The 72,089-nt window shown below is 36.5% G+C and overlaps 2 protein-coding genes across 2 annotated transcripts; both read right to left on the reverse strand.

Moving 5' to 3' along the window:
• Window positions 1–20,469: 20,469 nt before the first annotated feature.
• Window positions 20,470–42,032, reverse strand: LOC145638961 (QWRF motif-containing protein 2-like). The gene is made up of 6 exons (XM_081690039.1): window positions 39,920–42,032; window positions 35,071–35,190; window positions 34,128–34,244; window positions 33,957–34,046; window positions 22,392–22,499; window positions 20,470–21,609 (listed from the first exon to the last, which is right to left on the reverse strand). The coding sequence occupies exons 1-6, from the start codon at window positions 41,735–41,737 to the stop codon at window positions 21,535–21,537; spliced, it is 2,328 nt and encodes a 775-aa protein (XP_081546165.1). The 5' UTR covers window positions 41,738–42,032; the 3' UTR covers window positions 20,470–21,534.
• A 3,635-nt stretch (window positions 42,033–45,667) lies between these two features.
• On the reverse strand, window positions 45,668–58,377 carry LOC145640087 (metal transporter Nramp2-like). The gene is made up of 4 exons (XM_081691398.1): window positions 58,077–58,377; window positions 50,210–50,525; window positions 46,532–46,668; window positions 45,668–46,435 (listed from the first exon to the last, which is right to left on the reverse strand). The coding sequence occupies exons 1-4, from the start codon at window positions 58,375–58,377 to the stop codon at window positions 45,771–45,773; spliced, it is 1,419 nt and encodes a 472-aa protein (XP_081547524.1). The 3' UTR covers window positions 45,668–45,770.
• Window positions 58,378–72,089: the final 13,712 nt, after the last annotated feature.

Genomic DNA, 72,089 nt, shown 5'->3' on the forward strand with positions numbered 1-72,089 from the left:
ACACCACTTGAGAAGTTGTGCCTCGCCTTGGTGTGGGCCACAACCAAGTTAAGACATTACATGCTAGTGCGTACTGTCTTCGTAGTTGTAGGGAATAAATTTCAAGCGTTAAACCCCTAGCTCAAACCCCACTGTGATCATACATTAAAGTACGGTGGCGTCCAAAAGGGAAGAAGATAGAGCAAAAGAGTCACCAACAAGTTTTAGGAACTTGTAAACCGTTCACAGGGTGAAGGTTACACCCCTTAACGATCCAAGAGATCGCCAACTCCATAAGGTCTAGAACCAAATAAGGGTTCGGGGATGAAGGTACAAATCCAACCTAAAAGAGATTGAACCTGCCCTAATAATAGGCCTCTACTTTATTCTGATCGTATTCATGTGCGCTTCCTGACTAACAAGAAATCAATAGGATTAACCCTAAACCTGTTTATCTATGTTGGTTGAACATAATGCACAAATAAATATATTATTGGCGATCACTTGAAATTATAATCAAATTAACCCTAACAAGATTATTAATATCTTATTAAGCATGATTACAAGTACAAATTCCCTTTAAACATGCATAAAGGCGTGATCAAGAAATAACAATAAAAATCAAGCAACATAATAAATAATCATCATAATAATAATATTATAATAATAATCATGAATAATAATTATAATAACAATAATAGCAATAATAAAGTTATAATCATAATCAAAACAATCATAAATCATGCTAAAGCATAATAAATAGCAAGATCCTAGGCATGATACTAACAAGATTAATAACAAACCCTAGCATGTCACTAAGCAATAAAAATCAAATCTTTAACCCTAACATGATACTAATGATCATAAATATTAAAAAGAACATAGGAAGCATCACAGGAATCATAATAAGCATATTTGATATTAAATTTACCCTAGACATGATACTAGAAATATCATAATAACAATTTAAACATAATTTCTTCATCATAATATCAATAAAAACAATTAAAGCGCTTACTTTGATGCCTCGTACCTCTTTCTAATAACAAAATACACACGTTAGTAACTTCATGGAAAATAATAAAACAAACAATTAAATTAAATAATTGAAATAAAGATTTGGGACCAAACCCTCAGAAATTAAACCTTTCACGTCTAGGGCGAAGGCGACTTTGAATATGGCTAGGTGTTTCTAGATCTAATGAATGCGGAATTTTGTATGTAAAAGCAAGCTTAGAAAAGGAGAAAGAGAAAGAATTGATGAATGAGAAGAGAATGAGAGAATTAACGAATGATTAAGGAGAGTGAAAGAGAATTGAAAACTGATTGTAGCTGAATATTAATTAAAACTGATTGTTGATGAATGAAAACGGAGTTTTTACGACGTTATTTATAGAGAAAATCAGCCAAAAAGATAAAATTAACAAAACAGAGTATTGGCGCACGAAAAACAGAGTTGGCGTCAACCCTGGCTAACTGGCGCCAGGCACCAACACTAGCGTCAGGCGCCAATGGCTGGCGCCAGGTGCCAGGCCTAGCTCCAAGCGCCAATGGCTGGCGCCAGGTACCAAGCCTAGCTCCAAGCGCCAATGCCTGGAGTCGGGCGCCAGGCCTGTTTTTGATGCGCTTTCTCAAATCAGATAAGTCTTGCCGTATAGGAGGATAAGATCGTATATTTTCTTCAAAAATGCTATTTGATTTTAATTAAAACTCTGAAAAGTCAACAAAAGTCAATTTATCAATGCTAATTGAATTAGGAATGAAAAGAACATTCTAGAAGAATATAGAAGACTAAATCCATTCCTATTTGCATTAGGAATGATAAATCATATTAGGCCCTCCTCTAGATCATTGGGCCGCATATAAGGCTCAAACAGGACCCATTTTAGTAAATTGGCCATAACTTCCTCAATATTTATTGGAATTGGGTTTATAATATATCGTTGGAAAGCTCTTGTCAAGCCCCATCCAACTACACTACTATTGGACCCATAACATGGACCAACCAAACTGGATTGGCTGTTTTCTTAAAATAAGTTTTAAAAAAAACAGAAAGAAAAGAAAAGAAAAAAAATTAAAACTATCCGTAACACTAGACTTTCCACACTTTCACTGCATTCGATTATGATTCGACGTGAAAGGTACTCATCACTGAGTTTGGTTTTGGGGAGACACAAATGGGTGTCTACAGAAGCCCCCACCTTGACTGAGTTTGGAGAAACGCAAGTTTCGAAAACAAAAGTTAAAGTATCGATAGGGACGGAGAATGATTCAGAACGTTCTGCGATCCTAAATCATTCTTGTAACGCCAATACCTGCAAAACTAGCGCTAGTTAAAAAGATAAAAGAGTTAAGAAACGCGTATCTTGCACCGTCAAGCACACGTCTCTGAAAGTAACCGATTTGCTGCCGTATCCTTGTTGTGATGACTTCCTGCAAGCTAGAGAATGTCATCCCGCTTGAAAAGTGCTACGCCCGTAGCTGCTTCCAATATAGAAGATTGCTTTGCTTGAAACGATCCTCCTCCGCTTTGATAATATTCCACGTCCAAGGGAATACTATCGAAGATTATTTCTCTCGAAACAATCCTCATCCGCATTGATAATGTTCCACGTTCAAGGGAATACTATCAAAGATTATTTCTCTCGAAATTACCTTCAGTTTTTTGTGATAACTCTCCACAAGCTAGGGAATGTCGTCGAAGATATCCTCGCTTGAAGTCATCCTCATTTGATTCGATAATTTTCCAAAGGAAATTACCGAAGACCTCCATCTGTCGATCCTTAAAAGTTCGCTTGAACTTTGCTTCCGCTATGCCTGTACGTCGGCGCTTTTATTGCTTTGAACCTGTACGTCGGTGTCCTTTTGCGAATGAACCAGTATGTCGGTGTTTTTTTTGCTTTTGAACCTATATGTCGGTGCTTTTTTGTTAATGAGCCAATGCTTAGGCGCTTTAAGCTAAGTAAAACGATCTTTCATCAGGTCGATCACTTTATGTAATCAAGCCGATTACTAAAAATCATGTCAAATTTCTCATAGGGGCTAACTGGCGTACCAAGGAACCCAAAATATATTGCAAAAAGGTAGAACAACCTCACCGAGTGGCTGGGTGTTCTGGCGCCGCTAAAAAGCCATCAACGCCACACAATCAGCCTTAGCGCCAGGCGCTAGGATTGGCGCCAAGCGCCAAGCTTGATTTTTGACGCCAATGCCTAGGGCTTGGCGCCAGCACGGGGCTTTCCTTAAATACCCCTTTCCTCTTCATTTTGCTGTTTGATCGTCGCGTAAGTTGCTTGAAAAATGGCAGAACTTCAATTACTCGGTTCTTGCTCGTTTCTCAACCGAATTCACTCAAATTTGTTGCAAATCAAATCTCTTTTGATCTACTTTCCCGATCTATGTAAGTTTTCTTCAAACTCACATCAGTTTTTATGAATTTTTTACATGTTTACTCACGAATTTCATGTAAATTTGAAATTAAAAATGCTCAATTCACTTTGTTTATCAAGTTTTATGCCATGAAATGGCTTGATTATGTTTATATATTGCCTTGGGAGTAATTTGAGACTTGTTTGACTCAACTTGGTGAAGAAATGAGCAATTTGCCATTGTTGGACCTCCTAAGGTCGTGAAAAACAATGTGACTCGTTCTTGATGTTTTTGCTAGCAGTTCTTGTCCAATTTGTCACAATAATTACTATAGTATTGCAAAAAATTGTGTGATTGCTTGAAAAATGCCGTTATTCTCAATTTGAATTTGTGCTCTAATTTAGTACTATGTACTCTGTTTTTTTGCGAACATAGTATCATGCGGCTAGGCGAACCTTAGATACTACAGAACTTTAATTTATGGTAATTTTGCACAATGTAGTATGGCTAGACAGCGAGGTTCGGGTTCACGGTCCCGAAACACTCGACGGGAGCATGAGCCCGTAGAGGACGACGTTACACCATCTACTTCGCTTGGTCGACTCCCCGAGTGGGATGAGCGGACCCTGTTCTTTGCCCCCGTCCACCACATTTCTAAGAGGGTGAGTCGGGGCATCACGGTCGGGGAATTTCCTTTAACATCAATTTATATTACGTTAATTGGAATATTAATATTAATTATTTATAAGTAATTTGATTATGATTCACACAGGTGTTTTTGGGAAAATTTTCGACTTCCGTCCTCGAAGAATTTCTAGAAAATTAATATTTTTCGGCTTTCATTGCTTTAATAAATAAATTTAAAGTAAATAATTAATCAAAAGCTGAAATTTCATTAATAAAATAAAATTACATTATTGATGGAATTTTAATAAAGCTGAAATAAATTAACTTTAAATAAAAAAAATATAAACTAAGTCTAATAATTGGAAATTAAGCAATGCTCCTAATCTTCCTTTTCTTTCCTAGCCCTTTTCCAATTTTTGTCTGCTTCCTCCTCCTCATCCGTAACCTTAGCTAGTAGGCATCCTTTAGAGGACCTACATTCGATCTTAGAATAGATAGTTTCTCCTTCAGCTAGGACTCCATGCTTCTTTTCTACCCAAGCTTTTTTCTCTGTGGTGTCAGCTTTCCTTTTTCCCTTATCTCTTGTAGTACTTTTCTTCCTAGGCATTGCAGGTGTTTTGAATTCAATTCTTTTACCTAAGCGTTCCCTAACAGGAACCACCTTGTCACCTAGACGACTCTTCACATCAGTTTTACCCTGATTTTTCTTCAAGTCCTTTGAAGGTTTCTTCAGCTACCACTTCTTCACATCATTGGGCAAGGAAGGAGGAACCTTTTGGGTAATCACTTCCCATAGAGGTCTGGCACTCCAATAAGCATCAAATCTATCTACTTCCTGGGAGACAGGGAACTCGTAGGGAGGACGAAGATCTCCAGAAGGAATATACTAAAGTAAGCCGTATTGTCTTTTTACCCTGCAGGGATAGTAATAAGTCATACGGGACAAACTTGGAAGACGGCACAAAGGTTGCTTGTTGATACCAACCATCCTTTCTATTTTCCACCACGGGACGACCCACTTGATAGCAAAATTGCAAGATTCGAATACCCTTTTCCATTCATGGCGCCCCATTTTAGAGAAGCGTTTCTTCCTCCTCACAAAACAATTCGGAGTGTACTTCTCAATGTTGTCCGGAGGGCTAATTAATTATAGCATTTCCATTAGCCACATCTGTAAAAAAAAAATTGCAATGCAAATAAATTATTATTACAATACAAAAATATATTTTTTGATTTCCGTAATTAAAAATATTATTTTTCTACCTGTAATAAAGTTGGAGAACCTCGAAAAGGTGCTTTTGGGTTTCTTTTCAATTCATCAAGACTAATCATAGTCTCTCCAACTATCAATGGCATTGGATTTCTCCCTGATTCAATTTGTTCTAGTACGGTGGTTATAATTGATTGACCCTCATTATTTTTACCACTAGTAAGAAAAAATTGATTAAGCATACAAAATAAGAAAGCCCTTCTTCTATATATATGAAAAATTCGGAGTAAGGTTTATCAAAATAATGGCGAGCAAATTCTTTCAAATTAACTATGTTTCCATCTACTATTTTTGATAGATCCCTTTCTTTTAAATTGAAGAAGCGTTCAAAATCCTTGTAATAATATGCATCTATTCTAGGGATTACTATGAGGTCTATTGCAGGGAAACCTAAAATAACACCAAATTCTTCCGGCAAAGGGATAATTTCATCATACCCTATTCTAAAGCAATGAGTATCAACATCTTAATATTCTAGAGCGGTATGAATAAAATCTAAGTCAAGATCTACCCCTTTGATACCATAAATTCCCCCCAAGTGGAATACATCTAATTCTTTTCTTTCTTTGGCATTAAGAGACCAACACCATTCATGGGTGTATTGGGTAAAAGTTTTGGTGACTAGAGACATGATATTATCTTTCTAAAGCTAAGAATTATTTTATTTGCTGAAATTATGAAAAGAATCGGCTGGGCAGGGGGCTATTTATGCACGAAATCGGAGCAGTTTTAATCTGGGAAGGATACGGAGTCAGCGCTATTTGGCGCCATTCGCTGCTATTGGCGCCAGACGCCAAAGCTTGGCGACAACCGCTAAGTGTAGCGCCTGGCGCTACACCAATACGCGTGGCGCCAGCTGGCGCCAATTTTCCTCGTCGTACGCACTTTCTAAAACCGCGTTTTTACCTTAATTCGAGTCTACTAGTGACTTTACGGCTCCCTTATCTTTTTCTAAACATCTTTTTATTCTTTTTTAATTAATATAGTTATTATATTAATTATATTATTCTTTTTGGATTTTATTTAGGTTAATTTCCAAGTTTTTATAAACCCAAGTTTTTTATTTACCTTTTTCCTTTTTTGGGGAGAAAGTCGGATACCCTCCATCAATAATAAAAATTACGGAATTTTTGTGCAAAATTACTTGTCACACTTTTCTTGCACACACAAACATGCACATAAGAATTATAATAATAAAAATATACATACTATTATGAGTTTATTTTATTTATCATTTTTTTTCATTTTTTAATATGTCTAAAGCAAAATGATGAGTCTAACTAAAAGTCAAAGTTCTATACAAAGTCAAATAAATAATAAAAACCACAGGTACAAACTACGGCGCCGGGGGAGGTAAACCCATCATCGCATAAAACTCCGCCGTACGAGGAGTAACCTCTCCACGTAACCTCTCCACTTACTCCAGCTCCAGCTCCAGTATCAGCTCCAGTCTCCGCAGGAGGTGGAAAACTCAACGTGGGACCAGTCAACCCCAGATCAACCTGAGGCTGAGGCTGAGGCTGCGGAGGCTGCTGCGATGACGAGTCAATCTCGTACATTCCACCACCTCTAAGAGCCGAGGTAGCCTCTCCTTGGCCTACCGGCGCAGCATGAGCACCCTCAGAGGAGGAACCTGAGCCCTCTGCCACATCAGTACGAGCAGCCTTAGAGAGACCACCCCTACCTCTTGAAGTAGTGCGGCGACGTCTCGAGCTAGACCTCGCCGGATCCCTCCGCACCTAAGATCTCGTGCGGGTATGAGAAGGAACAGGCTGACCCTGCAAAAGGAATTAAAATCAGAAACAAAGCAAAATCAAAGCGGTAGTACAAAAACATATGAAAGAAATACTACCTCCTGAACAGCGTCGTCTCGACGGCAGGTAGCCACGTTCCTCATCCGGACAAGCTGGCTCCGAAAGTATCTATATAGCGTGCCATCGCGGAAACCACCTAGCGCGAGAACTGTCAAAGAAATAAGTCAGCAAACATGCATAATATATATGGACAAAAGTTGCAAATAAATAAGCTTACCCGAGTCTGGTGGCGAGGAATCGATCGCTCTATGAAGCGCTCGTCCTCAGGAGCCAAAGGAATCATCTCCTCAATCGGCCCGTATGTCCCCTGGTAATAGATAGACATACGGGGTGGCACGAACTCAGCAGCATCGTCCTGATAAAGCAAAACCAAGTCAGTAAAGCATTACTTGGGGGTTACTTAACGAAAGATAAAAGCTGAAAAGTCGTACCGCCACATCCTCAGCCGGTACAGGAATTGGAGCTAACAACGGCAGTAGCTCCTCTACATAGCATCGCCCAGGGATCGTGCAAGATCGCCAAGGGGTACCAGCTCCCTCTGACATGTTCAACAACCTCGCGGCGTTAAACATGTGACGTGGTGGAGGAGTAGGAACGACAAAGGTATCGGAGGAATGCTATCTAGCAACCCTCTCTCCAAGGTATGCGATCGCTCCATAAGTCCTCAGGAAATAGCGACGCTCAGTGGAATATTGCGTGGCTAACCCAGGGACTGCTAGGCCGACCCACGGCCGGTACAGCACCTCAAGCTCCTGCAAAGAGCGTCAATCAGGCGAGAATCTATCTAAAGCATCGCAAAATGGCAAATAAGAAAAGAATCATACCGCGATGATCTAGTCTCGGACATATGCAGTGGACATCCCCACACGGCGGCTGCCCCAAGAAGCACTGACTGGAAACCTGCGCGACGACGGTCTCGCCATTGCAGCAGAAGGGAAGTACTCGTAGAACTAGATCTACAAGGAGTTAAAATTATCATCAAGTGCTAGCTAAAATGTAGAGCTAAACTTTAATGTTTACCTCCACAACCCTCAAAAAGCTAGATAGAGCAACATTCGTCCCAAAAGACTGGTGTCGACATGAGTCCCTCAGCGCTCGAATGAAGTCAACATAGGCCAAGTTGGCCCAGTCGTAAGTCCCGATCCGATGTAGATCGCGGACGGCAGGAAGGTAGTAAAGCAGCGCCCTACTACCCTTGTCATGGGAGAACGTCCCTGACAACAAAATAAGGGTAAAGATGCGCACCCGCTGCTCTCGGGTGGTTGCACCATCGTCTAAAGCCGCTGCCAGAGTCAAATGGCGAATCCCCCTAGCGCTGAACTGAGACGACTCTACCTCAGCTCGAGTCCGAATGGTAATCGGCCCCAACAGCTCCTCGACCTCAGGGGAAAAGACGTCGATCCCGCTGTCAAACGGCAGTGGCACGGAACTAAACTCCAGTCCTGTGATGAGACTGAAGTCGGTAGGAGTGACCATCATCTCACCCCAAGGAAAGTGGAAAGTGGAAAGTGTTGGTGGTGTCCCAAAAGAACTCCACCAGAGCACGAACTACATGGTGACCCCCGCTGGAGGCAACCATTGCCTTGGAGGTCTCGTACAGCGCAGCAAGACCGCAGGACTCCCATAGGAGTCTCGTCTCAACATCTCTAGCGATGTACATCTTGTACAGATCGCCTAAACCGTCACAGCCGGAGCCATGACAGCGCGTCCTCCCAATGGTGATACCCCGTCTCACCCTCTCAGAAATGTGGTGGACGGAGGAAAAGAACAAGGTCCGCTCATCCCACTCAGGGAGTCGACCAAGCGAAGTGGGCGGCTCGGCATCGTCCTCCACGGGCTCGTTCTCCCGTCGAATGTCTCGGGACTGTGAACCGGAACCTCGCTGTCTAGCCATGCTACATTGTGCAGAATTATCATAAATTAAGGTTCTATAGTATCTAAGGTTCGCCTAGCTGCATGATACTATGTTCGCAAAAAAACAGAGTACGTAGTACTAAAACATAGCACAAATTCAAATTGAGCATAACGGCATTTTTAAAGCAATCAAACAATTTTTTGCAATACTATAGTAATTATTGTGACAAATTGAAGAATAGCTAGCAAAAACATCAAGAACGGGCCACATTGTATTCTCGACCTCAAGAGGTCCAACAATGGCAGTTCGTTCATTTCTTCACCAAATTGAGTCAAACAAGTCTCAAATTACTCCCAAGGAAATATATAAACAAAATAAATCAATTTCATGGAATAAAATTTGACAAACAAAGAGAATTAAGCATTCTAAGTTTCGAAATTTCATGAAATTCAAAAATAAACACATACAAAATTCATAAAAACCGGTGTGAGTTCGAAGAAAACTTACATAGATCGGGAAAATGGATGAAATAAGCTTTGATTTGCAACAAATTTGAGCAAATTTGGTTGAGAAACGAGCAAGAACGAAGCAAGTGAATTTCTGGAAATTATCGAGCAAAAACGTGACGAGCAGCAGCGAAAATGAAGAAAAAAGGGGTATTTAAGGAATACCCTATTCTGGCGCCAAGCGCTAGACTTTGGCGTCAACATATAGGCTTGGCAACTGGCGCCAATCCCAGCGTCTGGCGCTACAACCAGTTATGTGGCGCTGATTAGTTTTCAGCGGCGCCAGAATATTCAGCCACTCAGTGAGGTTGTTCTATTTTTTTGCAATATATTTTGGGTTCCTTGGTACGCTAGTTTGCCCCTCTAAGCAATTTGACACGATTTTTAGTAATCGGCTTGATTGCACAAAGTGACCGACCTGATGAAAGATCGTCTCACTTAGCTTAAAGCGCCTAAGCATTGGCTCATTCGCAAAAGGCACCGACATAGTGGTTCATTCGCAAAAGGCACCGACGTACAGGTTCAAGAGAAAAAAAAATGCCGACGTACAGGCATAGCGGAAGCAAAGTTCAAGTGAGCTTTTTAAAAATCGACAAGGAAAGATATTCGGTAATTTCCTTGGAAATTTATTGCAACAAATGAGGATAGCTTCAAGCGAGGATATCTTCGACCTCATTCCCTAGACTGTGGAGTGTTGTCACAAACAACTGAAGGTGATTTCAAGCGAAGTCGTCTTCGATAGTATTCCCTTGGACGTGGAATATTATCAAAGCAGAAGAGGATTGTTTCAAGCGAAGCAATCTTCGATAGTATTCCCATGGACGTGGAATATTATCAAAGCAGAAGAGGATTGTTGCAAGCGAAGCAATCTTCGATAGTATTCCCTTGGACGTGGAATATTATCAAAGCAGAAGAGGATTGTTTCAAGCGAAACAATTTTCGATAGTATTCCCTTGGACGTGGAATATTATCAGAGCGGGAGAGGATCGTTTCAAGCGAAGCAATTTTCTAAATTGGAAGCGGTTACAAGCGTAGCGGTTTTCAAGCGGGATGACATTCTCTTGGCAGGAGGTCGTCAAAACAACAGCAACGCGGCAGCAAATCGGTTACTTTTAGAGACGTGTGCTCAACGGTGCAAGATACGCATCTCTTAACTCTTTTATCTGTTTAACTAACGCTAGTTTGCAGGTATCGGCGTTACAAGAGTGATTTAGGATCGTAGAACGTTCTGAATCATTCTCCGTCCTTATCGATACTTTGACTTTTGTTTTCGAAACTTGCGTTTCTCCAAACTCAGTCAAAGTGGGGGCTTCTGTAGACACCCATTTGTGTCTCCCCAAAACCAAAGCCGGTGATGAGTACCTTCCACGTCGAATCATAATCGAATGAAGTGAAAGTGTGGAAAGTTTAGTATTGCGGATAGTTTTAATTTCTTTTCTCTTCTCTCTGTTTTTGAAAGCTTATTTTAATAAAACAGTCAATCCAGTTTGGTTGGTCCATGATATGGGTTCCAATAGTAGTGTAGTTGGATGGGGCTTGACAAGAGCTTTCCAACGATATATTATAAGCCCAATTCCGATTAATATTGAGGAAGTTATGGCCAATTTACTAAACTGGGCTCGTTTTGAGCCTTAAATGCGGCCCAATGATCTAGAGGAGGGTCTAATATAGATTTATCATTCCTAATGCAATTAGGAATGGTATTAGTCTTCTAGATTCTTCTAGAAGGTTCTTTTCATTCCTAATTCAATTAGCATTGATAAATTGACTTTTGTTGACTTTTCAGAGTTTTAATTAAAATCAAAGAACATTTTTTGAGGAAAGATACGATTTTATTCTCCTGTACGGCAACTTTTATCTGATTTAAGAAAACGCGTGAATTTCTGAATCAGCGTCAAACGCCAGCTGTAGCGCCTGGGGCTAGCATTGGCGCCTAGCGCTAATGTTGGTGTCTGGCGCCAATAGCCAGCGTTGGCGCTAATCAGATTTTATCTGCGCCATAATTCTGTTTTGATATTTTATCTTTTTGGCTGATTTTCTTTACAAATAACGTCGTAAAAACTCCGTTTTCATTCACCAACTATCATCAAGATTCTCTTGATTACTCTCTCTCTCTCTCTTTTCTAAACTAGCCTTTTACATTCAAAATTCCGCATTCATTAGATCTAGAAACACCTAGCCATATTCGAAGTTTCCTTCGCCCTAGGCGTGAAAGGTTTAATTTCTGAGGGTTTGGTCCCAAATCTCTAATTTCATTATTTAATTTAATTGTTTTGTTTATTATTTTCCTTGAAGTTACTAAAGTGTGTATTTTGTTATTAGAAAGAGGTATGAGGCATCAAAGTAAGTACTTTAATGGTTTTTATTGATGTTATGACATAGAAGTTATGCTTAGATTGTTATTTTGATTCCTAGTATCATGTTTAGGGTAAATTTAATATCAAGTATGATTGTTATGATGCCATCTATTTTCTTTCCTAATATTCATGTTAGTATCATGTTAGGGTTAAAGCTTTGATCTTTATTTCTTAGTGAAATGCTAGGGTTTGTTAATAATCTTGTTAGTATCATGCCTAGGATCTTGCTATTATTATTATGCTTTATTATTAACATTATTATTATTTTTATGATTATAATTATTGTTATTTTTATGATAATTATTATTATGTTGCTTGATTTTTATTTTTATTGCTTGATCACACCTTTTATACATGTTTAAAGGGAATCTATACTTGTAATCACGCTTAATAAGATATTTAATAATCTTGTTTAGGGTTAATTTGATTATAATTCAAGTGATCGCCAATAATAGATTTATTTGTGCATTAATAGTCAACCACATTGATAAACAGGTTTAGGGTAATCCTATTGATTGCATGTTAGTCAGAAAGCGCACATGAATACGATCTGAATAAAGTAGAGGCCTATTATTAGGGCAGGTTCAATCTCTTTTAGGTTGGATTTGTACCTTCATCCCCGAACCCTATTTGGTTCAAGACCTTATGGAGTTGACGATCTCTTGGATCGTTAAGGGGTGTAACCTTCACCTCGTGAACGGTTTACAAGTTCCTAAAAAACTTGTTGGCGACTCTTTTGCTCTATCTTCTTTCCCTTTGGATGCCACCGTACTTTAGTGTATGATCACAATGGGGTTCAAGCTAAGGGATTAACGCTTGAAATATTCCCTACACCACTAAACCAAACCACCGCTACTCCAAAACCCCCTTAAACTCAACTGCAACCTTCGTGGTGTTCGTGGAACCGGGAAATTGGATAAAAATGGGTTTTACAGTGCTGGGTTTTTGGCTCCATAAAATCACCCCAAAATTAAACTCTTGTGTGTATCTTCCTGGTTTTGTTGATTTTGATTAATTTAACGATTTTCCTAAGATTTTGCTTCGGATTCTGGGTTTGATCCATGTTCTTAAAATGAAAATTGGGTTAAAAATGACAAAACAAATTTCAGGTGGGGTTTAGAATCGCTAGAGGTTTGAGAATTTTGGGGAAGAAGGGTGGTAAGACTGTAAGAGGAAGAAAAGGCGAGTTGGCATGGGGGGTTACGGAGTGGCTGCTCCGGTTAGGGAAGGAGTAGGCATGGGGGTAGGGGGTTGTTTCAGGTGGGCGTTCGGAAAGGAGGACGGGGAATCGGGGAAGAAGGAGGCTTTTTTTATTATTAATTTTCTTTTATTTTAAAAATTATTTTAAAAAAAGTCAATTAGAAAGTGGCACGTGGCAAGCCACCTTTTAAAACCAGTTACCAATTTTACAAACCGGTCAAAGGACCGTTTTTGAGAAGATGGGGGTAAAAGGTGGGATTATTTCTAAAATACGCAAAGGTGGGATTGTTTTGAGTAGAAGTGGAAAAGGTGGAATTATTCGTTTCAATTTTTCCTATAATTTGTTTCATCTTTGGTATTGGTTGATTTATGTCAGACATAATAATATTTTACTCAAGAATAATAATATTTTAGTCAGGAATTAAAGAGTAACAGTCAGATATTATATAATTTACGTCAGTTATTAATCTATTTTTGTTGGGCATAATAATATATTAGTCAGCAATTAAAGTATTTTAGTCAGATAATAGATTAAAAATTTCATATAATAGGAATTAAGCTGATTTAAATTTTTTGTTGTAATCGAGGACGTCAGTTATTGAAATGACGTTTCTGCTTCTTTATTCCCTAGTTTCGCGCGCTCCCACCCTTTTCTTTTCTTGTTTACTATTAACTCCAGTGAAGACAAAAAAAAAGGATATTCTCCTCTAACTTTTCATCTTCTATTCTCTGTTTGAGTGAAGCCATTTCTAGAAAAACTTTGCGCGATCGGATCATAATTGCATTTTAAGGTAAAATTCTGATCATTTTATACTTTTTTTTCTATTGCTTTTAATTGTTGTGCTTTGGTGATGAATTGTTAATCGATTTAGGGTTTATTATGAAACGTTTTTTATTTTAAAAAAAATCCCCTTTCATCTGCTAATTATTGTCAGTGTTAGGTTTAATCATACAATTATTTTTATATTATGTCTATTTTGCGTTTTTTATTAGTATTTATCAATTTGTTGTTTGTTACTTAAGTAATTTAGTGCATGAATTATGAGTAACAGTTCTTGAAAAACAGAGTATTTGTTGCATGAATTATGTGTAATTGTTGTTGTGTTAACACAATAATTATTGTGTGTTTTGTTAGGTTATATGGATCCAGTAGATGACCCTCATCATATGGTGGCTCTAGAGGATGCCCCACATGCGTTATCAATTCCATTTTATGCATATACATTTTCCTTAAGTTGCCCCCTAAAGCCCAAGGCATGTGCAACTATGTGTGTAAGCACTGGAATGAACTATGGTTTTTTAAGGACTGGATCCCTCATCATGTTAGAGCCCAACATGAAAGTGAAAGGCAGTGGATGGGCCAAAGATATAATTAGGAATAATGGCTATGGCTTTCATAATGGGATGGTTCAAGATTGGGCTGAATTTTTGGATGGGTTGCGTTGGTTATTTAAGGATGAAGAAGCTATGTACAGCAAAAAAAAGGAAGAGGGAGGAAGAAACTCAACCAGTTATGCAGAAGAAGAGAATTAAGCTTGAATAGTCTTGTTGCTATTAGGTGAATTGCCCTGTATGTTCTTTTTTGGGTAACTAGAGGGCATTATTTTGGCTTTAAACTGACTATAAGTACTAGTTGTTGTTGTTAGCCTTTTAGAGGCAGTCAGTTAAAGTAAAACTTGATGACTTAGGTAGGAATTAATGTATAGAATCTAATATAGTTTCTTTTGCTCCCTTGTCATGGTTTAGTGGGACAGTGTACTTTTTGCAATTGTAAGGCAATGTCACAACTATGACAAAGATATGGATGTACTTATTTTATTAAAAAATGTAATGATGATTTTGAAGTACTAAGTTTATGCTTTTTGTGTTAATTTATATCCCTTGTTTTCATTGTAAAGATGATGAAGTTTTTTTTTATTTTGTTCTGTTTCTGTTATGGAGATGTAGGAAGAAGGCATTCACTTTGTATTAAAAATCAGGAATAATATTATTTCTTTCAGGATTATTATTATTTTTTTAGTCAAGTATTATATTATTTAGGGCAGGAAATAAATCATATTTCTCAGAAAATTATTTTTGTTGTATTTATCTAAGGAATTATAAAATTTAATTCAGCTATTCGTATATTATTGTCAGATATAAAATAATTCTAGTCAGATATTACTATATTTTAGTCAGGATTTAAATATTTTCAGAGTTTAATTAGTGTTTTGGAATTAATATTTTTAACTCAGAAATACATTTAACTTAGACAGGAATTAGATATTATTAGTCAGATATAATTTGTTTTATCTTAGGCATTGGTTGATTTAAGTCAGGCATAATATTTTTTTTAGGTAATACATTATGTAGGGCAGGAGTTAGTTTATAATTAGGAAAAATTGCTCCCATTAATCTGAACTTTGCCTCGTCCGCCGAAAATAATCCCAACTTTCGTTTATTATCTATTGCACCCAACTTTGGGGGGCATTAATTTTCGTTGCACCTAACAGGTTATCTAACCTGATGTAGCGGGTTACCTAGCCACGTGTCAGCGTATGATTGGCTTAAATTTTTTTTTAAAAAAAAAAAAAACAAAACAAAAAAAAATAATAAAAACCCCACAAACCACCCATACACAGCGGCTGCCACCACACCCCTACCCCCACCCCGCCGGGAAATCACCCCCACCCCCGAAAAACCCCTCCCCTGCTGCCGGAAATCATCGCCCAGCTTTCCCCCTCCCTCGAAACCCACCCCTTCCCTTCCCCCACCCACGAAATCCCCTCCCCCACCCACGAAAACCCCCTCCCCTGCTGCCGAAAACCACCGCCCAGCTTTCCCCCTCCCTCGAAACCCACCCCTTCCCTTCCCCCACCCCCGAAAACCCCTCCCCCTCCCCTGAAATCCCCTCCCCCACCCACGAAAACCCCTCCTCCACCCCTTCCCTTCCCCCACCATAGTTTCCCAAATCACAAGCAAGGAGGCCATGAAATTGGCCGAAAATGGCAGAAATTGGCCGGTTTAGGGCTAACTCCAAGCATTAAGCCCGAAATCGGCCAATTTTGGTCGTTTTCACCCATTTCTATGGCTGTTTTTACGGAGAAATGGGAGTTCGTTTCTAGTGGTTTTTGGGCGTTTCTGGGGGTGGTTCTGGCGTCGAGGTGGGCCAGGGGTTGTGACGCCGAGGTGGGCCAGGGATTCCGGCGTGGAGGTTGGGGCTGAGAGAAGCTAAGGGAGGTGGCAGTGGTGGACGGTGGCTGAGAGAAGCTAAGGGGAGGTGGCTGTTGGGGTTTTTTTTAATTATGTTATTGATCTTTTTTTTTTTCAACCAATTACATGTTGACACGTGTGCAAAAAAAAAAAAAGCAGAAATGTTTACCTGATTTACCGGTTGTAGGTCATTTGGGTGCAATAGAAATTAATACCCCCTAAAGTTGGGTGCAATAGATAATAAACGAAAGTTGGGATTATTTTCGGCGGACGAGGCAAAGTTCAGATTAATGGGAGAAATTTTTCCTTATAATTATCAGGAATTAAAAAATATTTTTCAGGATTATAATTATTTTTATAATTAAATAGTTTTTTCAATGAGAATAAGATAGTTTTATTCATGTATTATATTACTTTTGTCAGGAATTAAAACTTAAATATCATAATTAAGTTTTCTTACATCATGTTAAATAGTTTGAATTTAGTAATTAAAAAAATTTGAATCTGTTATTAATATTTAGTCAGTTATTGTATTATTTTTCAGAGGAATTATATTTTTTTGGTCAGAAATTAAGCTATATTAAACATTACTTAGATTGTGTTAAGTTATCAAATACAAAACATATCCCAGTATAAAATACAAATATTATGAAGCTAAAACTGCTTACCTCTGGTATGGCGTTGCTCATTGCAAGATCTTGATCAGTGAAGATTGATTTTGCTTCAATTCCACACATTGACTTTTTGAAGATTGAAAGCAGCCAAACAAATGTATCAGTCTTTTCATCAGTTATGAATGCACATCCAAACATTGTTGTTTTCCAGTGATTGTTTATACCAACAAATGGAGCACATATCAATCCATATTTGTTTGTTCTGTATGTTGTATCGAAGATTAAAACATCACCATAAGCTTTGAAATCTTCAAGCATTTGAGAGTCACGCCAAAAATAGCCCACAACATTATTTTCTTCTCCAAATTTCAATCTATAAAAGAATGAGGGATCTTGATCTGCTCTTTCTTGAAGGGTGTCTAATACATTTTGCATGTCTCCACCTTCAACCATACTCATTTTCACCCTTGATACATAATTAAGGTGATCTCTCTTAGTATGACCTACACATTCTTCTCCTCCAACTTCATTGCTTATATAATTATAAGCATCCATTGGTTTAATACCACTCTCAATCATGCTCTCAATTAGCTCACCCATTGGAGCTGATATTTGCCTTTCTGATCTTAGATGATGTCTTTGAACTGTTATTACCAGTTCATGATTATGTTCTAACTCATGTGTAAGAACAGCAAATCTACCTTCTGTATTTTTCTTAAAACGAATATGAGCTTTGTATCCAGTTCTTGTTTCATTTACCTCCCTTTCTTTTCTCTTTCTTTTATCAGTTTTACCCAATATGGGTATTTCTACTGAATGTTGTTCACCTGCTATCTTCATTTTACCCTTTGTATGTCCTTCTTTAGAGCATCTAAAATAAAACTTATATAGTTTATCATTGGTATCTCTTCTTTTTGTTGATTTTCTGACACTGAAACCAAATGATCTTGAATGAGCTTTGTATAAAAAAAAAAATAAATAAAAAAAATAAAAAAAATAAAAAAATCCATCATTGTAGTCCAACACAGTATAACCTTCTAAACATCTACTTATGTTTTCATCCTTGTCATATTTGTAATAATCTGCAACAAAAGTAAATATAAATCATATCATACTGTATTTTTGTCAGGAATTACAATATTATACACAGTAATTAAATATTTTTTAAAATTTATAATACTCAGGAATTAGCATTTCTTAGTCAGAAATTAGATTATTCGGATCTGGAGTTACAATATATTATTCAAGAAATAAATTATAACAGTTAAGTGTAATATTAGTCATGATAGTATTAGTCAGGAAAAAAAATAATAATAGTCAGGAATTATATAGGAAATGGAAAAAATATAGATAGTATTAGTCAAGAAATGGATAATAATAATCAGGTTTAATATAATAATAGTCAGTTGGATTTTTTAATTTAGTCGTAAGTACATTGAAATTGTCAGGAATTAGATAATAATAGTCAGGAAATAGATAATTATAAACAGGTTTAATAGATAATTATAAATAGGTTTAATTAGATTATAATAGTCAGGAATCAGATTATTTTCACAAATTACCAAATTAGTTAGGAAATAGGTTCTATTAGTCAGAAATTATATTGTTTTTGTCAGAATTTAAACTATATTAAATTAATTGTCTGCATTTACATCATTAAATTACATAGCAGTTAATTATCAGTATACCTATTATAGCAGCATCTTCATCTCTTTCTTCAGCATCTCTTTCTTCATTGATGTTGTCTTCTATAATTACATTATCTGCTGCATACATCATTAGTATTAGTATATTTGAATTTTACTTTAAAATTATCAGAAAAATAGATTCAAATTTAAATTAATTTTCTACGACATCTTATATATACAATTCGAATTAAAATAGCTTTGATTGCAAGTTATTAGCCGAACTTAAATGCGATCGGAATATAATTAGCATTGATTTTAAATTATAAGTTGAAATTAACTACGATTTGAAATTAAATCATTCAAAATTAATAACGATCTGTAATTTAATAAGCATTGATTGCATATTATAGATCTAAATTAACTCAAATTTACATACGATCTGATATTAAATCGAAATTTAATACGATCTGAAATTCAATTTGCCTTGCATGTAAATTATAAATCGAAATTCATAATACAAATTACTATTACATTTAACAAATATGATTTGAAATTAAAAACAATCTGAAATTATGAATTGTATTGTACCTTTTTCAGCAGTAATTGTGCTAGAAATTGATTCTATGGGTGAATCAGATTCTATTTCATTCATCATTATGTTGTTTGATTTCTCCATTTTTTTGATTTGAATTGTTTGAAATTTGAAGATTTGAATGCTCTGAAATTCGAGGAAATGAAGTCGTTGAAATTCGACGAAATGAAGGAGTTCGAAATTTTGAGTAAATGACGGCGCTCAAAATTTTAGGAAAATGATGAAAACGAAAAAATTCGACATTTTATTAAATGGCGTGCGGGGTTTGGTCGGGTTTATCAGGCCCGCGCCTTTTTCATTTACAGCCCGCTCTCACGTGAGTCCAGTCTCACACAAAACGCTTTGTTTATTGAAAAGTAATGAATGTGAGAGGAAAGATATAATAAAAAAAAAAGTAGTAGTGGGTTTGGATGGGGACCATGAGAGGAGAGAGATAGTTCTTCTGTTTCTTTTCAGTTGACATGTTTCTTTAGTCACGTTTGTCAATGCACTTATTCAATCATTAATATCTTTAATTATCGATAAGCAAAAATTATGAAAAGTTGATATTTTGAAATTATATAATGTGACGAATCTAACATGACTGTATTTTTCATTACGTATAAAGCACAAAATACGGTCAAAGGAAGGTAGATGAATAGTGTTATAGTCAGAACGTGTCAACTAAAATAAACGGATGTAGTATAATATTTTAATGTAACTTTTTGCCAAAAAAGAAAGTGTAACACTTAAAAAAAACACGGTCGGAAATAGGAAGTGTAACACTTAAAAAAAACACGGAGGGAGTAGTTTTTTATAAATCCATAATAATGTAAAAAAAAAATAGAAAATAACATAATATAATAATTGTCTTAGAAAAATATATATACTCCGAATATATAATTTAATAATTTAAGGCAAAATTTAAGAAGGTTTCAAAAAAATAAGTAAGAATAAAAATAAAAATATGATGTCAGTAATTGATTTACGAGAGAAATTTTTTTACCACAACTTGACATTTGTACAATTTAAATAGGGGATGATGTCAGCGGTTATTACTTTAGTTATATTTATAAATATAATTATTGATTGATTATTGATACCTGTGAAGCTGAAAGCATTGAGGTATTACAAGTTTACAACTACAGAATTGGAAAATCAAAGTAAAATCAACCTATTCAACAAGTTACTAGTTGTAGACAACCTAAATTTATCTCCCCAAAATAAAGTACGACGACGAAATAACATTCACCGCCTTATTTGGCCGGGTTCAAGTTTGGATTTGAAGATGACATCTAGATATTTTACAACGATTTAAAAATAAAAAAAAAATAATAAAATTAAAAAAAAAAAAACCCAATTTGCAGCGTCTATGCCGCTCCTAGGCATGCCATGATGCCCTTTTACGCCACGTTTTTCTATTTTATTTTTTCTTTTTTTCTTTTTTTTTTCCATGTTAATGCCGCTCCTAATTTTCTTTTTTTTTTTCTTTTTTTTTTACCACGCTTTTTTCTATCTATAAATACTGACCTACTTTATGAGTTCAAGGATAATTTTAGCAACCGGTATTTATTATGGAGATAACCCTAAGACCTCTAAGCCCCTATTCTCTCCCTCTTCAAGTAATCCGACGTTTTAAGCCAAGATTCGAAAATTCTACCTTTTGGTTAAAACGTGACAGTATAATTTTACTATATCAATTTTTCTAACTCGGGCCTTAATTTGTTTCTTATTAATTTAAATTACTACCTCCATTAACGGTTATTTGCAACTTTGAAATTTTTTATATCTCATAGTTGCAAATAACCATTAGCGAAGATAGTATATTAAAGTTTACTAATGATTTATTCATGATTTAACATTCAAAGTTGGATGTTCAAGTGAACAATTATTCACATTCACACGTGCTAAGGTAGGTTGACTCATAGGACGCCTACACCACTCATCTAAGATTACTGAGATTAACAATTATAAATCAGCCTTAAGCCCTTAACTTACTACAGAGAGTTTGAGAATTCAAATTAGAAATTCCTACATTGGGTTGGCCTATGTGAAATTCGGCTTAAATTTTAACTCCAAACCAACATCAAATTAAATTAGACTTGCCAAATTCAAAAGCTTTATATAACCATACCAAACTGCACCAGAACTTCCTTTATCAAAAAAAAAAAAAAAAAAAAAAAAATTAAAAAATTAAAAAAAAATAATAATAAAACTGCACCAGAACTTTTTATAATAGGCCAACAGCCACTCTTAACTGCACATATAACTATCATTACAATATGTACATTTTGCACATTTTCCTTCTAGTGTGAGACAAAACTTGTATAGATAAAGACATCCTAAGTTAAATTGCAACAGCACACTGGCATTCAAATTGCACAGCTGATATAGATGTCCTCAATATGATCAGAGAACTCTTGATAAACTTCCATCCGATCAAAAACTTGGGCACACCTTTCAACAGGCGGTTTGACGTAAGAATGAAGTGAATCAGGTAGGTAGTTAAAAGTGTTATGTTAGAATCAATAACTCGATATGACGTGCAACATTTACACTTCGATGGCCATGATAGATGGCGCACATTTCAGTTGCAACATGTGTGCTCTAAGGCTGCAATCTTTAACCTGTTTACCATCCAAACCAGCAGTCACAATATAATCATAATATATTTTAAACATAAGTTATCATTCAGTGAAGCCCCTACAATAAGCAAAAAAATGACTGACAAGGAAAATTGAAACGGAAAAAAGCTATTAATGCTACCTGTATAGAACAAAAAATACAGAATATTGTACCAGCATAGTTCATCACGTTAAGTATTCTCAGTAGAACATCAAGTGATATAAGACATAAGAATATATAAGAGCCAAGAATTCTCTATAGAGATCTTAATATATTCTTATGTCTTATATCACTTGGTGTTCTACTGAGAATACTAACACGATGAACTATGCTGGTATAACCCTGTGTCTAAAAATCAGCAGCTAAAGTCCACTTATCACCAAAGTTGCATAGCCCTACCCTAAAGGAGGCCGGCAAGATGAAAACGGCTGAGTAATCGAAGAATGTAGGTCAATTTCATAAACGAACTCTTCTTTGATTTGGTAGGGCCTCCCTCTAAGATAGCTATTTCACTGTTTGACTATTTATATACAACACAAAAACCTAGAAAGGTATCTTATTTTTAAGGTAACTCCGTCTATCATTGACAACCAAGTATATTGCTTTGATGAAAAGGGTTCTAGATCAGACATCTCCATATTAAATGATAGGGGTGCTTGATTAGAAAGCTTCAAATTCTACCACCCAAAAAGGGCAGTGACAAAACACTGGATAACAGGCAACAATTCACCATTTCTATTACAGCTTCTACAATAGATAGCAAGCGCTTGAACCTTATATTTACCTGCATGGCTGCCAACATTGATAATATGTCTTTGCACTCATTGAGGAAAGATTGTTCCTTTACAGTAATGCTGGCAACTTCTGCCACCAATAAATTTACATCCTCAACCTGTCAGTCACAACAATACAAGGTCAAAATGTTATCTTAGACAGGCAACAGAATTCCCTCAAGACTTTTTAGGAAACAAAATAATACCTAAACTGAAATATATTTATACAAGACACGACTACAAAAGCAATGGCATGAACAAAACAGAAAATTAGCATAGCACAACCCTGACACACTAAAGGGTTGTGCAATACTTTAACAACTAGTATTCAAAGAAACAGTGAGCAACAACAATGTTGAATGACTACTGTGCTTCTATGGTGTACATCATTTCAAATTGATTTTATCTCTGTACGCTCATACTAATATCCTTGAAATAATCGGTGAAATGGCAAGTGGTATCAGCTATATATGTTCAATATCTTTATATAAATTTCACAATATTTTATACTACCTCCATTACTTTTTATTTACAACAAACTGAACAAAGGAACTTTATATCTCACAAAAAAAAAAAAAAAAAAAAAAAAAAAAAAACTTTGTTGCAACAAAAAAGTAAAGGAGGTAGTAACATATATCATACAACCACAGTTGCAAATGGTTAAAATTGCACAAAAGAAAAAATTAAACATACCCAAAACCATACAAGCCACACACTGGACAACCATGGCAAACAATTAATAATGGGACAAGGGGAATTTAACAAAACCTAGACAAAATATATAGATGCCATGATTCTAAAGTAACAACACACGCCCAAGTCACAAAAAGTAAAAGGTCATATTAAGAACAGAATGCAAAAATAGAAGTAGGTTTAGTCAGGGGCTACTTTAACAAAATGCCAAAGACTTTAGGGGCTGCTGATTTCTGTACAAGCATTTTACTAGGTAAATAGGGAGTTCAAGATCAATTTGAACATGGAAGACAAGATTGACGAATGAAGGAGAGAAAGATGATACAAGAAGGAGAAGCAGCAGCAATTGGAAGCCGTAATTGGCAGAGTCCCAACTTAAGATTCATTGACCAACCATGACAAGTGGTAAATACCAAGAAGCAGGGATTGGGGGGGGGGGGGGGGGGGGGGGGGGGGGGGTGCAGCGAACTAGCGTGTACGAGATAAAGACAATAATAGACGAAGGTTTAAGTGTTTGATTGATAATTAAGCCCAAAGCTTGCGAATTGTTTCCATGGCTTTAGGCCATGACTCTCCAAGTTTCACTTACAAATTTTCTGGATATCTCCTCAATACTAGACCACTCTAACTTATACTACCAATACAAGTCTCAAATTGGCAAACAAGCCTTAATTACTACAACTTACTACTATTGGCATTTAACTACTTTAGTCCATTACAAACAAAAGGTTACTGCTTCCTGTCCCCTGCTGCTACCACGGTTCTCTGCTCTCCTTTTTCTTGGCTAAGTCCCATTGTTGTTGGTGGTAATTTGCTGCCCCTGTCTTTGTCTTCTGCTGTAAACAAGTGTCACGGGTGTTGGGAGAGAATGCATTGCAATACTCCCCCCCAAAAGAGCCACCTTGTCCTCAAGGTGAAACTCCGGAAATCTCTCCTTGATAGTTGCGGCATCCTCCCAAGTGGCCTCAAAGTCCGGTAGACCCTGCCATTTAATTAAGACCTCAGACCTCCCTTTGTGACCCGCTTTCGACCTTACCTCGAGTACACTCTCTGGCTCCACCACGAGCTCTAACTCCGGTGTGAGCTAAGCAGGGATGGTTGGTGAACTTGGTAATTCCCCAAGAGCTCTCTTGAGTTGTGACACGTGAAAGGTCGGATGAATACGGCAATCCTCGGCAGGGATAATTTATAGGCCACTTTCCCAATTCGCTGCAGCACCTCGAAAGGTCCATAAAACCTTGCTGCCAATTTCTCGAATGGCCTCTTGGCGAGTGATTTCTGCCTAAACGGTTGGAGTTTGAGAAAGACAAAATCCCCGACTTGGAACTCCACCTCCCTGCGCTTCCCATCAGCGTATTGCTTCATGATTTGTTGGGCTCGGGTTAAATTAAATTTCAGTTCATCTAACATCAAGTCTCGTGCCTTCAGCATTTCCTCCACGGTATCCACTGTGGTGTGACCCCCTCCTATCCTCACCAACTTAGGAGGATCCCGGCCATAAAGAGCCTTGAAAGGAGTTATCAGTGTAGACGAGTGTGAAGTGGTATTGTACGAGAATTCAGCCCATGGCAGCCACTTTGCCCAAGCCTTGGGTTGTTCCCCCGCAAAACATCGTAAATACGTCTCCAATCTCTTGTTCACCACCTCCGATTGCCCATCGGTTTGGGGGTGATACGACATACTCTTCTTTAACTCAGTCCTTTGCATTCGAAAGAGCTCCTTCCAAAAAGTACTAACAAATACACGATCTCGATCCGACACTATACTCCTTGGCATTCCGTGTAACCTTACAATCTCCTTGATGAAAATTTCAGCCACCGAGTAAGCGGTGAACGGATGCTTAAGGCCGAGGAAGTGCGCATATTTGGTTAACCGATCAACCACCACCAACACGGTATCAATCCCCTTTGATCGAGGCAACCCTTCGATGAAATCCATACTTATATCCTCCCACACTTGATCCGGAATTGGCAAAGGTTGCAACAAACCCACCGGAGACTGTTGTGAGTATTTGTTCCTCTAACAAACCAAACAATTGCGAACAAATTCTGCCACGTCTTTGCGCATTCCTCCCCAAAACCACTCACTCCCCAGCCTTAAATAGGTCTTTGTGTCACCCGTATGCCCACCCTCCGGGGTATCGTCAGCACAAGCTTGAATTTGGACTTCCTGGGGATGACTATCCTCCCTTTATACTTCCTGGGGAGGACCTTCTCCCTTGTCTACCTCTGCTCGGATTTTCTGAATTTCAGCGTCCTCCGCGATCTCACGGCTGAGACTTCCCCAATTAATTCCTTGATTGACATATAAAGCCCCAAAATTTGCCGCTATCTCACTCTCCCTCGCCTCAACAGGGCATCAGCCACTTTGTTCGAAATTCCCGGCTTATATTGTAATTCAAAATCAAAACCAATCAGCTTCCTCACCCATTTTTGATATTCGGCCCCAATTTCCCTTTGTTGGGTGATATACTTGAGGCTTTGTTGATCGCTTCTCACAATAAATCGCCGACCCAACAAATAATGTTTCCATTTTTGCACTGATAAACAAACGGCCATGAGCTCCTTTTCATGGATGGACTTGCCTCGACCTCCCGGACCTAGGATCTTACTGTAGAACGCAACCGGTCTCCCTTCCTGCAATAACACGGCCCCTAGACCAAACCCGAAGGCATCCGACTCAACAATGAAGATTTTCGAAAAATTAGGCATGATTAACACCGGTGCAATGCTCAGAACTTCTTTCAGCCGCCGGAACGCCACCTATGCCGCTTCAGACCACCCGAAATTGTCCTTCCTCAGTTGGTCAGTAAGAGGTTGGGCAATTTGAGCGTACTGCCTTATAAACTTTCACACTATAAATGTTTCGACATGTGTTTGACAAGTGTTTGACATGTTCTTCACGGTTCACACTATAAATGAGTATATCGTCAAAGAAAACAAGCACAAATTTGCGTAAAAAAGGACGAAATACCTCATTCATGAGCGATTGGAAGGTGGTCGGGGCGTTGGTCAATCCGAACGACATCACAAGAAATTCGTAGTGCCCTTCATGGGTTCGGAAAGCCGTTTTATGAGTGTCTTCCGGCCTCATAAGAACTTGATGGTATCCGGCCTTCAAGTCGAGCTTAGAGAAAACCCGCGCCCCATGCAATTCATCTAATAGCTCATCGATCACCGGGATCGGGTATTTATCGGGCACCGTCTCCTTGTTAAGGGCCCGGTAATCGACACAAAAGCGCCACGAACCGTCCTTCTTCTTCACCAATAGAACCGGGCTAGAGAAAGGGCTCGTGGAGGGCTTAATGATTCCGGCTTGCAACATTTCTCGGATGAGCTTCTCAATTTCATCCTTTTGAAATTGAGGGTATCGGTATGGTCGCACGCTAATCGGGTTACTCCCATCCTTGAGGACTATTGCATGTTCATGTCCCCTAGTAGGAGGAAGCCCATTGGGCTCAGCAAACACCCCTTCAAATTCATTTAGCACTCCTAAAAAAGTGGGTAACTCACTGTCCTCCCACTCCTTTCCCCCTTCTTCCATTCGATTTAATTCCATCAGCACTCCACCATTCTCTTTCCTCAAAGTCCTAATCATTGCCTTGAGAGTGATACCGGACTTCAATAGGCTCGGCTCCCCTTAATCGTGACAGGCTGCCCCTCCCACGTAAAGGACATCTCTTGAAGCTTCCAATTCGTCATCACCATTCCTAACTTTTCGAGCCGCTGCACTCCTAAGATTCGTCTGAGTTCCCAAGTTGAAGTGGTAGAAAATCCTCTTCAATCTCAATTGCATCCTCGAGCTTCAATTGTACGTTTTTGCATTGTCCTTGTCCTTTGATGGTCTCCCCATTACCGAGGGAAACTCCAAAAATGCCCCTTCCCACGACCGGTAAACTCAATTTCTCGATGACTTGCAATGAAACAAAATTATGTGTCGCTCTCGGGTCAATCATAATTACCACGGGCTGCCCGTTGATTGATCCCTTTAATTTCATAGTCTTGGGACTCGAGAGCCTCACGATGGAGTTCATAGAAACTGAGGTCGGAATCTCCGCCTCACCGTCCTCGGGTTCTTCAATTGCTGCAAATTCACCCTGCTCCTCCTCGTTTTCCTCCTCCACCATCAACACGTTCAACCCTTTGGCCGGACAAACGTGTGTGGGCCCCGTCCATCGGCCGTCGCACCTAAAGCACAGGCCACGCGCACTCTTGTCCTGTATTTCCCGGTCGGTTAGTCGTCGGACCTCTCCGCTGAAACGTGAAGTGCTTGACGATGCTCGGTTCTGGTAATTGTTGCTGGGTTGAGTAACTGAAACAACGGACCCTTGGCTAGAGTGTTGGGTTGGTAATTTGTTTTGGGTGGGTTAAAAGGAAGGTTGGATTTGGCTGGGGTGTAAGATGGGTTGTTGGTGTGTGAAGTCTGGCCGGCCCACCTCCAAATAAAGTTGTAGCTGGGCTTTTGTTGAAGTATGAATAAGGCCCGGGTTTGACAAAGGCTCCACCCGATTTTATTGGCCCGCTAACCCGATTTCTCTCCTCGACCCGGATTGCTAGATCCATCGCGTCTTCAAGAGTATGCGGACTCAACATTCGGATCTCCACCCTTATATCTTCCTTTAGACCATTAACGAATTGCCCCTTGAGGAGACTTTTTGGTATGTCTGTCAGTGGCGACGCTTTCTCAATAAAAGCGCGGCGATACTCGATCACCGTCGTGGTTTGCTCAACGGCAAGCCACTGCTCATGTAGTGTTCCGGCATTGACCGGTCGGAATTGAGTTAGAACTCTCTGTTTCATGTCTTCCCAACCAACTACAGGGAGGCGGCGATTTTCCCATTGGTACCACCGTAGAGCATCACCCTCTATAGCCACCACAGCCGCCTGAGTCTTCTCGACTTCCAACAACTTGTAAAACTGAAAATATTGCTCTCTTCGTAATATCCACCCCTCTGGGTCGGATCCATCAAACGTCGGTAGATCGAGTTTTCTGTATCTCCAAGACCCTCTACTGTCTTACTGGTCGCCGGAGTTGCGGTAGTCACCCCCACCTCCAGCCTCCCAATTCCCGAATCTTAGGCCATTAAACCCACCGAACTGTGGTTGCTCTACTTCCTCTGTCACCGGAATGTGTCGTGGAATTGGTGGCGTATTCATGGCTCTGAGGGTGTTCCGAATTTCATCCAAAACCTTGTCCTGCCTGCCCGTCGTCATGATAATTTGTTGGGTAATATCCTGCCGGAACCTATCCATCTTGCCGTCGTTCGTCTGTCTCATTCTGTCTATGGCCTCTTCTTGTTGCTTCAGCAACGTTTGCTGAAGGGAACTTTCTCCCTCTCCCAGCTTCTCCGGTATTTCTTCCACCCGTTCTTCAAGCGCCGCCACCCTCTCCGGCGTCACGGTCGGTGATGTAGGCGGCATGTCAGCTCTGATACCAACTACAGCGAACTAGCGTGTACGAGATAAAGACAATAATAGACGAAGGTTTAAGTGTTTGATTGATAATTAAGCCCAAAGCTTGCGAATTGTTTCCATGGCTTTAGGCCATGACTCTCCAAGTTTCACTTACAAATTTTTTGGATATCTCCTCAATACTAGACCACTCTAACTTATACTACCAATACAAGTCTCAAATTGGCAAACAAGCCTTAATTACTACAACTTACTACTATTGGCATTTAACTACTTTAGTCCATTACAAACAAAAGGTTACTGCTTCCTGTCCCCTTGCTGCTACCACGGTTCTCTGCTCTCCTTTTTCTTGGCTAAGTCCCATTGTTGTTGGTGGTAATTTGCTGCCCCTATCTTTGTCTTCTGCTGTAAACAAGTGTCACGGGTGTTGGGAGAGAATGCATTGCGGGGGGAGGGGGGGAGATGGAGCAGGAAGTCACCAAGTAACTGTAACTGTGCAACACACTTTTGTACACGTATTAAGAAAGAGGAGAGAGAAAATGAAAGGGCAACATCTAATCAATCTAAATCAAAAGGAACTACAACCCCTTATACAAAACCATACTGCCACCGCCGCCGAAATAAGACCTATTGTGAAAAGGCTGCCTAATATACTCAAAACATCATTGACAAACTAAATCAAAAGGAAATTATTACTTTAATTTTTCTTTTTTTTTCAGAACTTAATACTTATTTGAGTTATTTCAAATCATATCAGGAAAACAATAAAATAAAAAATACTACCTTCGTTTCTTAGTTTGATCAGCAAAATGCCTTGCACATTTTCCAAGACAACTTTTAAAGGATGTTAATTTAAGTAATAGACAGATAATTAAGAAAGCTAATTACAATCATCCCACCAAATACTAACATCAACAATCACCCTATCACCACCAACACCCAACCCCCCCCCCCCCCACACATCCACCCTAACCACCAGAAACCAACACACCACCCACCCACCCACCAGAAAATGACGAGACTCAAGACCCACCACCCAAAACCCCCAGAAACTAACGCAACCACCGGAAACTATCAAAACCACCCTCTAAAACTCAGAGGAAGGCAAGTAATTTGACAAGGAGGGGCGACAACGACTTTGATCTTGATTCTTGGCAATTAAGAGGGGTGGCAACTTTGATCCTGACAAGACGAGTGGTGGTGGTCATGGTGGTTGTTATGAGGATGGGGACAAAAAATAAGGTGGTGTGGTGGTTGTGAGAAGAGAGAGACAAGTGGTGGTGAGGGTGGCTTAGAGGAAGGAGAGAGAAAATGTGGTGGTGTGGGTGGTGGATGTGGTGTAAGGGAGGACAAAGATTATGGGTTAGGGTTTTATAGAGGGATGATTAAGTTAAATTTATTAAGTTAATAACATGAAGTTTGATGTGCTAATCGAAGTGAATTATGGGTCTGTTGGTACTTTTACTTTAAAATATTTACTATAAAAGGAAACTTTTTTTTGTTACACACAACTTGTAAGTTGTAATACTCCAAAATGGCAAATGTTGCACAAAATAAGAAACGGAGGTTGTATGTTCACATATTATAGGAAAAAAATAAAACTAAATTAAAAAAAATAAAAATACTTAAAGAATAATGTGCGACATTTTATCACAAAATGTCTCAAGGATTCAATTTTTGAAATATTCAGTGATGATGGAGGTGGTGAGGGCGGTGGTTTCGGTGAAAGTAGGGTAGGTGGGTGGTGTTTCAAGAGAAGGTGGTGAGGGTAGAAGGTAGTTTCGGGGAAGTGGTGAGGGTAGAAGGTAGTTTTGGGGAAGGTGGTGAGGGTAGAAGGTAGTTTCGGGGAAGGTGGTGAGCGTGGATGGTTCGAAGAAGGTGGTGAGAGTGGGGGCATGAATAGTGAGTGATGGTGGTGATGGTGGCGATTTAGGATATAGCAGTAATCTTGGTTGGTGGTGACTATGGTGGGCAAGGCGTATGGAGGGAGGGGGGAGTTAGAAGCAAAAGGAGAGTGTGGTCGAAGTTAATAGTTGGGGGCTGGGGTAATTAGTGGGGTATATTTCATATGTTAATTAATTAGGGATAGTATGGTAACCTTGTAAGAAAAAAAATTTCATTTTGAACTGTGTTGCAACTATTGTGACATTTCCTTTTAAGGAAAGTGTTGCACATTAAGAAAAAGTATAAAACAATTCTATCATGTGATATTGTGTTCATCATATTAAGACATTAGTATGGGGCTAACAAGCAAAGAACCATCCAAACTAGAATTTTTAATTTGATTATCTACAACAGGAAGTATAGTTGGGTATTCCGTATTCAATAGTTCAGATTATTTAGATTTAGTTTAATACTCTTAAATCTATTCTTCGAATATAACAATGTGAGGGAATTTATAAGTATTGAATTCAAACATATGCTATTCTAGATAGAACTCTAAATTTTACATTCAAGTCTAAGGGTAATATACTTCCTATTAGAGTTCACACATAATTAAATGAACATTGGATTCAATCCAAAATTAAATCAACAAATCAAAACTGCAGAACAAGCAACATGAGAGGAAGGGATTATGCTTTTACTAAAGTAGAACAAAAATGTAGAGTTGAAGAACCAACCAAAAAAAAAAAAAAAAAGTAAAATAAAAAATTGCTTACCAAAAAAACAAGGATGGGTGATGACAATGCTAATACATAATTGACTAATGGTGACGAATGGAATAGTGAAGATAAAAGGTCTATATCATGGGTCTTAGTTTTAAAAAGCACACCTTACAGCCAATTCAGGCACAAGCACCTACAAAAACACGTGCCTTGGTGTGCCTCAAGACATCTTCTAAGGCACAAGACGTTGCATCTTTGTCGCTTTATGGTTTAAGGCTCTAGTTGCTGCTCACTTTTCATGTATATATATATATATATATATATATATATATATATATATATATATATATATATATATATATATATATATATATATATATATTTTAAAAAATAAGTGTATTTAAAACCCCTAACAATCATATAATTAGACAAGAGGAGGGTGAAAAACCCTAATCCCCAACTCAATTGTATATTGATAACCCTAGTTCGAAGAAGAGTGAGAACTACCAGTTGTCTACCCACAACCAACGGTTGCTAGTCAACGTTCACCACCATGAAACTGCTGGTCTTCTATCTTTTCTTTTTTCCTTTTTTCGTCTATTCTTCTTCTTCTATGCGATTCTTTTACCTTTTCTTTTCCTTATTTTTCTTTTCTTTTTGCTTCATTTTTTTTCTTCTCTGTTTAACCTCTTCTTTCTGTCTTTTTTTATTTTATTTTTTATAAAAAAGGACAACTATTATGCAGTTTAAAGTACAAATTTTGTTCTTTAAATGATTTTAAGATTTTAGGCAATTTAAGTACGCCTCGACTACAAAAGACGTGGGGCTGCGCCTTGCGCCTCACTCCTGTTAATACTAAGCTAAGGTAGATCATCAATAGGATTATGAGTTGTGCTTGAGCAACCATGCAGCAACCTCACTCAGAATGACACAAACCACAATCCAGTACAATGACCAAATGCAGATTGATTGGTGCCAACTTGTTCCCTTTCCATTTCTACATAAAGTTTATCCCCCCCCCCCCCCCCCCTCCCCCATTTACACAGCAAAAAGAATGCCCCAATGGCCCAAACACAGATTGTTAAATTCGGAAAACAAGTCTAAATTTGTAACCCATATGCCCATGGGTAATGGCTTTTTCTCCCAGTAAAACATTGGTCATAATGGTATTAAATCTTAGCCACACTCTAATGGGATGTTTGGTTCAATACAAGACATGGGTTTGGTATAGGTTTAGAATCACTCAAACCCAAACCAGGTTCACATTTTTTGCAATTTTCATGACTGGGGGAGCCCCACTCTCTAAACCTCCAACGAGAGGGGGAGGTGGGTTTGGAAGAAACCCCCAAGTTAGGAATCATCAACCTAAAATGTAAAAAATAAATAATAAATGGAACATTGTATTTGTAATTTCGTAGGCTATCAATCGTACTCCACCATTGCCTTAATCTACAACCTAAATTACCTAACTCACTTCATGAAAATTAGCAACCTTCAAGTAAACCCATAGTCAACCACTACTACAGACTAACAATTGTCGTAGCAAGAAAGATTTTATCTTTGGACTTTGTAAGAAAAAAAAGAATTCTTCTTTCCAATGCTTTTGATGATGAGTATTACAGAGTATGATTTGGAGCAATTTTGTTGACTTAAGATATGAGCAGCAAATTTTTTAAATTTGTTTTTGAAACAATGTGTGCAACAATATACTTCCTCCATTTCTTTTTAGTTGACACGTTTCTTTAGTACGTTTGCAAATGCACAAATTAAATCATTTATATCTTTAATTAGCAATGCAAAAATTATAAAAAGTTAATATTTGGAAAAATATACATTATGACGAATCTAACAAGATCTCGTTTGACTATATTTTTCTTCACATATAAATCACAAAATATAGTCAAAGAGAGGTGTGTGAATAGTGCTTAAGTCAAAACGTGTCCAACTAATAAAAAAACGGAGGTAGTAGTGTGCAATTTTGAATTTGTTAAGGAAAAAGGAGAGAAAAAACATTTTTTATATACATAATTTTGCCACTCAAACTAATGAAATTAACTTTTAAGTTTTATGCAGCCAAACACATGAATAAAGATATGGGTTTCTAGGTATGACTCAATCCAAACCCATGGGTTTGATACCTAACCCTGTACCTAATACCTACGGATGAACCAAACGCCCTATAAAGGGTTTTTGGCTTACCATGACAGATATTAGGCCACATTGCCCATGGAAATGAATTTGAACTGTTACTTATCGCAAACACATCCAAATATAAACTTTGGAGATCACCACTCACCATTTAGTCATAACTGCCTCTTCCACTCCTTCAATCAACTTTTTCCCCTTTTGGCTTTGGGGTAGTTGGTGTCACATTTGAGTTAGATCCTATTTTGTTATTTTCAATCGATTAGTATTTTAAAATTTAAGGATTGGATCAAATGTGGTCACATAATTTTAGGTTTGGATCAGGTGATAAGTTACATATTGCCTAATTCTAGATCTAGATACTTCCTTCACTGCTCACCAAGATTTTTTACTCCATAAAGTGCATGTGCTCTTAGTCTGTATTTAATTTGGGTAATTTTTCCGATATATTTAATCCTTTAAGTTCTCTTCCACTCTCATTACTTTCCCTTTTTCATCCATAATTGCTTTACAGCTATAAATTATCAAATTGTTTCCAGTTGCAACTAAAAACTATTCCACAAGCTGTTTGCCTGATATTAATTTTTACACCTCGACATACCCGATGCATTTAATATATACGAAGTAGGCCCCATACTGATGTAATCTAATATGCAGTGATGCCTCATACGATAATTTATGTACAGTAGAACATAGCATGGAAAGGTAGCTTTGACGTTACCTTCTCCAACAGCGAACATATTGAAGAAGCCATAGCATGCATCACATCTGCAGCGGAGCATATAGCGTCCTTCAAATCTTGAATATCACCCTGAATAAACAATGCCAAGAGTTGCAGTCACACTGGACTCTAAAGATTTTAATCACTCAATTAAAAAACCAAGTCACTTACCTTAGCTCCACCAACAAGTGGAAGGCGAACTGTGCTAGCCTCTAATGACTCGATGGCTCCAGACAATGAACTACAATGATCCTTGACCATAAGAGCCCAATCTTCCAAGTATAACATCTGCACTCATTTTAGGAGCACATAATAAGGATAAATACAATCATTAAATGCCAGGAGCCCTGTCCCCCTGTAAGACAGACAGTTCCTTGAATGACCAAGCTAAAACAAATAGTGTTAACAATTCTAGCTTCTAGAGATTCAAGGCTTCCCAGATGCACAACAATAGAAGAGACAATTACAAACAGGTCCAACTAATACAATAATTTTTTTACAAAAAAAGGTTACGTACGTAGCATTTAGAAAACTTCATATCAAATGTAGTAACCTAATGCCTTTCTATCTTATTATTAAATTTTTATGATCAGCGAAATAACTAATTAGCTTCAGTCTTCAGAAAAAAAATACAAATCATAAGCCTTACACATTTTAAAAATTGCAGAACTTGAAATATTTATAAAAATATATATATATATATATATATATATATATATATATATATATATATATATATATATATAATTAAAAAAAAATAACCTACAAATAATCAAAACTATGTTTTACTGTATCATTAACAATAACAATAATTTAATAATATATAACACAACCGACTTTCTTTTGTTTTAATTGCAACGTTGGAGAAGGCATGCTTGTCAATGCACATTTTATATTTAAATATCTAAAGTTGTATTTTAGTAAAATTATAAAAAATAGATTTTATGAAAGTATATTTCAAAACAAATCTAACAAGATCCCACATGCTATAGTTTTTCCAACCTTGAAATTCAAAGGACAATTGAAGGAGTGTGTGTTTATAGTGCAAAATTCCAAACGTTGCAATACAAAAAAACAAAAAAAAAAAAAAACATGATGGAGGCTGTAGTCTTACTTGCCCCTTCAAAATAGACACAAGCTTCAAATTCTGCTTGAGCCATTGTAACTCTTTCCTTTTACAAGAGACTGCTTCGAGCAATTCAGAGGTTGTTTTCCATGCATTGAAAAGACTCCTCTGGTGCATATGTGAAGAAGTTAGAAAGTAGAACCACATAATAACATTTAAATAAATAAGGGCTTCTTATACCCAACCATTCATGACCAAGAAGGGGGTATTCACAGCATAGGTCTCAATTACAATGTAAAAGGCGCTAGTTGCTGGGACCAAAAGTCTATAAGTATGAATGAGAAATTGAAAGTTGCTGCTGTCTAGGACCCGTACATCTCCTGTCAAAAGCCAATAATATTGACAGGAATCACAGGAACAAGGTATGTTGTAGAACTATAAGAATGGTCACTGGCAGCATGCACCACTTACTAGCTGTGTTACCCTGACACTCCCCTCAACCCAGAGTATCACGTGTGACGAGCGACACGCCTGGGTTGAGGCGTTGACACGCATACCGGAGAAGTGTCCCGGAGCGAGTGTCGGGATCCATTGATTTTGAGTGTCGTGAGTTGTGGAAGCCTTTAATGCATAAGAAAGTTAAGGGAGGAGATGAATAAAAAGTAAATGGAGGACAGCTATTTGACTCTGAATATTTTTTTTTTTAATTCTTTTGACATGACTAAAAAGTAAAAAGTCTAAAATACTATTAAACTTTTTACGGTTTACTTAGTTTACTTTTTCATGACTTGGGTGAGAGTAATGACAGCTGTTTTCTATTTATTTTTTGTGTACTTAAGGAAAAAAATATATTATACTACATATTTGTTAACTACTACTTGCTCTCTTACTATTTACCCTGTTTTATTTGGGTACAAATGATATTATCCTAATTTTTTTTACTCCTCCGTAACGAGTTACTCGCAACAATTACTAAAAATGGCCGTAACATATTACTTGCAACAAACTTATTTCTTTCCTTTTATGGTAAGTTTTTTTATGTGATATTACAACATTACCCTTACATTTTTTTTCTAAACACCCTAATTAAACTACTAATCTTATTAACTTAAACCCTAACATTGATTTAATCACCTCCCATCTAAATTCATCATCACCTTCATTGACAACCACCACCATCACCTTCATTTGCAAAAACCACCACCACCACCGATCGCTACTATCGTCGGAAATCACCGTCGTTTTCTTCTTCCTTGTCGAGGCCTTCGTTTTCTCTATCTTCTTTTTCTAGATCTGACTTTTTCTGGGTTCGTTGTGTGTTTGGTGGCTCGATTGTGGTGCTTGGTGGGTTGAATTTCTGGGTTCGAATTTCAGGATGTGGTGGTGCTGGGTTTGAGTTTTGTGGATTCGAATTCTGTGTTCGGAGGATTATGGGTTGTGGGTTTTGGGGTGGGTGGTGGTAGGTTGTAGTGGGTTTGAATTTCTAGGATTGTGGTTGTGGGTTTCGGGGTGGGTGGTGGTGGGTTGTAGTGGGTTCGATGGTTGTGGGTTTGGCTTCGTGGGTAATGGGTTTCAGGTGGGTGGTGGTGGGTTGTAGTGGGTTCGGTGGCTGTGGGTCTGGGTTCGTGGTGGTGGGTTTCGGTGTTATGGGTCTGGGTTCGTGGGATTTGGGTTTCGGGGTGGGTGGTGCTGGGTTGTAGTGGGTTCGGCGGCTTCGCGAAGGGTTCTGGGATCGTTGGTGGTGGTGGTGGTGGTGCTGGGGTCGTTGGTGGTGCGCTGGGTGTGGTGGTGTTTTCGTGGTTGTGGTTTTGCTAGGTGGTGGTGTTGCTAAGTGGTGGTGATTTCGTGGTTGTGGTGCTTGGTGTTTAGTTTTTGTTTTTGTTTCATTGATTGGATTAATACTAAGCAGATCCCTTATATTCCAATAATTACACTTAAGAAATTTTGCCTAGGAGTCCGCAAACTCCCTATTTGTTGCGAGTAAAAAGTTACGGAGGGAGTACTTTTTTTACCAAGTATCGGAAAAATATCCCGACATTCAAAAAATAGCCGATACGGGGATACGGTCAAAAGAGTGTCTTCACTATGTTTTTTAGACACTTTACATTAAAGTGTCTAAAGAGCATAGTGAAGACACTCTTTCGACCGTATCCCTGTATTATAAAGTGTCTAAAAAACATAGTGAAGATACTCTTTTGACCGTATCCCTGTATTATAAAGTGTCTAAAAAACATAGTGAAGACACTCTTTTGACCGTATCCCTGTATCGGCTATTTTTGATCGGAGGATCGGATACCTACTTGGATACGACACTCAAACTCGAGCCTGTGCAACACTAGGGATCATGCTGCTGTCTATTTCTTATATTGCAATACTGGAGCATTATTTCCATTATCCCATCTTAGATATTTATATGCCGCAGATCCAGAGCATGGGCATCACCTAGATCCCAGGAGCAATTCACGTATGTGATTACTGGTGATAACAATGTTGATACCTGCACACCTCAGAGCAGCAGGCAAAAATCCCTTTCCTTACGTCACAAATAAGCTATGTTACTCGGACTCTTTGTTTTACCTCAAGTACCCGAGTCGGACCCTCGACACTCGGACATGGGTATGACACTCGGACACTTCATTTTAGTTCAAAATCATAGAATTTTTTCACAAAATAGCCGAGTCGGACACTTGGACACATACCCGTGTCAAACATGGGTACCCGAGTCCGAGTAACATAGCAAATAAGTGCTGCACCAGTAAATAAATTAAAACAAGGATCTGAGCATAACCTAAAAGCCTCGACGCAGTTCCACGCATATTTGGGGTCCAACTTGTTTGCATCTGAGCAAGAATTCCTCACTTGTGTCACTTGGCTGGCTGAATAGCTTAGTAAAAAGCCAATGGTTTTACCATTACCATCTAAGTATGGATTTTACATGGTGCTACTTGAACCTAGTTCTTTAGCTTAGCCCAATTCCGGCACATTAGCTAAATGGGAAAATTAACTTCCTTAATTCTGGTTCCTGGTTGTGAGATTTCATTCATTAGTTTCCGTTAGTTTTTCGGAAGTATTCATTAGCTTTTCATAGTTAAGTAGGAACTCATTTCCTTTTCATTCTGAAAGTGGCACGAGATTTCCTTGGAGATCCAAGGAAGCCTGTTTCCTCAATCTTGTATGAGATTATTTCTGGCAGTATAATACTAATCCCACTCTAACCTGGATTAGTTCATAAACCTATAGCCTTATAAATACACCCACCTAGTAAGCGAATTAGCTAGAGTTTCACAGAATTTTGATGCTCATAAGTACCTAACAGCACATTAACTAATAAATCACAAATCATTAAAGTCATAATCACGCAAAAAGGAAGCTTGGGACTTTGAATTGTCCCATGCATACAAGCAAATACATAATTAAGCAACAAGTAACTTTGTATGTATATAGCAGCTATGTTCGGTCAGCTAAAAGAGTAGATTAAAATTATTCAACATGTGAAAGTGTTTACATGTTGCATTTATCCATATCAGTAAAAGTGCAGCATGTTATTGACTTAATATTGTAAAACATTTATATGATCAAATGTCATGTATTCAGCAAAAGTAGTAGAGATAAAGAGTCAATGAATGACTTAGTTCCCTTTGTTGTAGCAAAAGTACCATACACGTCATCCAATCTATCAAGTGGGGCACACAAACAAAATTGTTTGACAGAAATCTTAAGTGAATAGTGCTACCTAACCTTTTTTGGTTTTCAAGTGTAGTATTGGTTATTTAGGTAGCTTTTCTTTTAAATAATTAAAATTAGGTGCAGTTATTTCCAAAAGTGGTATTTTAATTCCCAACAAGTTTCTCAGCTTTATAAATCCATTGGGACTTTGCATTACAACCATAATCCAACCCAAAAAAAATCAAATTACTACATTTGACTGTCTAAGAAAACATATGTTTTTCAAACTTAAAGCATCCTACGAGTGGAAATTTTCTTGTTTGAGTAAGGAATGCCACATTTCCCACTCCTTTTACCTTTCTCCTTCTCTCCTCTCCAATATATCATCCCCTCCATCTCCCTACTTTCCCCCTTCTTCTCTCACATTCTCTAACCGGTAACCAAACAAGGGAAAGTTAAGTTCAAAAGTGGATTTGAATTAAATTTTATAACTATTTTGAAATTATAACCCAACCCAATGTAAGTCCATCTCTGTCAAACACGAACTTAATATCTCACCTAACAAGTCCAACAAAACCATTTGTTTGTCCTAAAAGCCCATCGCCAACCCACCACTCTTTCCCTCATATATAAAGACATTCTTGACATTGATTAGATATGATTGGACGAGCTAATCAAACCTAAAACAAGTCCCACTCCTTGTATCATACTTCCTCGTTTTCCTTAAAATTGTAATCCTTCTATAATTTACAAGTTTTAATAACTAAAATACCAAAAATGCCCTTATTTTATTCCATGGATAAGGTAGGGTAGGTATGGATCTATACTCTTTGCTTGAAAAAAGAACATTGTCAAGTGTTTTAGGAAAAGGGAATTATAACACAGTTTTTTAACTTAGTTCAGCCAGGTAATATGGGTGCACACTTGATTTTCTACATTACAGCTTCATTAAACTTAGTTCAGCCAGGTAGCATATATAAATTTTGAAGCACTCCAATGTACCATCATGACACCATATTCTGCCTTGAACTCGTAGGGAGCAAAGAACAAAGATATTGTCTCAAACTATGGCTGGCCCCTTATGAGGATTGCAGATGACATACTGGGTGGATTTACCATAATCAACACTGTTTGCATAAATATAAAAAACAAGCCACAACAACTACAATTGAAACATTGAAGGTAAAATCATGCGAGTAAATAACAAACAATTGCAACCTCAATAGCATACCTCTGCGTTGAACTTTTGAAAAGACAAGGAAGCCTCCGTTCTTGCATTGACAAACCGCCACTGCAAGTGCCTATTATGCAAGATACGAAGCAAATGTGCATCACCAAGACGGCTATCGCTCACCCTCACCCTCCTAACATCAGCCCCAAAGCAAAGAACTGATGGCATGCTGGTCACATTACTGGCCTCGGCATTTCGTACCCTAGATGGACTAGCCATTCGACCCATCCCTACTGAGGGGGAAGCCTTCTCAAATGCCAAGGATATTCCCAGTTTATTTGGTGATGCAGGTCTCATAGACATTCCTGATTTACTTGGTGATGCAGGCCTCAAAGATGTCCTTGGCTTACTTGGTGATGCAGGCCTCAAAGCTGTTGCTGGTCTACTTGGTGATGCAGGTCTCAAAGAAGTCCCTGATTTACTTGGTGTTTCAGGTCTGAAAGATTTCCCCGACATCCTTGGAGATGCAGGTCTCGATGATGTTCCAGGTTTACTTGGGGATGCAGGCCTCAAAGATGCCCCAGGTTTACTTGGCGATGCAGGCCTCAATGATGCCCCCTGTTTACTCGGAGATGCAGACCTCAAAGATGTCCCCAGCATACTCGGTGATGCAGGCCGCAAGGACGACCCTAGGTGATTTGGTGAGGATGGCCTCAGAGACCCACGAATAGGAGATGAAATTCCTCTACTACTGACAGGTCCTCTAGGCGACGCACCTGAACTATCCGACATCAACCTCTTAGGTGGGAAGAGTTTAGGCAGAACTGCCCCTTTCAACAAACTACTTCTAGCCACTGGAGAACCCGACTCTGAGACATGTTTGGACCGGAAACCATTAGCCTCTTGCCAAACTTTTGGAGAAACCACGATACTCCGACCGCTACCTTTGCCACGACCAACACTGGCATTACTACTATCATGAGATCCTGTAGCTGAATTGCACTCAGATGACACACTCTCCCTATCAGAAACAATCGATTCCGAACCCTCATTAAGGCAACTAGCATTATCATCCCCAGTCCCCTCAACAACATCATCTTTACTCATACTTCTATTCAACTTACAATCACCCATCGACTCTTGCAGGGCCCTAACCACTTTGGTAGTAGATCCATTGCTTAATTTCTTACCTTCACAACCCCCCAAATCAACACTCCGACTCAACGAGCTAACCGGAGGCCGCGACCTACCTGGCCATGGCTGATTCTGCTCAATTAGCCTAGCATTTTCTCCTCCCGCTCTCAGCGTCATCCTGGACGGAATCGTCTTCCTCTCCGGAGTAACCGCTCTCAAACTCGCAACCGGAGAATACAAATATTTCGTAGTTTTCTTGCCCGCAAACGACCCCCCTTGAAATGAAGCTGAAAGGCTTTTCGAAGAAGACATCAGCAATTTCGCAGTATTAGACATCTCACCAGAAATTCTCTCCCCTCTCAATCTCGGCGTAGTTGGTTGGCGCCGCTCTACTGACTGCGAACGCTTAACTGCCGAATTCGAATTCATCGCCGGTGTCGATGCTACGGCCGTCCCCGTCCTGGAGGGGACTGGGGAAGGACATCGGCGTGAAGAGGGGGAAAAGTAGGAAGAATTGGAGATAGTTGAAGAGGAAGAACCAGATGTTGAGGAGGAAGAAGAAGTCGACAAATAACGAGAATTGACCTCCCGAGATTTCGGACGCCGATGATGAGCTGCAATGGCGACATTGTTGTTGCTGTTATCTCTCTCCGACGGCAACAATGGAGGTCTCTTAGGTGTCGACTGCGACCGTAGATTCGGGGTCGTCTTCAGATTCGGCGTTTTCGGTGCTGCTACCACCATTATCAACCTCCTCCAACTCTAACTCGAAGCATAAAAAAAAACCCTAATTTTTGTTTTCCTCCCCAAAGTTAATTTATTCACAATTGATGGCGATGATGATAATCAAAGATAAATCGGCTCAACAAGAGAGCAAAATATAGAAGAAAGAGAGAGAAATTCGGTTATTTAGAGTGATAAAACGCGACGAGATTTCGAATTTCCGGCACTTTTAGGAGTATACAATTGAAGAACCTGACCGTTATACTGAGGAAGCGCTGATAGCCTGATAGTTGGGAATTGGGAGAGAGAAGAGAGAGGTGATATTTTCTTGGTGAAAAGCGGAGGAAGCGTGACAATTACTCCTTTACAGTAATTTTTTTAAAAAATTGTAATTTATTAGGAGTAACTAGTTTAATCCATACGTTGCACCACTTAATAGATTTTATTTGTTTTAAATAGTTGTCAATATTCTGTATTTGAAAAAGGCATATAATAATCTCATTAATTAATTTTGAAAGAAATATTGTGTTTGTTTAGTTTTAGAACTTAGGATGGAAAAAATAGAGAAAAAAAAAATTACGATGTTAAAAATAGTTTTGGCGGGAAAAATTTTCATAAGAAGTCGACAAGGGTCTCTTAATGATGTCAGCATCTTTTGTTTTAGTAATAGTTAATACATTACTGGTAGGAAGAGGAAAGAACATTAATTTATTAACTATTATTAAAACAAAACATTGATGATGTCATCAATTTTTTAAAGTGTTTACGTGTTAAACTCTCATTAAAAAATTTCCCTTCAAATTTTATCTATGTTATTATCATTTTTTTATTTTTTTTATTTTATTTTTTTTGTTTTTGTGTGTGTCTTTTCTAGCTAGAAATTAGGACCAATTAGGTGTGAAATTTGAATTTGACATCAATATTGTTGTATATACTCCACACTACTTTTGGATATTCATAATACAACAATATTAAATAGGCATAGATATTGGTAGCTAATTATACACATTATTTTTTGAACAAATTAATACACTTTTTTTAATTTTTTCTTAATAGTAAATACACATTTATTTAGCTTCCACTCTAAACATATAAGTTTTTAGTATATTTAATCTAACCATCATTTTAGTATATTTTTAAGGAAATTTTGCAAAAAAAGCACCTTTTAAATCCTATTTTTTGCATATAACCACCTTTTAAAAAAATTATTGCAAAAGACCACCAATTTTAAAATTTTTGTTGCAAATTACCACCATTTCAATGTAAAATAATTGATAAATTTGGCTGAAAAAGTGGTATTTTGCAACAAAAATTTTAAAATTTGTGATCTTTTGCATCCTTTTTTTTAAAAGGTGGTTATATACAAAAAATAAGATTTAAAATGTGGTTATTTTGCAAAATTTTCTATTTTTGATAACATAGAATATATTACATTGTGATGCAGCATTTTATAACTAATTTTTTTTTAAGTACATGTTTTTTTTTTATATATCTGTATAACAAATTTTTTTTTAAAAAAAAAAATGAGCCAAATCATATAAGAAAGTTATCAACAACAAAAGATAAATAATTATAGAAAAATTTCTAATCAACCACCGTGCAACGCACGGATACTAATCTACTAAGGGAGAATAACGGTCCCTAGGATATTTGTACGGTTTTTTTTTTCAAATGAAAAAAAATGTTAGGGTCAAATTTAAACAAAACAAAACAATTAAATGTGGCATAGCCATACCTATTAACACATTTTTTTTTTATTCAAATGAGGCCAAGCCAAGAGAAAGAAAATAAACAAACTACATTCAGCAAAAAAAAAAAAAAACGAGAAAGAAAAACACAACTACGAAGGTACTAGGCGTGGGAAGGCCACATCCCTAACATCCTTCCCAAAATACTACTAAGGCCTAAAGGAATAAAATTAAGAATATCTAAGTCGGTGTCTTGAGTGACTCCGCGGTGAGTCATACCTATTGACATCCTTTTGATAGCTTGTTATTTAGTATAGTATGATTTTAGTGTGGTTTTAGGTCATGATAATGTGATAAATCGATGTTTTAGTTCACTAATTACTCTACTTTTATGCATTTTTATGTATCTCATGCTCCATGGGTTTTGTTTGTGCTTTTGATGCATCTTAGCACTTATTGGCTTGCACCTATGAAGTCTATGCAGTGATTAAGCACGTAAGGACAAGGAAAGAGGCAAGCACGGCTTAACGGAGCTATGAAAGAATGTCTTTGTGTGAAATAAGAGCATTTGAAAGGACTTTTGCACAAGGGTCTACTTTAACTGACTATATCTTTTTTTCTAATCAACATTTTGAAGTTATTCAAATGGGAGATTAAATTTCATCTCAAAAGCTTTCAAGCGACTGGTCACATTTTTTTTTCGACGAGTAATGAGAAAGTTATGGCGGCCTTCGAAAACAAAGCTTGTTTTGGAGTTTTCAGGATGTCCTGCGCGAAACTTAGAACACTGAATATAGCCCATCGGATGCGCTATACATACAAGATAATGAAAAGCTCCGGTTGTTCGGAGTTTCGTCGTCTTCGATAATCAAGTTAGTATTGGAATGAGAATCAACGGAAATGTGTTGATTTTGCTAATGTAGGGTGTTCATTAATTGAGTTTAACGGGCTTTTATTTTATCTCCTATATATGATTGATCACTATTAAGCTAAATTATTACTCTCCTTAACCAAGGACCGAGAGATAAAATTGGATTGTAGCTCCCTAACGCTTATTTAAAGGCCATGAGAATAGGAATTTCTAGTCAATGGAATCTTAGTGTATTGTGAATATGCTTTAATACTTAAGATTATGTTTTATAACCATTATAATAGGATGTAGCTCATGATTCAAGTCATCCATTCTAGCTCGAGAAAGTATAAGTAATTAAGTATCCATGTCTTTTTATATGTATAATTGTAGTTTGTAAATGACTTGATTCCTAAGATTATTTTTATTATTGATTTGTATGTAGTTTATCTCTATAACTTTAAACTTTTTTTTTTTTTTTAAAAAAAAAAAAAAAAAAAAAAAAAAAAAAAAAAAAAACAAACCTTGACTTATCTTATCATAAGTTGACAACTTGACATTTGTAGGTGCTCTCCTTTGTCTTTGTGGGACCGATCCTTATTTGTCCTTTCTACCCACTGAAGAGACAAAGTTATTATATTTTTATCTTTGGTAGCTTAGGTCGGGCTTGATGATGTCTTATCAAGGTTCTACGTGTATGTTCTAGTCGTTCATCTTTGAATATAATTCCTACAATTTGGTTCGTTGCTGTAAGGGAATGAAAGACATTTGAATGATTTGTAATGCATAGGTTAGGTTGTATGTACTTCATATGGAGAAAATTAAAATTAAAAAAAAAATTACTAATGACCTAATACACAGCACAATTCAACTCGATACAAAATTAATTTTTTTTAAAAAAATATAGTTCAATATACTTCTCTAATATAAGATTCAAATCGGATGAAGCACCCCATTGCAGCTTGTTAAGCAATAGTGAGCAAGAATTTTCTGCAAAATTCGACCTTCAATAACTATTCACCTCTTTTTGTGAGCAATCTCTTTCATGATTGTTGAAGTCAAAATGCCAACTTATTTATCTCAACAAAAACAATAGAATTGTTTGTGATGATATGATAGTGAATCCCTAAATTCTCTTTAGTTGGGTACTCTAAGATTAAATTTCATAATTCTTGAAATTGAGGTGTTCTCGCGCTTTCAATTCTAGAAGTGTAAGAAAATCTTTCAAATAACCTCCTATGCAAAGTTATTGGAAAGAAACCATATCGAGAAATAAGATATATGATAAATCCCATATATGCCGCTGATAAAATGCAGAATAGAACCCCAAGTAATAGGTCGTCGATATTGTTAATGAAAAAGTCCAATAAAACATAGATGTTAATCATCATTACCACTGCCAATACTGTCCATGCCACCTTCTGCAATAAAATATAAGCAAAATTAGACCTAAAATAACATTAGACATGATTCTTGAATAAACATATTAGCACATATGAAACATCGAACATATATTTCAAGTACAAACCTCAAGTGTAGGTCCTATCTTAAAAACTTCCATCACCTCCTCCTTTGACACCATAGTAAAAAGGGGTATTAGAGAGAAAGGAATTTGAATTGATTGGAGCACATTAAGCCATTCATTCATAATATCCATTGCCCCATCCGATCTATCAAATATAATAGCTAAAATCATCGTAGGCACTATAGCAAAACTTCTTGTTATGACTGCTCTAAGCCATTCATTTAGCTGAATATTAAGAAAACCTCCCATAATAAATTGTCTAGCATATGTTCCAGTTATGGTGCTACTTTGTCCGGCTGCTAACAACCCGATACCCCAGATATAAAGAATAGGAAGAAGACCACCTCCATACTTCTCCTCAAGGTATCGCCCTGCATTTTCAAGGCCTACACTAGAAGCATTCTTTGTTCCATAAAATCCCTTGGCAAAAACAGTCATAACAAAAAGGTTTATCACGAAGGAGACGAGAAGTGCCATTGATGATTCAATGGAATAGTAATTGATTGCCTCTTGAACTTGGCCAAATTTTTTTACATCTACCTTCCTCGATTGAACGAGAGCGGAATGTAAATATATGTTGTGCGGGGTGATGATGCATCCAAATATACCTACTGCTTGTTGAATTGTCTTGGAGTTAAGTTTTGGTACCAACACACCTAAATCCATTAATATCATGACCATGTTATATAATAATAAACTAACAAACTTAGGTCATGCATGAATTAAAGCTAATATTGCTAATAAATTGTTACCTACTAGAAGCTCCTTTCCACTTGGTTTAGCATCAACAAACATATACGCGAACGAGATAGCCATTGTCATTACCATGATTGCAAAAGCTGCTTCCATTTTTCTTACTCCATAACTCTCAAGAAACAAAAACACAAAGCTGCTTGTCCAAAAAAGAAAAAATGCATATAATTAAAATTTAGACACGATGCCTGTAAAACTGGACTACCATTGATACCATTTCCCACAAGCCAAACCTTTAAAATAGCCCATTCTATAGTTTCAAATTTTTAAATCTACATCTTTTTGTATGAACATATATAATTACAATCCTTTCTCTCTCCTCCTTTCTCTCACCAAAACCCTAGTCTCCATTGTTGAATGTTGAAGGAGCTTCCATCGATTTTAATCGGTAGAAAGCCCCAATCATTGTTTCTTTATTGTTTTTTTAGGTTTATAATAATGTTTCCTCCTTTTGGGAGGAACTTTTCTCCCTCGAAAGAAAGGGTTTCCGATCTCCTTCGAAAGACAAGGGTTTTTCGACCTCCTTCGAAAGACAAGGTTTATCTCCTCTTTTCGAGAGAGAAATTTCTTAGTTTTGAATCCATGGTAGCAGATCTAATGGATTGTCGTAAAATTATTTCGTTGGTGAATCAGAAGGAAAACATCCTCACGGCTACAAAGGATCGTTAGATTGTCTCTCCAACAAGACTGTAATTTTCAGCGATATAAGCAGGAAATGCTCCGCAGTGCAAGATTTACTTGACAATCGTAGTTTTTATGAAGGAAAATTCTATTTGATTCAATATCTTATGTATTTGTTAACGTCGAATCTCTATTGTAAATGTCGTATGACTTTTAATTAATGAAATATTTTTGCTATTCAAAAAATATATATATATATAGCGACACTTGGCGTCCTAATTTTTCGCCAAGTGTCACGCCACGTAGGCGACAATTAAATATTAAAATTACACGTATGATTTATTAGAATATATTGTTCATAGAATAGGATTAAAAAAAAGTTGGATAGATTCCGTAGAATAAAAAAGTTATTTTAGAATTTTATTTTCAATAAAATTTGGATAGATTATTAGGATAAAAATGTTACTTTAGAGTTTTATTTTCAATAAAACTTTTGATTTAGAATTTTATTTTCAATAAAATACCAAAATTCTACATATAATCATTCTCTTAAGTCTAAACATGCAACCGACCTTTTCTTAGATATTCGGAGAAAATGAAAAGAGATCACAACTTTAGCCTTTAGATGATCGTTCTTTTTGTTTGTACATCATTGATAATCATAAACGGACAAGTGATTATTAATCCATGAGTACAAAAATTCAAATAGCAAATGTATTTTAGATAAAAAAAAAAATTATTTAAACTTCGATAAACAACTCAGGCATCGCACGGGGCACAAACCATAAATTAGTTAAGTTTGATGTCATAAATTTTAAATAACTTGTTCCAAAATTTTAACTTATATGTTCTAAATTTTAAAACGTGTGTTCTAAGATTTTTAATTATATGTTCCAGATTTTAAAACGTATGTTCTATTTTTTTTACACGTATGTTCTAAATTCTTTACTCACACTTTCTATATTCGTTTGTTCTAAATTTTTAATCACATGTTCATAATCTTAAGTCAGATGTTCTAAATTTTACTCATATGTTTAAAATTTCATAAAGCAAATTTTTTAAATTTTTAATCACTTGTTCTAATTCTAAAATCAGATGTTCTAAACATATTACTCACACAAATGTTCTAATTTATTACTCATATGTTCAGAATTTTAATTTGAGTCACATGTTCTAAATTTTTACTCGCATGTTCTAAATTTTAAATCAGTTCTCATATAAGTATGAATTCTCACATATGGACCTATTCTCACCAGATCCCTCCCCTATATATATATATATATATATATATATATATATATATATATATATATATATATATATATATATATATATATATATATATATATATATATATATATATATATATATATATATAATTACAAGTGAAACATATGAAAGAATTATTACAAGTGAAACATATGAAAGAATTAGTATTTTATATCTAAACACCAAAATCTTAATCTCTTTTTTCTTGCTTTCTTTCTTTTTTTTTTTAAAACAAAAGTATGGTAATTTTTTTTTTTTAATTTTGTAAACAAGAATGTTTCGGTGGGTTTTCAAAGTAATTTTATTTAATATATTAAACTATTCCAAATGATATTATTGTTGTACTATTTTTAATTCTCACAAGCTTTTTCATTTTTTAGGCATATATGTATAGATTTTAAAACACTTTTCACCATTAGCAAACACTAATTAAGGGCCTGTTCATATTTACTTATTTTCAGTTCAGTTCAGTTCAACTCAGCTCAGTTCAGCTCCAATCAGTTTAGTTCAGTTCAGTTCAGCTCTAATCAGTCAGTTCAATTCAGCTCTTAATTTCCCTCTCTCATAAAATATTCATTTCAGCTTAGTTCAGTTCAGTTCAGTTCAGTTCCAATCAGTTCAGTTCACTTCAGTTTAGTTCAACTCCAATCAGTTCAATTCAGCCCAGTTCAGCTCAGTAAATATGAACAGGCCCTAAATCATCAAGGCGATGACCAGCCTTTAACTTTTTGTCAAACAATATATGCGCATTTATATATTGATCTTAAATCTTTTTTAACTAATTTTAATATCAAATTAGATATATTGAATTTTCATATCAATTAGCTAATAACTTGTAATGACCATAAGCATCACGGACACTAACTAGTTACCACCTAAAATCACTCAAATTTGTTTGGTTTATTACCTAAATTTGTATAACATCGGCATGTTATATATTTAATATTAAACTCCATGTTATCATTATAACCTACGTGCTTTTTCAAGGGGCATCATGCTTTCGAATTTTCAATTGATTTTAATGCTTTACTTATTTAACTCTTGTTCAATCCATTGATTTTGTTGGTGTACACACATTAAAAATTATACTCCATTTATTTTTCAATATATGTAACCATTTAGTTGGTACATGTACAATACATTTTGATCTTAAATATTTGTTAGTATTATTAACAAATATGAAAAATTGTTACTTAAAAACATACATTGATATTATTCTAACAACATACAATTCAATAATAGGGTTAAAGCCAATTGGTCGTGACTCTTGAGTATTTAGAAACATAAGGAATACATAACTTGTTTATAAGAATAAGTTGATATATATGATTTTACATGGATACATCTCACACATATAGACTTAGTAATGTAGTGTTGGATAACCCATGAACCGAAATAAACCTAGCTTTCTTTCTCTTTGTTGTTGTTCTCTCATGAATCAAATGTATGGATTTTAGTGATCCAGCGAGTAGATTTATCAAAAAGGGAAATAAAAGGTTCTACAAAATGAAGTGGGACACTTAAAAACTAGAGAGAGTACTAGTTTTTGGTGGGTTATCCACTTACCTTATACGGAGTAAAAGATTGTGTCTAGTAAAGGATGTTATAATAAACGCATAAACAAATAAAATTGTAGAAATTAATGTAGTCATGCCCTATAAAGTTCACACATTCAAATTCCCTATTCCGATCCCATAATTAGCGTTTATATTGTCCTTATAGATTATTTAAGCAAAGAATAAAACAAATTACGACTAAAATATAAAAGGTCCAAGATAGAAGCTTACCAATCAGCTGCAGTAATGACAACACTAGCCCAAAGAGGCAAAACACCATTAGTTAATATTTGAATGGCTATAGCTGTACCAACAACCTCCTGGATATCGGCAGCGATAACCGCTACCTCTGCCATAACCCATAGTAAAATCCTGGCCCATGGAGGGTACTCCTCCCTACATAACTCGGCTAAGTGCTTGCCTGTCGCAACTCCAACTCTTGCGGATAGAAGTTGAATCAAAAGTCCCATTATTGTTGACCATAATAGCAACCAAAGCAGTGAGTAACCTGCTATTGCACCTGCTTGTAGATCACCTTCTATATTTCCTATTAAAAAGGCAAAAAATAGTAAGTCACTAAAGTATAGGTAATTGCAAATATTTTTATTTAATAATGGAGGGAGAGTATAAATTCTTTACTTATTTAGTCATATTAGTTTTAGTATATACTTTAGTATTTCGATAAAATACAGTACCTAGATAATGATGTTTAGGAACAATGAGTCATCAATTAGTTATTTAGAAAGCTCAATTAATTTTTTGGTTTATTGAATAAAGTCTAGCTCAACAACTCAGTTAGTTCACTAATTCAATTATAATTATAAAAGTAAATTATTACAGTATCATTCCTCAAAATTAAAACACTGATTAGTCTCAATTTCGAAAATCATAAAGTCACTATTACATCAAGTATCAACTAATCAGAATTATTAATTTCTAAAAAAATAAAAAAAAATTCTAATTAAAATCATTAATAAACAACTCAAAAGTCACAACCTACAATAATCAAAACATAACAAACCACTGATTCAATCAATAACTTAATAAGAATAGAAATGTAAATCTAAATTAAAGTATAATTATTAAAAATTAAAAAGATGCAAAGTCTCAAACAGATCAAATCAAGATTAATTTTGACTAAGAAAACTCACCCCACTGTCAGTATCATCATGTTGAATCCTTACAAGTTCATTTCTATTGTAAGGTCCAGCCATTTTACCAAAGGTCGCCTCCATTGTTAAGATATGAAATTCTCAGCAAATTCAACCAAAATGTAGCAAATTTTATGTGGGTCGGGCCGCGGTATTTTGGGGAGATTTGAAATGGTTATTTGCTCACTTTGTAAGAAATCCAAGCAAAATGAAAAGGGTATATCTTTTTCTTCCAATTTCCCTTCTTGGTTAAAGAATTCTTGTGTTCTTGCCATCAATTGAATTCTCAAAGTGCATGTGCGTCATTTTTCGATTGGATTGCAGCTAGTAATTTAAAGATTTTACGCAGGTGGGTTGACGGTGGTTTCAAACTTTCAATGGGTAATAGGTAGGGCCGGGATTTATGAGTGTAGTTTCGGTGGGGCTGGGGGATCGTGGAAGGGTTGCAGTGGTGTTCGTCGGTGGGGGAGTGCGGTTGGGTTGCGGTGGGGTTGTGAGGTTGTGGTGGTTACTGGTTTTAGGGGTGGTTTTTTTTTTTTTTTTTTTTTTTTTTTTTTTTTTTTATATACATTTTTAATTTAATTTATAACATCATAACTAAATATTATTGGTTTTTTTTTTCGTCAGTGATGCTACACATACAATGGTTGACAATACCATTATATGCATGCCACACCAAAAGGGAGGAAAAAAATAAGAGTAAAAAATAGGAAGAAACTAAATGGGAAAAGTGGACCTCAAAATGCAAACCAATCAAATACAGTCAACAATTACAACAATTGTATGTGTAGTCTTCTCTCTCTCTCTCTTTTTTTTTTTTTTTTTGCTTTTTAAATTATTGTTGATGAAAAAAAAAATATGAAAAATAATAAATTAAAGTCCCTAAACTATTGTTGACTAGGCAAAGTCCCTAAACTATTTGGTCAAAAACACCACTCAAGGTGATTGAGAGACCAAAAGTGCACATACAAAACATGGGGGACTAAAAGTGCACAAATACAAAAGATTAGAGACTGTATTTTACCTTTACTCGTATTTTAGCTTAACCCCTTAGCTTTAACGTGAAAAGCTACTTTAATTTATATTCGGTATGTTATTGCATTAAATTGTTCAACTTTATACTCTATATATTATTTTTTGTTGTCCCACTTGTTCTTTGCATATTTTTCGATGCAATATTAGTTTCAAGTATCTCAAGATAAATATTACTCCCCTCGTCGACCCTTTTGACCTAATTTTAGTTCCAAAATGATCTACCCATTTGCATTAAAATATTCTCCAATTTGCAATAATAATTGTGCAAAGTTAGCTTACTCATGTAAATTTTGTTTTTTCCATATATTTTTATGACTTTCTCTCTCTACTTTTTTGCAAACCCCATGTGAATTTCATTTTCCAATATATTTTTACTACTACCTTTTTTATTTTCTTAATACCCGCAAAATCAACCCAAATGGGTCGTTCTTTCGGGGATGGAGGGAGTACAATTTTGTTTAATTTTTTTTACACATCTATATATTTTGAAACAGGAACATTTACAAGAAATCTAGAGTGCCTCGTGGCTTTTTATCTTAAAATTCTATTTCTTAAAAAAAATTGAAATCCTTTTTTAAAATAGACATAACTACCTTTTTTCAGTTTCTTTTTTACAGTATTTTTTTAGTAGTAGTACATAGTATCGATTTTCAATTTCTATTCCAAACAAAAAAAAAAAAACCTCATTTTCCAGTTTGGAAAACTCTTTCATTCCCACTTGCCTTTTTCCCCTCTTCTCTCTTTCTCTTCAATAATTCTATAATTTTGATCAAACCACGTGATACATCTTAAACTATTATTCCTTGCAAAGTGGCTAAGACGACTTCTTAGTTTCAGAAAGCACTTGCGACAAAGTTCCTATTAAACTTACTCCCAGTTTACTTGCAACATTTTGACTGGACACGCTTGTCGATGCACATGTTTGACCATTAATATCTTTAATTATATACTAATATAAGCCATAAAAATTTTATATTAAGAAATTATACATTACAATAGACCTAAGAACATATTACGAGTACATGATTATATTGGCTTTCAAATAATAGCTAAAAAACATAGTTAAAGTGAGATGTGTGAATGTGCAAAAAGTCAAAACGTTGCGAGTAATTTAGGACGGAGGGAGTATTTGTCAAGATAAAGGTTAAGTTCTTTGCTGTCGTTGTTATATGATTTCTCAAATTGCAATTTAGGTACAAATTATATGGTTGAATCAGACAAATTTGATGGTTTAAGTTTGGGTCTTTAAAATATATTACCTCCGTTACATATTATTTGCAACGATTTGACATAAAGTAAAAAGGAAAAATGTCTAATCGTTGCAAATAATATGTAACGGAGGTAGTATGATTGACAAATGTCATTGTTGCATTGAAGATTTAATTTGTGGGCATCACTTACTATACTTATACTTTTTTAATGGATAATTTTGTATGCAGTATTAATCGTACTTTCGGATGGAATTATTATGTTCAACAAATTATATTTTATGTTAAAATGGATTCCTTCATTCAAGTATTTTACGTACCGCTATTGAAAGTTCCACATTTTTTAATGTTTTAGTTCACTTATCAATTAATTTATATTACATTTTGAAATATAATCAATTATCATTGGTTTTATTTTTATTATTATTATTAATTTGTTACAATTTGCTTACTGTTGGATTTTTGGGGTTTATATTGCATTTTTTTTTATGTCAAACATCTTCATTAATAAAGCCAATTTAAAAACTATGGTTAATCAGTAACTTGTAATTTGATGCTTCATATAGGACGTATGAATTTATGGTTATGAGAATTTTGATTAGTTTTTAGAAAAATTTGTTGAAAACCATCTTATAAAAACCAAATTTTGTTGAAAACCATCTTATAATTTTTTTTTTTTTTTTTTTTTTTTTTTTTTTTTTTTTTTTTTTGTCAAGGCACACTTCTTTTAATTTTTTTTTTTTTTTTTTTGTTGAATCCCACCACTTTTCGGATTTAGGCTATTGATTGACATTTCCAATGTTGATTAGCATGTGCACGTCATATGACCCATTTATTCATTAAACCCCACTTTTCTATTATTTCCCCCTTTCCCTCCATTCTTTCCCCCTTAGTCACTTACATTTCCATGCAATTGTATAAAAGGCTATAAAAACAAAATTATGATGAAGAAGAGTGACGAAGAGGGGAACAAAAGGAGGGAATGGGGAAAAAATAAAAGAAAAGTGGGTTTGAGTGGGTTATGTGAGGTGCACATGTTAGTCAACGCTAGAAATGTAAGTAATTCGTCGAAATCCGAGGGAATGGTGGGACTTAACAAAAAAATTTTTAAACAGGTGTGCTTTGACAAAATAATTTTAAAACGGGTGTGCTTTGACAAAAAAAAAAAAAAAATTATAAGATGGTTTTCAACAAAATTTGGATTTTATAAGATGATTTTAACAACTTTCCTAGTTTTTAATAAGTTTTGTTAATATAAATTGAATTTAAATATCTATAGAAGTATTTGACATTTTAATGGATTTAAAGCTTATGGATTTAAAGGGTTGTAAATATTATTAGAAAATAGATGTTCAATTAAATTCGATAACCATATGAAACAAACATTTCTCATATAAGTATAATTGCATATGATTTTAATTTGTTTCATTTTGCAGCCAATGGGTGTTTTAGAATTTTGGTTTAGTTTCATTTCGCAACCGGGGGTTTTTGAATTTAACACTACTATAAAAAAAATTCTACTATTCTTAACGAAATTGAAATACTAGGCAAAAATACAAATACAAAAACAATTATTATAATACATTAAACCGCCATGCATTGCACGAGTTTAAGACTAGTTTAGGAAAAAAATGAGATGAACCTAACAATGCCTTACATAATGGCCTTGTTTGGCAACTAGTTGTTGGCTGTTGGTTGCAGCCTGCTGGTTGTTTAACTTGGCTTGTTTGACTGACTGTTAGTATTGGTTGTTTAATCATTTGTTGTATGTAAATATGTTTGGTAAAATTAGCTGTAAGCTGTTGGCTGTAACTATGCAAAATGATCTTAAAGGACATAATTATGTGTTCTTATTCATTTATTATTAGAATTATTAATTACTAATTACTAGTTACTAATTTTTAATTATTAATTACTAATACTAAATACTAACTACTCCGTATTAATTATTAATTATTACTCCGTAGTAAATACTAGATATTAAGTATAAAAAACTAATTATTAATTATTTATTACTAATTTTTATTGTTAATTACTAACTATTAGTTATTAAGTTACTATTATAACTATTAAATATTAAGTGCTAATTATAACTAATTATTAATTATAGACTACTAATTATTAATCATTAATTTTAATTATTAATCATTAATTTTAATTATTAATAATTAATAATTAACTATTATATATTATTTATTAATTATTAAATCTTAATTTTTAATTTTAAATTATTAATTAATAAATGCTAATTTTTAATTATTAATTAATAAATGCTAATTATTAATTATTGATATTAAATATTATCATTAATTACTAATTATTAATAATTAATTACTAATTACTAACTGATTAATTTTTTTTAATAATTACTAATTAATGATTAATACTTTCTAATCACTAATTATCAATTATTAGCTATTAATTGTTACTAATTATTAATTTAAGGAACTTGGCGGATCCTTTGACGAAAGGATTAGCAAGAAAACAAGTTGGTGAATCATCGAGGGGAATCGGACTTAAGCCACATGATACATTACATGTTACTAAAACTTTTGATTGTGTGTTCATTGGATATGCCCCTCGATGATTAAGTATTGATCTCCTAATTCATCTACCAAAGTTTATTCATGTATGATTCCTAGGTATACTTTGACGTAATTATTGAGAAAATTATTAATATTTACTTTATATTGGGCATAAGTTAATATTAATATTTACTTTATATTGGGCATAAGTTAATATCAAATATAAGGGCTATTAAAATTTTAGGAATCCACACCACATCATTGAAATTAATAATATTTACAAAAATTTGGTTAAAATCTTTTAAAAAATCTTTTCCATATTCACCACCTTTATCGGTTCTAACTCTTTTGATTTTAAGGTCCAATTGATTTTCAACTTCGGCTTTATTTGGAGTGATGTATGTGATGTGAGGGTCTTGGATTAATCTTAGAGTTTCAAGGTTAGTCCACACTTTGTTCTTGACCAAGTTGGATTCCTCCACCACTGCCGCAATGATTTCTTCCTTTTCAACAACATTGGCTTGGGAGGTGTGGTCATCTTTCTTTGCTCCATGCCTTCGGTTGCATTGGTATGCTTTGTGTCCAATGATTCCTCATACATAGCAAGCACCTTTTGGCTTTTGGATTTTATTGTTCCGGTGAAGTTGTTTTTGGACTTGTTGTAATAAGTTCCTTAAATTACATTCCTAGTTCTAGCATTTATTCCTCACATAATTGAGAAATGTAAGAATATAATTTAGGGATGGAGGGAGTAATTTGTTTAATGAAAAGCTTAAAGTCAAAACCAAAAGGCTAGTAAGACTAGCTTTTTGTTTTTGGCGAAAAAGCTGGCTTTTCGGCTAGCTAAAAAGCCATTTTCCAAACATGTATTATGATTGTTTGACCAAAAGAAAAAGCCAATAAAAAAGCCAGCCAATATGTGATATGCAAAATTTGTCTTAGAGTATAGAGCAACCGTTAATATGCAAAATTTCATTTCTATTCGAATCTATTAACATTCCTATTGGGACAAACAAAAATTGAAGGGATTATACACACCACATTTGTTAAAGCATATGATTTGTGGTTGTCAGGAAAAAAACAATTATCATTCTACTTTTTAATATCATCACTCTCACTAGTTATGTTGGTATATGTTAACTAAAGGGCTTATATAACGCAATCATCAAAATTAACATATACCTGTATGAGGCAATATCTATACTAATATTCAATCATAGGAAAATTTAAAGGCCATATAGAGTGCCACATAGGATTATTTATTTATTTTTATTTTTTAGGGTAGTTTTCCTACTTCCAATAATGCTTTCATATCAATTAATTTCCCAAATGACACTAACAATGCTTTCGATCATTATCATATCCCAAATGACGCTATTCCCCTGAAGTTTCTCTATTTAATATTTACAAATAAATTAATTTCCAATTATTAAATGTTACTTGATCAATCATCTTTATTTCTCCTACCTATAATCTTTATGAATTTTTAAAGGTTAGTTACAAGTGTTCATCCCCTTATATTAATTTCATATTTTAAGTCATTTTTTACATTTTAATTTCTCTAAACTTTTTCCATTCCTTTATGTGTTTTTTAAGTTCTTAATGATAATGGGGTTGATGGATGAGTTGATTTTCGTTTTTATGTAATAGTCTATTCAAAATATTAGTTTTGTAATTTTTGTGATAGCTTTCATGAATTTATCAAATAATTTTTTTGACATATATTACCAAATAAATTACAGAGAAACATCTGTAAAAAAATAATAAAAAAATAATTACAGAGAAACATACCTTTAGTTTCATAAAATCTATCACAAAACGGCAAAATTAATACTTTGTAAATAAATTTTTGATGAATTTAATGATTTTTTTTTTGTTTAAATTATATTGTAATTACCTAATGCAATTTGTGATGATATGTACACCTATTAATGCAAATAATAATATTTTTTTTTCTGTGGTAGATTTCATGAAATTAAATGTATGTTTTTTTTTTTTTTTTTTTTTTTTTAAAATTTTGTTTAAATGAAATTAAACGTAAGTTTTGTCTATATAAAAAATATATTTTACCAACAAATTTAACATGGACATCGTACGGGCTAAATACTAGTTTAATTTAAAGATTGTAATAACGAGTAATTAAAAGTGTAGGTATTAACATACATACATTATTCATTACCTGGATCCAAAAATGCAATACTCATTAAAATGCCAGGCCCTGTATACAACCATAGCTTCTTCCATGAAAAGGGTGGTGTTTGAGTATCATCAAATTGTTCCACTTCTATTACACCATATACTTGTTGTGTAAAATATGATGTAACTTCTCTATCTTTCTCTTCTTCTTCATAATAATTATTGAGAAATTCTTGAAAGATTGTTGAGGACGAAGAGGCGACATTGGAAGGTAAAAGTTTATTTGCCTCAAAGGATTCATAATCGTTTTCATTATGATTTTCAAGGGGAAAATGAGAATCCATATTGGTAAGGGAGCAACATTTTGCTATGAAAAGTTTGTTTCCTCTTTTGGTATGTGCAAGTTTGTTTGAGTTTTCTATTTAATTTGTGGTTTACTTTAGTGGAAGAAAATTTAGGATACAAGATAAAAGATCCCCTAAAGTTCTGATTGTTAAGAAATTTTTAAGAAATTCACCCAAAATGTAGTGTTTGGGTTAATGCATAAAAAAAATGTAGGATTATAAAAATTTGTTGGTAAAATATTTTATCTCCATGTATATTCAGTAATATTTTTTTTTGAAATAATATTCAATAATATTTTAATATGTAATACAATTATGAAGATAAATGTCAACAAAAAAAAAACAATAAAAAACATAAATCTAATTAAACAAATATTAAGAATTGCTTTTCTAAAATATGGAATTTATCTGCAAACTAAAGAGATATGTAGTAGATATGTAGTACTTGGGACAAATTATGTTGATATATATATGATTTAGCAATAAAATGGAGTCGTAACGGAAAAGAAAATAATAGGCCCCGCCTTTTTATAAAAAAAATATGGTTGATTTAAGTGTATTAAATAACAAACTAATACTTCATAATTTTTAAAGTTAAACATGTTGGATAATATCATAGGAACTAAAGATGGGCACGGGCCGTGCCCGTGCCGCCGCGGGCCGTGCCTGGCCGTGCCGGGGTGGTGCCCGTGCCGTGCCGTGCCGTGCCGGCTCCGCGGCGTGCCGTGCCTGGGATTGGCACACCCCAGCCCACGGCACGGCACGGCCCACGTGCCTAGCGGGCCGTGCCGTGCCGGGCCGCGGGCCAAACCGTGCCGTTTTTAATTTTTTTTTTTTTTTTTTTTTTTTTTCTTAAAAAAAAAAAATAAATGTTAAAAAAAACGAATTAAAAACAAAAATGCATATAATAAAAAAAAATACTAGTGCGATAATCCGAAAACACAAAAAATTGAAGAATAACTTATTTTATTATATGACGGTAGCCGACTAGCCGGTACGAATATACGATAATTCAATAATACAAAATTACAAAATAAGTAATGATAATTAAAAATCGTACAATAGTGTATGAATATTGAATAACTTCATTTATTATACGGAATACGAAGTTCGATAATACAAAAAGAATACAATAGTGTATAATGTAAATATGTAATCATGTAATTATTATTGGTCGTCTTCGTCTTCGCCTTCGTCTTCATCTTCATCTTCGTCTTCGTCTCCTAGAGGTTCAAGTTCATCCGCCAATTGAGTGGATTGAGAACTAAAAGAAGTCGACGTTCCTTCATCGTCGTCGTTTTGTGCATAAGTACGATCTTGAGAACGAGTTTCGGCATCCAACCAATCCTTGAAGCAAACACACATTTCAAGTGTTTCGGGTTTTAGTCTTGTTCTTCTATCGTCTAGAACTCTTCCCGACGCACTAAAAGCTCTTTCGGAAGCAACGGAGGAGACTTGGATAGCAAAAATATCACGAGCCATTGACGACAAAATTGGATGTTTCACGGCTTGTGATTTCCACCAATCGAGGATGTCGAGGCCAAACTTCTCTTCATCGTCCATGCCTTTCATGAAGTCGTAACTTAAGTACATTTGCAACTCCGAAACATCGCTTTGAGTTCTCCTAGATGATGATGATTCTGTACCTGAATACTTAGACATCAAGTTAGCAGCTTGTGCAAATAAACCTTTGGTCCGTTTACTTACATTTTTGGATGTTTGAGAAGGGGCAAATCGAGACACGGTTCCATATTTACTTTCATAAACATTATATAAATTAAAAAACTCATCTGTCACCTTATTCTTAAAAGTTTCAACATCATCTTCAAAATTCATGTTACTATAATAAATATCAATTAATAAAAAGGTGCCATCATATTTTTGTCTAGGATCTAAAATGGAAGCAAAAATATAAATCATAGGAATATCGGTGTAATATTTACGCCATTTATCCTCCATGGATGGAAGATATCCACGATAAACATGTTCTGATCGGTGTTCCGCAAAAAGTTGTGCAAGTAAACATGCATTGCTAAGAAAAGAATGAGCACAAGGATTATATACAGAAGAAAAACAATGTGTCATACCATATAGTAATTGTAAAAACTGCATATATTTTTCACAATTAGCCCAATCATCTTCAAGTAAAGCATTTTGTGGATATTTCATATTATAAAAAAGTGTTAAATGAACCTTGTACTCGATTGCCCGACTCAACATTTCATAGGTGGAGTTCCACCTAGTTGGACAATCCGGTGCTATTTTTATGGTTTTAATCCGTTGTTGCCTGCAAAAACCTTTCCATTCTTGCCATCTCATGTTAGAGCTATTAATAGTGCAAATAGCACTCCGTATTTTGTGATAAAATGGACCAATTGCTTGTGTTCCATCCTTCACACACAAGTTAAGAACATGACAAATGCATCTAACATGAAGTGCATCTCCATTTAATATAACATCGTGCAATTGGGATTTGACCAAATTCGCACTATATGTCATAGAAGTTGCATTATCGAAAGTCATAGACATGATTTTATCCCTAAGACTATATGCATCAATGGCTTCCATTAAATGATGTGCAATGTTAAGACCGGTATGAGGGTATTCAAGCATTTTGAAATGAATGATGCGTTTTTGTAACATCCACTCATTATCTAACCAATGACAAGTAACACATAAATAGTGAAGTCCGTACCCACCATCCCATGCATCGGCGGTTAAAGAAACTCTACTAGGAAGATTAGCTAATTCATTTACTAATCTTAATTTGTACTCTAGATAAGTCTTCATGGCAGCAGATCGGACGGTTTTTCGGGAGATTTTTTTGTGTTTTGGTTGTAGTGCTCGGTTAATATAGTTGTTGAAGGCATCATTTTCGGCGAAAAGAAAAGGTTGTTCTGCATGTACAATCATTCTCCCAAGTTCATCCCTATCTCTCTCGTAATTGTAAATGAAACCTTGTGGATGGAATTGAGAAATTTTAGGTTGGGTTGGATCACTAGATGGTCCACCACATTTTTTTGTATGTCTACTAAGGTGTCCCGTCCCTCCCTTGGTATCGGCCGAGAAAATTTTACCACAAGTCCGACACTTGCATTTTTTTCCATCTTTACTTAATTGATAATGTGCCCAAACTTCACTCTTTCTTTTGGTTTGAGCAAAATCCTCTTCGGTACACCACTCTAATATGTTAGGATTTTGGGTGTTGGGCATGTGAGTGGATGGTTCACTCGACCCGGAAGCTTGTGTTTGGCTACCTTGGGAAGGAGGAGGAGGAAAAGGAAATTCATATTGTTGATATTGGGTTTGTTGAAATTGGGTCCAAGGAGCCATATCATCCATTTGTTCTTGCCCTCCCATGTTTTGGGGATGAAAGAAAGGGGTGGAAGTGTTTGGAAAGGGCATGTTAGAAGAGGGAAAGGGCATGTTAGGGGGGGGGCATAGACATTGAAGTGTTTGGGTTTGGTGGTTCCCTACGTGCTGACTTGGCTTTTCTAGAGGAGGAGGAAACGTTCGGGTTTGATGCCATGATTAATTAATGATAATAACACAACTAACAATAACAAAGTAACAATTAACAACAATGAGATCAATGAGAATTAATAAGTAAGTAGTTTTTATATAAAATAAATTTTCAAAAATAATTATAATAATAGTAGATTATCTAAATCAATGAGATCCCAGGTAGGAGAGGTTAGGAGCGACGTTGTCCAGAGCCCAAATCCCGCCTTAGACAGATTTCAACAATCCAAATAACCCACAATTAAAATAGAAAGTAGTTTTTATATAATTAAGTAGTTCTAAGTATACAATAATAATAATAATAATAATAATAATAATAAATTAATAATAATAATAATAATAATAATAATAATAATAATAATAATAATAATAATAATAACAATAATAATAACAATAACAATAACAAATTAAAAAAAGTTGAGTTAGATCTTACAATGACGCTTCAATGCTTTCCCAAATTTATAATTTCTCGAATTTATAATTTCCCGAAATTTTAATTTCCCGAATGTAAATATAACAATTTTTTTTTTTTTTTTTTTTTTTGGTAGTAGACTAATAATATTAAAAATGTAAAATTTATAAGAGAGTAGGAATTTTTTTTTTCTTTTCACAAAAGAGAGGAAGATTGTATGTTTTTTAGGAATTTGAGAATTGAGAATTTGGGAGTAAGAAAATTAGAGAATAAGAGAGAAGAGATGAGTTGATGAATTGTGAAAATTTTGGAGGAAAATATGAGGTATTTATAGGGGATTTGGGTGGGAAATGGGGTGGAAAATATGGCCGTTTATAGCTGTTGGAAAACGGCCATAAACGGCCATATTCCAACGGCTAGTGGCACGGGCCGTGCCGTGCCGTGCCGTGCCTGGCCGTGCCGGGCCGTGCCTAGCCGTGCCTGGCCGTGCCGGGCCGTGCCACGTGCCGTGCCGGCGGGTCGTGCCGGCGTGCCGGCCCACGTGCCGGCCACCGTGCCGCCCGCCGTGCCACGGGCCGTGCCCGTGCCGGTCCCAAAAAAGTTGTTCACGGCACGGCCCACGGCACGCCGGCGTGCCGCCGTGCCGTGCCGTGCCGGCCACCGTGCCCGTGCCGGGCCGTGCCGGAGTCGTGCCGGAGTCGTGCCGGGCCCGTGCCGCCCGCGTGCCGGCACGGCCCGTGCCCATCTTTAATAGGAACCAATATCAAATGACTTGTGAATTATATATGGACATCTACTCGGTTCTTTCATAGGTCATGGTCGATGTTTACGAATGTGTTTATCATTTGGTTTTTTTAACCTAGTAGTATGTACATAGGTAAGATTGTAAGAATAAAATGCAAAGACTATTAGTATTATGTACATAGGTAAGATTGTAAGAATAAAATGTAAAGACTATTAGAATTGAAAGGTAGAACTAGAGGCTAACAAATTATATAGTAAATAGGAGATTAAAGCAAGGCATGGACTTCTTAGCAGTAGTTAAAATTGATAAAAGCAAGGCCTATGACATGGTTAATTGGAATTTCTTTCAACATGTTGTAGGAAATATTTAAAGCATTACCCCAAACTTGAACCCCACTGTGATCATCCACTTAAGCATGGTGGCGTTCATAGGGAAAGAAGCTAGAGCAAAAGAGTCTCCAACAAGTTTTAGGAACTTGTAAACCGTCCACAAGGTGAAGGTTACACCCCTTAACGATCCAGGAGATCGTCAACTCAAATAGGTCTGGAACCATGGCTGGAAGTTCGGGGATGAAGGTACAAATCCAACCTAAAAGAGATTGAACCTGTCCTGATAATAGGCCTCTACTTTATTCTGATCGTATTCATGTGCGCTTACTGACTAACATGCAATCAATAGGTTTACCCTAAACCTGTTTAATCTATGTTGGTTGAATATTAATGCACAAATAACACTATTATTGGCGATCACTTGAATCATAATTAAATTAACCCTAAACAAGATTAATAATTATCTTATTAAGCGTGATGACAAGTACCAATTCCCTTTAAACATGTATAAAAGGTGTGATCAAGCAATAACAATAAATATATATCAAGCAACATAATAATCATAATAATTAAATTAATCATGTTAAAGCATAATAATAGCAAGATCCTAGGCATGATACTAACAAGATTAATAACAAACCCTAGCATGTCACTAAACATCAAAAATCAAATATATAGCCCTAACATGATACTAACATGAATATTAGGAAAGAAAGTAAGAAGCATCGCAAGAATCATAATAAGCATATTTGATATTATAACCTTTTCCCTAAACATGATACTAGGAATCAAGATAGGAACCTAAACATGATTTCTATATCATAATATCAATAAAAAAATTAAAGCACTTACTTGGATGCCTCGTACCTCTTTCTTTCACGTTTAGGGCGAAAGCAACTTCGAACTTGGATAGGTGTGTCTAGATCTTGTGAATGCCAAATTTTGTTTGAGAAAAGCTAGTTTAGAAAAGAGAGAGAGAGAGTATCAAGAGTTTCTTGATGAGAGTTGGTGATAAGAATTGATGAGAGTTGAATTGAGAACTGATGATTGAAAACTGAGGTTTTAGAAGGCTATTTATAGAGAAAATCAGCCGGATATGATAACAAATGAATCAAAGTTTCGAAAAGAATAAAACACGTCGTTGTCGCCAAACATGCGCCTGTCGCCAGACGCTGCGCATGTCGCCAGACGCCAGGTCTGTCGTCAAGCGACAGACGTGTCGTATGGCGCTGCAATCAGTTTTCCACCCGTTTTCTTATTTTGATAAAATTTAAGCGTACGAGAGGGTAAATTTGTAATTTCCTTAAAACACTTATTTTATTCTAATTAAAACTCTTAAAAGTAAATTTATCAATGCTTATCAAATTAGGGTTCAAAAGAACCTTCTAGAAGATTCTAAAAGACTATAATCAATCATAATCGCATTAGGAATGATAAATCAATAATAGGCCCTCCTCTAGATCATTGGGCCGCATATGAAGATCAAACCGGGCCCAGTTTAGTAATTTGGCCATAACTTCCTCATTATTCATCGGAATTGGGCTTATAATATATCGTTGGAAAGATCTTTTTGAACCCGACCCAACTACACTATTATTGGACCCTTGATAAGGCCCAAACCAACTGGATTGGCTGTTTTCACGAAATAGGTTTTTAAAAACAGAGAGAAAGAGAAGAAATAAAAACTAACCGCAACACTAGACTTTCCACACTTTCACTTCATTCAATTATGGTTCAACGTGAAAAGTACTCATCACTGGGTTTGGTTTTGGTGAGACACAAATGGGTGTCTACAAAAGCCCCCACTTTGACTGAGTTTGGAGAAACGCAAGTTTCAAAAACAAAAGTCAAAGTAGCGATAAGGACGGAGAATGATTCAGGACGTTCTGTGACTCTAAATCATTCTTGTAACACCGATACTTGCAAAACTAGCATTAGTTGAAACAGATAAGAGAGTTAAGAAACGCGTATCTTTCACCGTCGAGCACACGTCTCTAGGGTAACCAATTTTTGTTGCATTTGTTGTTGTGACAACCTTCCACAAGCTAGGGAACACAATCGTGCCATTTGTTTTGACGATCTTCCGCAAGCTAGAGAATACCGCCTGAAGAATGCTACGCCTGTAACTGCCTCCAATTCCGTCGTGATAGACTTCTACAAGCTAGAGAATCCCGTCGAAGATTGCTTCGCCTGAAACGATATTCTAGCGCTTTGTGACCATCTTCCGCAAGCCAGGGAACACGATCGAAGATTGCTTCTCCTGAAACTATCCTCATTTGTTGCGACAATACCCTGAAGAGTATCACCGAAGACCAACGCCTGTCGATCCTTTGCTTTTGCTATGCAATGCGTCGGCGCTTTGCTGCTTATGAACCGGTATGTCGGTGCTTTTGAATTGTGAACCAGTATGTCAGTGCCTTTGCGTATGTATGAACCATTATGTCGGCGACTTTTACGATGAGCCAATGTTAAGGTGCTTTAAGCTAAGTGAGACGATCATTCATCAAGTCGATCACTTAATGTGATTGTAACTAAGCCAATTACTAAATCATGCCAAAATTGCTCATAAGGGCTAACTGGCGTACCAAGGAACCCAAAATTGCTGTACAAGGTCGAAATAACCATTCTGAGTGGCTTTGAGATGTGTCGCCGCTGCAACGCCGCTGGCGCCACGATTTTGCTCTGTCGCCAGATGCTGCACTCTGTCGCCAGGCGACAGAGCTGTTGTTCGGCGCCAGAATCGGGAATTCCGTATAAATCCTCTTTTCTTCTTCATTTTGCTGCCACTGCTCTTCTTACTTCGAGTTCGCCGCGAGAGTTCGAATTGCTCAATCTTGCTCGTTTCTCAGCCAAATTCGCTCAAATTTGTTGCAAATCAAAGCTTTATTCATCTAGTTTCCTGATATATGTAAGTTTTTTCCAAACTAACTCTAATTTTGATGAATTTTGCACATGTTTGTTCACGAATTTCTTGAAAATTCGAAACTTATATTGCTTAATCTGCTTTGTTTGTCAAATTTTATGCCATGAAATTGCTTGATTATGTTTGTATATTGCCTTGGGAGTATTTTGAGACTTGTTTGACTCAATGTAGTGAAGAAACGAACAATTCACTTTTTTTGAACCCCTTAAGGTCGGGAAAACAATGTGACTCATTCTTGATGTTTTTGCTAGCAATTCTTGTCCAATTTGTCACAATAATTATCATAATATTGCAAGAAATTGTTTGGATACTTGAAAAATGCCGTATATGCTTGTATTGAAATTGTGCTCTGTTTTAGTACTACGTACTATGTTTTTTGCGAACATAGTATCATGCGGCTAGGCGAACCTTAGATACTATAGAACCTTAATTTTTGTCAATTTTGCACAATGTAGTATGACTAGACAACGAGGTTCAGGTTCACGATCCCGAGACACGTGACGGGAGCATGAGCCCGTTGAAGAAGATGCCAACCTGTCCACTTCTCCTGGTCCCTTCCCCGAGTGGGATGAGCGGACATTGTACTTTGCCCCCTGACCACCACATTTCTGAGAGGGTGCGTCGCGGGATTACTGGGGGCAGGAGGCGTTGCCACGGCTCTGGCAACGACACCCTAGGCAAGCTGTACAGGACGTACTTCAATGTCGATGAGGGGTTACGACTTCTCTACGAGTCTTGTGGGCTGACTGCCCTGTTTCAGGCCACGCAGGCCATGAGCTTTTTTGACGGGGGTCACCGCGTGGTTCGTGCTCTGGTGGAGTTTTTCTTAGGACACCACCAACACTTTTCACTTTCCTCGGGGTGAGATAATGGTCACCCCAGCCGACTTCAGTCTCATCTCAGACTGGAGTTTAGTTCTACCGCGCTGCCGTTCGACAACACCATCAGCGTCTACTCTCCTAAGGTTGATGAGCTGCTGGGTTCGATTGCTGTTCGGGTCCGTGCTGAGGTGGAGCCATCACGATTCAGCTCCAAGTGCATTCGCCGGTCTACTCTGGCGGCAACTTTTGAGGATGATGTGACCACTCGAGAGCAGCGGGTGCGCATCTTTACACTTAATTTGCTGTCAGGGACGTTTTCCCTGACAAGGGTAGTAGGGTGCTGCTTTAGTACCTTCTTACTGTCCGCGATCTTCACCTGATCGGGACTTATGACTGGGCCAGCTTGGCCTATGCTGATTTTCTACGCGCATTGCGAGACTCCTGTCGTCACCGGTCTTACACGGTAGACATCACTCTTTCCGGCTTCTGGAGAGTCGTAGAGGTATACTTCGTCTCTTACAAAGTTAGCTCTAAGCTCTTGTTAGCATTTGCTGATATCTTTTGTCTTTTGTAGATTTGGTTCTACAAGTACTTTCCTTCACTTGCGCCGGCGAGGCCATCACCACGTGAGTTTCCTGTTGGCGCCTGTTGGGGAGGCCGCTCCAGCCAGGCGACTACCGCCCATGTTCGAGAGCTGATCCTTTCTGTATGATCTTTTGCATAGTTAACATCTTCATATCGCTTTTTGGTAGATCTTTATCTCATAGGCATTCTTTGAAGGAGCCTGAGGTGCTATACTGACCATGGGGCGGTTTGGTTATCCCTGGGCTGGCCGCGCAGTACATAGCTGAGCGTCGCTACTTCCTAGGAACATATGGGGCGGCGGCGTACCTAGGAGAGAGAGTTGCTATTCAACACTCCTCGGAGATTCCTGTCGTCCCTACTCCTCCGCCACGTCACATGTTCAATGGCGTGAGGCTGCTCAGCATGTCGGAGAGGTCGCCTGCCGGTACCCCTTGGCGATCTCATGCGATCCCAAGGCGGTGCTACGAGGAGGAGTTGCTGCCGTTGTTAGCTCCGGCCCCTGTTATGTCTGCGGAGGCGGCGATATGATTTTTATCTTTTACCTTTTGCTAAGTAGCCCCTAAGCGATATTTTATTCACTTTGGTTTGCTTTTTGTCAGACCGAGCCTACTGAGTTCGTGCCCCCTCGTATGTCCATCCACTACCAGGGGACATATGGGCCTATTGAAGAGATGATTCCTCTGGCTCCCGAGGATCAACGCTTTGTGGAGCGATATATTCCTCGCCACCAGACTCGAGTGAGTTGTTTACTCACTATTTGTTCATATCTGTCTTGTATTATTACTGATTTTATTTCTTTGACAGTTCTCGCGCGAGTTGGTTACGGCGATGGCAAGGTGCATCGACGCCTTTCGGAGCCAGCTCGTGCGGATGAGGAACGTGGCTTCCTGTCGTCGCGACGACGCTGTTCAGGAGGTAGCTTTTTCTCTTTATTTCTGCATTGTTTATATTTCTATTTTGATTGCTTCTGACCCGATTTCTCCTTGCAGGGACAACCTATTTCTTCCCGTACTCGGACGAGACCAAAGGTTCGGAGAGAGCCGACGAGGTCTAGCTCGAGACGTCGTCGCACTACTTCTGGTGGTCGGGGTGGCCGATCTGACGCTGCCCGGATCGAGGCGGTGGAGGGCTCGGGCTCTTCATTTGAGGGTGCTCATGCTGGGCCGGTAGACCAGGGAGAGGCGACTTCGGCTCCGAGTGGTGGTGGGACATACGAGGTCGGCTCATCGTTGCAGCAGCCTCCGCAGCCTCAGTCTCTGTTGATTCATCACCAGGGCGACCTTGGGTGGACGGGTCCTTAGTTGAGTTTTCCTCCTTCTGGAGAAACTGGAGCTGGTGGGGAGCATACTCCTCGTTCTGCGCAGTTCTTTGATATGATGAACATTCCTCATCATCTGCGTCCTCCAGCACCGTAGTTGTACCAGTGTTGTTTATTTATTTTGACTTTTGAAGGACTTTACCTAATTGACTCACTTGTTAGACATATTTGTATATACATATTATTATCTATTATGACAACATTTATTTTTGCATTTATTTTTCATTTTTATGTGCATATGTGTATGTGCAAAAAATTGTGATAAAATTAATTTTGCGCAAAAATTTCCGTCATTTTTATTTATTAATGGAGGGTATCCGACTTTCTCCCCCAAAAAGAAAAAATGAAAAATAAATGGGACTTGCAACAAACCTAAAATTAAATTAAGTCTGAATAAATCCAAAAAAGAAAAATTGAAGGAAAATATATGAAATTAATATGTAAGGGTATTTGTAAAAAGGGATAAAATCGTAAAGTCATTGTACGAGTTCGAATCATAGCTAGAAAAACGCGGTTTGTATAGCTCGTTGATAAAATGCTGCAGCGCCACGTGTCACCACGCATTTTGCGCAGTCGCCAGGCGACAGGGTTGTCGTTTGGCGCTGCAGTGCGCTGACTCCGAGTCCTTTCCGGAGTAAAACTGTGTCGATTTTCTGCATAAATAGCCCCCTAATCTGCCGAATTTCTATATAATTCCAAGAGATTAATCATAATCTCAACGAATAATCATGTCTTTAGTTACTAAGAGTTTTAGCAATTTCACTCGTGAATGGTGTCGGTCTTTAACTGCTAAAGAGAGAAAATAAATTGACTTTTTTCACATGGGAGGTATTTATGGTGTTAAGGGAGTAGACCTTGATATAGATTTTATTCATACCGCCTTAGAATATTGGGACACAAATACTCATTGTTTTAGACTAGGGTGTGATGAAAGTAGCCCTTTACCGGAAGAATTTGGTGCCATCTTAGGCTTCCCTTCATTAGATCTTGCGGTAATCCCTAGAATAAATGAATATTATTATAAAGATTTTGAGCGCTTCTTTAATTTAAGAGACAGAGATCTAACAAATATTGTAGATGGAGCGTAGTTAATTTAAGAGAATTTGCACGCCATTACTTTGATAGACCTTATTCTGTATCTTTTCATGTTTATAGAAAAAAAGCTTTTCTCTTTTGCATGCTTAATCAATATCTTCTCACTAGTAGTAAAACTAATGAGGGCCAAGCAATGATATTAATTGTTTTGGAGCATATTGATTCTGGAAGAAATCCTATGCCGTTAATTGTTGGAGAGACTATGCTTATCTTGATGAATTGAAGAGAAATCCAAAAGCACCTTTTCGGGGCTCTCCAATTTTATTACAGGTAGAAAAATAATATTTTTAATTACAGAAACCAAAAACATATTTTTGTATAGTAATATTAATTTATTTGCATTGATTTTTTTTTTTTTTTTTTTTTTTTTTTTTTTTTTTTTTAATTTTTTACAGATATGGCTAATGGAGAGACTAGAATTAATTAGTCCTGACAATATTGAAAAATATACTCCAAATTGCTTTGTGAGGTGAAAGAAGCGCTTCTCTAAGATGGGACGCCATGAGTGGAATAAAGTCTTTGCCTCTTGCAACTTTGCTATCAAGTGGGTCATCCCTTGGTGGAAAATAGAAAAGATGGTTGGTGTCAACAAGCAACCTTTCTGCCGTCTTCCAAGCTTAACCAAGATGAATTTTTATTATCCCTGTAGGGTAAAAAGATAGTACGACCTACTTCAGACAATTCCTTTTAGGGATTTTTGTTGTCCCTATGTATTCCCTGTTTCACAAGAAGTAGATAAATTTGACAAATATTAGAGCGCTAAACCTTTATGGGAAGTGATTACCCAAAAGGTTCCTCCTTCTTTGCCCAATGATGTGAAGAGATGGCTTCTTAAGAAGCCTTCAAAGGACATGAAGAAAAATCCAAGTAAAACCAATGTGAAGAATCGTCTAGGTGACAAAGTGATTCCTGTTAAGGAACGCTTGGGTGAAAAGATTGAATTCAAAACACCTGTGATGCCTAAGAAGAAAGACTCTACAAAGGATAAAGGGAAAAGAAAAGTTGACACTTCAGATAAGAAAGTTTGGGTAGATAGAAACATGGAGTCCTAGCTAAGGCAGAAACTATTTACTCTAAAATTAAATTTATGTCCTCTAAAGGATGCCTACTAGCTAAAGTCATGGACGATGAAGAGGATTCTGATAAAAATTGGAAAAGAGCAAAGAAAGAAAAGAAAGATTGAAGCATTGCTTAACTTCTAATTTATTAGACTTAGTTAATTTGTTTTATCAAGCTTTTAAATTCCATCAATAATGTAATGTTTATTTTATTTTATTAACGAAATTTCAGCCTTTTAATTAAATCAACTTCTGTAAATTTAATTTATTAAAGCATTGAAAACTGAAAATTTTATTTTCCAGAAATTTTTTCGAGTACGGAAGTCGAAAATTTTCCGAAAACACCGAAATTTTCCCAGGTACTCCCGGAAGAGCGGTGCCGCCGTTTTGCGGCTGTTGCTAGACGTTGCCGTCTATCGGCCGACGACAAGCGCTGTCGCCTGGCGCTGCAGTCTGTCGGCCGGCGACAAACTTCTTTTTGTGACGCTACTGTTCTGTCGAATTTCTGTCGAATTTCTTTTAATTTTTGGGATGCGAGGTTTGCGAAAATTAAAGTGGCCGCACCCTATAAAGAGTTGCCTATGTATCCTTTTCTAAGGAATCAGGCCAAACGTAGCTCTCTTGAGTATCCTACTCAAGTAATTATGGGTAGTACTTTTTAAGTTGGTCAAGGTTTGTCATGTTTGAGAACTCATTGCCATCCATGTCAGTTAGTTTTGCTGCACCTCCTGATAGGATTGTTTTGACAATATAGGGTCCGGACCAATTAGGCCTAAATTTGCCTCTTGGATCCAAAAACATTTTTCCTTAATGCTTTTAACACCAAGTCTCCTACTTTGATGTTTCTCGTCTTCACCTTCTTATTAAAATGTCTAGCCATAACTTAGGCGTGTCAAGGGTTTTG

This window comes from Chenopodium album, chromosome 7 (genome assembly GCF_948465745.1).
Source record: "Chenopodium album chromosome 7, dcCheAlbu1.1, whole genome shotgun sequence".
NCBI classification, from domain to species: domain Eukaryota; kingdom Viridiplantae; phylum Streptophyta; class Magnoliopsida; order Caryophyllales; family Amaranthaceae; genus Chenopodium; species Chenopodium album.

Excerpts from the sequence above, each read along its gene's own strand:
- LOC145638961 (XM_081690039.1), bottom strand. The coding sequence starts at position 41,737 with ATGGTGGTAGCAGCACCGAAAACGCCGAATCTGAAGACGACCCCGAAT. Across the intron at positions 35,191-39,919 it reads TTCAAAAGTTCAACGCAGAG|AGGAGTCTTTTCAATGCATG; the intron begins GTATGCTATTGA and ends CATATGCACCAG. Across the intron at positions 22,500-33,956 it reads TATGTTCGCTGTTGGAGAAG|GTTGAGGATGTAAATTTATT; the intron begins GTAACGTCAAAG and ends TGTGACTGACAG.
- LOC145640087 (XM_081691398.1), bottom strand. The coding sequence starts at position 58,377 with ATGGATTCTCATTTTCCCCTTGAAAATCATAATGAAAACGATTATGAA. Across the intron at positions 50,526-58,076 it reads TATTGCATTTTTGGATCCAG|GAAATATAGAAGGTGATCTA; the intron begins GTAATGAATAAT and ends CCTTTTTAATAG. Across the intron at positions 46,669-50,209 it reads GTCATTACTGCAGCTGATTG|CTTTGTGTTTTTGTTTCTTG; the intron begins GTAAGCTTCTAT and ends TTGGACAAGCAG.